This window comes from Bombina bombina, chromosome 8, assembly GCF_027579735.1.
Source record: "Bombina bombina isolate aBomBom1 chromosome 8, aBomBom1.pri, whole genome shotgun sequence".
Lineage (NCBI taxonomy): Eukaryota > Metazoa > Chordata > Amphibia > Anura > Bombinatoridae > Bombina > Bombina bombina.
Window position 1 is genome coordinate 36719656 of NC_069506.1, and position 72089 is coordinate 36791744.

At 38.2% G+C, this 72089-nt stretch overlaps 3 protein-coding genes across 3 annotated transcripts; 2 read left to right on the forward strand and 1 right to left on the reverse strand.

The window, feature by feature from the left end:
- Positions 1–16093: 16093 nt before the first annotated feature.
- UBXN10 (UBX domain protein 10) lies at positions 16094–18169 on the forward strand. Its single transcript, XM_053689851.1, has 2 exons — positions 16094–16165; positions 17120–18169. The coding sequence occupies exon 2, from the start codon at positions 17135–17137 to the stop codon at positions 17873–17875; it is 741 nt and encodes a 246-aa protein (XP_053545826.1). The 5' UTR covers positions 16094–16165; positions 17120–17134; the 3' UTR covers positions 17876–18169.
- Positions 18170–29305: 11136 nt separating this feature from the next.
- LOC128638379 (ATP-dependent RNA helicase DDX19A) lies at positions 29306–53869 on the reverse strand. Its single transcript, XM_053690309.1, has 12 exons — positions 53740–53869; positions 50003–50111; positions 49764–49841; positions 44932–45067; positions 41617–41709; positions 41190–41292; positions 40991–41105; positions 39334–39511; positions 38501–38738; positions 36783–36945; positions 29669–29860; positions 29306–29553 (listed from the first exon to the last, which is right to left on the reverse strand). Exons 1-12 carry the CDS (start codon positions 53794–53796, stop codon positions 29492–29494), a joined length of 1524 nt encoding a protein of 507 aa, XP_053546284.1. The 5' UTR covers positions 53797–53869; the 3' UTR covers positions 29306–29491.
- Positions 53870–64335: 10466 nt separating this feature from the next.
- LOC128638789 (uncharacterized) lies at positions 64336–71341 on the forward strand. The gene is made up of 2 exons (XM_053690924.1): positions 64336–64431; positions 70817–71341. The coding sequence occupies exons 1-2, from the start codon at positions 64336–64338 to the stop codon at positions 71339–71341; spliced, it is 621 nt and encodes a 206-aa protein (XP_053546899.1).
- The last annotated feature ends 748 nt before the right edge of the window (positions 71342–72089 follow it).

Below are 72089 nucleotides of genomic sequence, written 5' to 3' on the forward strand. Positions count from 1 at the left end.
AAGCATCGTTGGGACCTCTCAACTCTGCTTTTTAACCCTAATGCACAATTCGTAATCTAGCCGATTGTATCTAGCTTAGGGTTTATTTTTATTTTACAGGCAAGTTTGTATTCATTTTAACTAGGTAGAATAGTTACTAAATAGTTATTAACTATTTAATAACTACCTAGCTAAAATAAATACAAATTTACCTGTAAAATAAAACCTAACCTATGTTACAATAACACCTAACACTACACTACAATTAAATCAATTCCCTACATTAAATACAATTAAATAAATTAAATTAAATTAGCTAAATAACAAAAAAACCCCACTAAATTACAGAAAATAAAAAACTAATTACAGATCTTTAAACTGATTACACCTAATCTAAGAGCCCTATCAAAATAAAAAAGCCCACCCAAAATAAAATAAAAAACCCTAGCCTAAACTAAACTAAACTACCAATAGCCCTTAAAAGGGCATTTTGTGGGGCATTGCCCCAAAGAAATCAGCTCTTTTACCTGTAAAAAAAATACAAACAACCCCCCAACAGTAAAACCCACCACCCACACAACCAACCCCACAAATAAAACCCTAACTAAAAAAAACCTAAGCTCCCCATTGCCCTGAAAAGGGCATTTGGATGGGAATTGCCCTTAAAAGGGCATTTAGCTCTATTGCTGCCCAAAGCCCTAACCTAAAAAATAAACCCACCTAATACACCCTTAAAACATCCTAACACTAACCCCCGAAGATTCACTTACCGGGAGAAGTCTTCATCCAAGCGGCAAGAGGTCCTCAACAAAGCCAGCAGAAGTGGTCCTCCAGGCGGGCAGAAGTGGTCCTCCAGATGGGCAGAAGTCTTCATCCAGACGGCATCTTCTATCTTCATCCTTCCGACGCGGAGCGGGTCCATCTTCAAGACATCCGGCGCGGAGCATCCTCTTCAAACAACGGCTTCTTCGGAATGAATATCTCTTTAAGTGACGTCATCCAAGATGGCGTTCCTTAGATTCCGATTGGCTGATAGAATTCTATCAGCCAATCGGAATTAAGGTAGAAAAAATCCTATTGGCTAATGCAATCAGCCAATAGGATTGAGCTGGCATTCTATTGGCTGTTCCAATCAGCCAATAGAATGCGAGCTCAATCCTATTGGCTTATTGGATCAGCCAATAGGATTGAAGTTCAATCCTATTGGCTGATTGCATCAGCCAATAGGATTTTTTCTACCTTAATTCCGATTGGCTGATAGAATTCTATCAGTCAATCGGAATCTAAGGGACACCATCTTGGAAAGTGCGCAAAAGAGAGGGGGAAGGTGCGCAAAAGAGAGGGGGGAGAGTGTGCAAAAGAGAAGGGGGAGAGTGTGTAAAAGAGAGGGGGGAGAGTGCGCAAAAGAGAGAGGGGAGAGTGCGCAAAAGAGAGGGGGGAGAGAGCGCAAAAGAGAGGGGGGAGAGAACGCAAAAGAGGGGGGGAGAGAGTGCAAAAGAGAGGGGGGGAGAGAGACAGCAAAAGAGAGGGGGGGAGAGAGACAGCAAAAGAGAGGGGGGAGAGAGACAGCAAAAGAGAGGGGGAGAGAGACAGCAAAATAGAGGGTGGAGAGAGACAGCAAAAGAGAGGGGGGGAGAGAGACAGCAAAAGAGAAGAGGGAGAGAGACAGCAAAAGAGAGGGGGGAAAGAGACAGCAAAAGAGAGGGGGAGAGAGACAGCAAAAGAGGGGGGAGAGAGCACAAAAGAGAGGGGGAAAAGAGCGCAAAAGAGAGGGGGAGAGTGCACAAAAGAGAGGGGGAGAGAGCGCAAAAGAGAGGGGGAAAAGAGGGCAAAAGAGAGGGGGAGAGTGCGCAAAAGAGAGGGGGGAGAGTGCGCAAAAGAGGGGGGGGAGAGTGCGCAAAAGAGGAGGGGGAGAGTGCGCAAAAGAGAGGGGGGAGAGTGCGCAAAAGAGAGGGGGAGAGAGCGTAAAAGAGAGGGGGGAGAGAGCGCAAAAGAGAGGGGGTAGAGAGCTCAAAAGTGAGGGAGGAGAGAGCGCAAAAGAGAGGGGGGAGAGAGCACAAAAGAGGGGGAGAGAGCACAAAAGAGAGGGGGAGAGAGAGCAAAAGAGAGGGAGAGAGACAGCAAAAGAGAAGAGAGAGAGCAAACGAGAGGAGAGAGCAAACGAGAGGGGGGAAGAGAGAGAGCAAAAGAGAGGGAGAGAGACAGCAAAAGAGGGGGAAAGAGAGAGAGCAAAAGAGGGGGAGAGAGAGCAAAAGAGGGGGAGAGAGAGCAAAAGAGAGAGGGGAGATAGAGAGCAAAAGAGAGGGGGGGAGAGAGAGCAAAAGAGAGGGGGGAGAGAGAGAGCAAAAGAGAGGGTGGAGAGAGAGAGCAAAAGAGAGGGTGGAGAGAGAGAGCAAAAGAGAGGGTGGAGAGAGAGAGCAAAAGAGAGGGTGGAGAGAGAGAGCAAAAGAGAGGGGGGAGAGAGAGAGCAAAAGAGAGGGGGAGAGAGAGAGAGTAAAAGAGAGGGGAGAGAGAGAGCAAAAGAGAGGGGAGAAAGAGAGAGCAAAAGAGAGGGGGGATAGAGAGAGAGCAAGGGGTGGGACCGCTGTACTGCAAAAAATGACCTGTGTACACGGGCTTTAGGACTAGTTAGTTATATTGTAGCTAGCTTAGGGTTTATTTTATAGGTAAGTATTTAGTTTTAAATAGGAATAATTTAGTTAATGATAGTAATTTTATTTAGATTTATTTAAATTATATTTAAGTTAAAGGGTGCTAGGGTTAGACTTAGGTTTAAAGGGTTAATAAATTTAGAATAGTGGCGGCGACTGGGACGGCAGATTAGGGGTTAATAAATGTAGGTAGGTGGCGGCGATGTTGGGGCAGCAGATTAGGGGTTAATAAATATAATGTAGGTTGCGGCGATGTCCGGAGCGGAAGATTAGGGGTTAATAAGTATAATGTAGGTGGTGGTGATGTTAGTGGCAGGAAATTAGGGGTTAATAATATTTAACTAGTGTTTGCGAGGCAGGAGTGCGGCGGTTTAGGGGTTAATATGTTTATTCTAGTGGCGGCGATGTCCAGAGTGGCAGATTAGGGGTTAAAAATTTTATTATAGTGTTTGCGATGCGGGAGGGCCTCGGTTTAGGGGTTAATAGGTAGTTTATGGGTGTTAGTGTACTTTTTAGCACTTTATTTATGAGTTTTATGCTACAGCGTTGTAGTGTAAAACTCATAACTACTGACTTTAAAATGCGTTACGAATCTTTTCGGTAGAGGCTGTACCGCTCACTTTTTGGCCTCCCAGGACAAACTCATAATACCGGCGCTATGGAAGTCCCATAGAAAAAAGGGTTTGCGAACTTTACATAAGTCGGTTTGCGGTAAGGCCAAACAAGTGTGCGGTACACCTATACCTGCAAGACTCATAATACCAGCGGGCGTAAAAAAGCAGCGTTAGGACCTGTTAACGCTGCTTTTTTACCTTAACGCACAACTCGTAATCTAGCCGTATGTATTCAAAAAAATATTAAGTATTGTATTATTTCATCAAATGTGCAAACTGCATGAGCTTTATGGACACTAGTTCACCAAATTCTGTATGTATGTATGTATGTATGTATATATATATATATATATATATATATATATATATATATATATATATATATATATATATATATATACATATATACTGTATATCTTTTTTATTATTATTATTCTGCAGTTCTTATGTACAGTGCAGGAGACTCAGATGCCCTAATACACAAACAAACATATACATATGACCAAAAAAAGACCCCATGTCTGATTTCCACTGTTACAGGAATCTATCCAAGCCCATGCCTCAGGACAGATCTTTTAACAATGTGGGACAGATTTCCTGGATAATTATACCATGGAAAAGGAAGCCAAAATTGAAATTGTCCCAGATTAATCGGTATACTCAGCAGGCTGGCCACCACAAAGTCAATTACATTTATTTATATCTCATGGTGGGAAAGGCTTCAAGTTTACAGTCCTTGTCAGTTGATCGATTCTTGCGTCAGCTAATAGGTAAAGAAGCTTTACTTTTGTTCTTGGCCAATCCTTTTTTGTGTGGTTGGCTTGTGGCAGTTGCACTAGCTACTACTTTAACTTTATTTATGTTTTTTACATCTTTATAAAATAACATAATAATGATAATAAATAATCAAATACATAATAATAATAATAATAAAAATAAAGTTTTCAACACAAAGATTAGCCCATGGCTAGTTTGTAGATGTATTTTTTTTTAATTATATTAGTTGTTTAAGCATTGAAGAAATATGTTTAGTTCCACCATGTTGTAACCAATCACTGCAGGTATCTGTACTAGACCACTAACTGTAACCAATCACTGCAGGTATCTGTACTAGAACACTAACTGTAACCAATCACTGCAGGTATCTGTACTAGACCACTAACTGTAACCAATCACTGCAGGTATCTGTACTAGAACACTAACTGTAACCAATCACTGCAGGTATCTGTACTAGACCACTAAATGTAACCAATGACTGCAGGTATCGGTAGTAGACCACTTACTGCACCCAATCACTGCAGGTATCTGTACTAGACCACTTACTGAACCAAATCATCGCAGGTATCTGTACTAGACCACTTACTGCACCCAATCACTGCAGGTATCTGTAATAGAACACTAACTGTAACCAATCATTGCAAGTATGTGTAATAGACCACTAACTGTAACCAATCACTGGAGGTATCTGTACTAGACCACTAACTGTAACCAATTACTGCAGATATCGGTACTAAACCACTTACTGCACACAATCAGTGCTGGTATCCATACTAGACCACTAACCATAACCAATCACTGCAGGTATCTGTACTAAACCACTAAATATAACCAATCACTGCAGGTATCTGTACTAGACCACTTACTGCACATAATTACTGCAGGTATCTATTCTAGACCACTTACAGCACCCATTTTTATTCAGAAGTATATCTTACATTCTAGAGAGTTGTTTTTTTCAGAAGTATATCTTACAATCTAAAGAGTTGGTATTTCATTTTTTCAGAAGTATATCTTACATTCTAAAGAGTTGGTATTTTTTTCAGAAGTTTATCTTACATTCTAAAGAATTGGTATTTTTTTTCAGAAGTATATCTTACATTCTAGAGAGATGGTATTTTTTTTCAGAACTTTATCTTACATTCTAAAGAGTTGGTATTTAATTTTTTTCAGAAGTTTATATTACATTCTAAAGAGTAGGTATTTTCTTTTTTCAGAAGTATTTCTTATATTCTAATTAATTGGTATTTTATTTTTTTCAGAAGTATATCTTACATTTTAAAGAGTTGTTTATTCAGAAGTATATCTTACATTGTAAAGAGTTGTTTTTTCAGAAGTATTTTTTACATTCTAAAGAGTTGTTTTTTTCAGAAGTATATCTTATATTCTAAAGAGTTGTTTTTTCACACGTATATCTTACATTCTAACTTTTAGGTATTTCATTTTTTTCAGAAGTATATCTTACATTCTAAAGAGTTGTTTTTTTCAGAAGTATATTTTACATTCTAAAGAGTTGTTTTTTTCAGAAGTATATTTTACATTCTAAAGAGTTGTTTTCTTTCATGTAATTGGCAAGAGTCCATGAGCTAGTGACATATGGGATATACAATCCTACCAGGAGGGGCAAAGTTTCCCAAACCTCAAAATGCCTATAAATACACCCCTCACCACACCCACAATTCAGTTTTACAAACTTTGCCTCCTATGGAGGTGGTGAAGTAAGTTTGTTCTAAGAGATTCGAGTCTCTCAGGTTGGGGAGCTGTTTGGGGATCTCTGACAGCACAAGGGGTTTGGAAATCTCAAGAGGCGAGATTACCAATAAATATTTTAGAACTCTGTGCAATTCTCAGAGCTCTTCAGTTTTAACCTCTGTTAAAGAGAGAACCGTTCATTTGTTTTCAGACAGATAATATCACAACAGTGGCATATGTCAATCATCAGGGTGGGACTCACAGTCCCCAAGCTATGAAAGAAGTATCTCAAATACTTGTTTGGGCGGAATCCAGCTCCTGTCTAATCTCTGCGGTGCATATCCCAGGTGTAGACAATTGGGAAGCCGCCAGACTTTACATCCAGGGGAGTGGTCTCTCCATCCAGATGTGTTTTCTCAGATTGTTCAGATGTGGGGTCTTCCAGAGATAGATCTCATGGCCTCTCATCTAAACAAGAAACTTCCCAGATACCTGTCCAGGTCCAGGGATGTTCAGGCGGAAGCAGTGGATGCGCTGACACTTCCTTGGTTTTATCATCCTGCTTACATCTTCCCGCCTCTAGTTCTCCTTCCAAGAGTGATTTCCAAAATCATCATGGAACAATCATTTGTGTTGCTGGTGGCGCCAACATGGCCACACAGGTTTTGGTATGCGGATCTGGTTCGGATGTCCAGTTGCCCGCCTTGGCCACTTCCGTTACGGCCAGACCTACTATCTCAAGGTCCGTTTTTCCATCAGGATCTCAAATCATTAAATTTGAAGGTATGGAAATTGAACGCTTAGTTCTAAGTCATAGAGGTTTCTCTGACTCAGTGATTAATACTATGTTACAAGCTCGTAAATCTGTCTCTAGAAAGATTTATTATAGAGTTTGGAAGACTTACATTTCATGGTGTTCTTCTCATAAATTTTCTTGGCATTCTTTTAGAATTCCTAGAATTTTACAGTTTCTTCAGGATGGTTTGGATAAGGGTTTGTCTGCAAGTTCATTGAAAGGACAAATCTCCACTCTTTCTGTTTTATTTCACAGAAAGATTGCTATACTTCCTGATATACACTGTTTTGTACAGGCTTTAGTTCGTATTAAGCCTGTCATTAAATCAATTTCTTTCTTGGAGTCTTAATTTGGTTCTGAAGGCTTTACAGGCTCCTCCATTTGAGCCTATGCATTCTTTGGGCATTAAACTACTTTCTTGGAAAGTGCTGTTCCTTTTGGCCACCTCTTCTGCTAGAAGAGTTTCTGAGCTATCTGCTCTTTCTTTTGAATCTCCTTTTCTGATTTTTCTTCAGGATAAGGCGGTTTTGCGGACTTCATTTGAGTTTTTACCTAAGGTTGTGAATTCTAACAACATTAGTAGAGAAATTGTTGTCCCTTCCTTGTGTCCTAATCCTAAGAATCCTTTGGAAAGATCCTTACATTCTTTGAATGTGGTGAGAGCTTTGAAATATTATGTTGAAGCTACTAAAGATTTCAGGAAGACTTCTAGTCTATTTGTTATATTTTCTGGTCCTAGGAAAGGTCAGAAGGCCTCTGTTAATTCCTTGGCCTCTTGGTTAAAGCTTTTGATTCATCAAGCTTATTTGGAGTCGGGTCAAGCCCCGCCTCAGAGAATTACAGCTCATTTTACTAGATCAGTCTCCACTTCGTGGGCTTTTAAGAATGAAGCTTCAGTTGATCAAATTTGCAAAGCAGCAACTTGGTCCTCTTTGCATACATTTACTAAATTCTACCGTTTTGATGTATTTGCTTCTTCGGAAGCAGTTTTTGGTAGAAAAGTTCTTCAGGCAGCTGTTTCAGTTTGATTCTTCTGCTTTTGATTTAAGTTTTTTTCTTTCAAATGAAAATAAACTTTATTTTTTTGGGTTGTGGACTAATTTTTTCAGTGGTATATGGCTGTTTTTATTTTATTCCCTCCCTCTCTAGTGACTCTTGAGTGGAGATCCACATCTTGGGTATTGATATCCCATATGTCACTAGCTCATGTACTCTTGCCAAGTACATGAAAGAAAACATAATTTATGTAAGAACTTACCTGATAAATTCATTTCTTTCATACTGGCAAGAGTCCATGATGCCCACCCTTTTTATGGTGGTTGATTTTTTGTATAAAGCACAATTATTTCCAAATTTCCTTTGTTGATGCTTTCTACTCCTTTCTTTATCACCCCACTGCTTGGCTATTCGTTAAACTGAATTGTGGGTGTGGTGAGGGGTGTATTTATAGGCATTTTGAGGTTTGGGAAACTTTGCCCCTCCTGGTAGGATTGTATATCCCATATGTCACTAGCTCATGGACTCTTGCCAATATGAAAGAAATGAATTTATCAGGTAAGTTCTTACATAAATTATGTTTTTTTCAGAAATGTATCTTACATTCTAAAGAGTTGTTTTTTCAGAAGTATATCTTACATTCTAACTAGTTGGTATTTATTTTTTTCAGAAGTATATTTTACATTCTAAAGAATTGTTTTTTTCAGAAGTATATCTTACATTCTAAAGAGTTTGTTCAGAAGTATATTTTACATTCTAAAGAGTTGTTTGTTCAGAAGTATATTTTACATTCTAAAGAGTTTGTTCAGAAGTATATTTTACATTCTAAAGAGTTTGTTCAGAAGTATATTTTACATTCTAAAGAGTTTGTTCAGAAGTATATCTTACATTCTAAAGAGTTGTTTTTTCAGAAGTATATCTTACATTCTAAAGAGTTGTTTGTTCAGAAGTATATTACATTCTAAAGAGTTTGTTCAGAAGTATATTTTATATTCTAAAGAGTTTGTTCAGAAGTATATCTTACATTCTAAAGAGTTGTTTTTTCAGAAGTATATCTTACATTCTAAAGAGTTGTTTTTTCAGAAGTATATCTTACATTCTAAAGAGTTGTTTTTTTTCAGAAGTATATCTTACATTCTAAAGAATTGTTTTTTCAGAAGTATATTTTACATTCTAAAGAGTAGTTTTTTTCAGAAGTATATCTTACATTCTAAAGAGTTGTTTTTTTCAGAAGTATATCTTACATTATAAAGAGTTGTTTTTTCAGAAGTATATCTTACATTATAAAGAAGTTTTTTTTTAAGAAGTATATCTTACATTATAAAGAGTTGTTTTTTCAGAAATATATCTTACATTCTAACTAGTAGGTATTTCGTTTTTTCAGAAGTATATATTACATTCTAAAGAGTTGTTATTTCATTTCTTCAGAAGTATATCTTACATTCTAAAGAGTTGGTATTTAGTTTTTTCAGAAGTATATCTTACATTCTAAAGAGTTGGTATTTCATTTTTTCAGAAGTATATCTTACATTCTAACTAGTAGGTATTTCGTTTTTTCAGAAGTATACCTTACATGCTAAAGAGTTGGTATTTCGTTTTTTCAGAAGTATACCTTACATTCTAAAGAGTTGGTATTTCATTTTTTCAGAAGTATATCTTACATTCTAAAGAGTTGGTATTTCGTTTTTTCAGAAGTATATCTTACATTCTAAAGAGTTGGTATTTAGTTTTTCAGAAGTATATCTTACATTCTAAAGAGTTGGTATTTAGTTTTTTCAGAAGTATATATTACATTCTAAAGAGTAGTTTTTTCAGAAGTATATCTTACATTCTAAAGAGTTGTTTTTTCAGAAGTATATTTTACATTCTAAAGAGTAGTTTTTTTCAGAAGTATATCTTATATTATAAAGAGTTGTTTTTTCAGAAGTATATCTTACATTATAAAGAGTTGTTTTTTCAGAAGTATATCTTACATTATAAAGAATTTTTTTAAGAAGTATATCTTACATTATAAAGAGTTATTTTTTTCAGAAGTATATCTTACATTCTAACTAGTAGGTATTTCATTTTTTCAGAAGTGTACCTTACATTCTAAAGAGTTTGTATTTAATTTTTTTCAGAAGTATATCTTACATTCTATAGAGTTGTTTTTTTCAGAAGTATATCTTACATTCTAACTAGTAGGTATTTTTTTTCAGAAGTATTCCTTATATTCTAAAGAGTTGGTATTTCATTTTTTTTCACAAGTATATCTTACATTCTAAAGAGTTGGTATTTAGTTTTTTTCAGAAGTATATCTTACATTCTAACTAGTAGGTATTTTGTTTTTTCAGAAGTATACCTTACATGCTAAAGAGTTGGTATTTATTTTTCTCAGAAGTATACCTTACATGCTAAAGAGTTGGTATTTAGTTTTTTCAGAAGTATATCTTACATTCTAAAGAGTTGGTATTTAGTTTTTTCAGACGTATATCTTACATTCTAAAGAGTTGGTATTTCAGTTTTTCAGAAGTATATCTTACATTCTAAAGAGCTGGTATTTCAGTTTTTCAGAAGTATAGCTTACATTCTAAAGAGTTGGTATTTAATTTTTTCAGAAGTATACCTTACATTCTAAAGAGTTGGTATTTATTTTTTTCAGAACTTTATCTTACAGTCTAGAGAGTTGCTATTTCGTTTTTTCCCCCCAGAAGTATATATTACATTCTAAAGAGTTGGACTAACATTGGTTTCTATCCTTCAAAATCAATTGCCACAAAATGTTTTTACTGGTGAAAATTGTCAACAGGATTTTTTTCTAATATATTTATTTTACTTTATTTTATTTTTTATCTTTCATATATTTATTGCTACGTACAAATTGGCATTCCTGAAAAAAAAAAAGTGATATTTATGGGACACGGAAGGATGAAGAGATTTTTCTTAATCAACAAGATATTTTAGATCAGCATTTCAAACCTTCTTTTGAAATACTTATGACTTATCCTTACACTGAGAAACATAGGCAAAAACAAAACTTCCGGAGGAAGCAAAAAGTATATTTTTAGCTTAACTAAATTCCACCTTCTTGGTACCATTTCATGGGCTAAATTCTTGTCGATGTCAGTACTGTTTATACTTAAAAAAAGTATTTAAATCAACACAAGATCTGTGTACTATACCATCTAGTTTATTAAAATACTATTTTTTTTGCCCCCTTTTTTGTAATGTTGTATGTTAGTTGTAAAGGATGACTTAAACTGACTTGCATGAAGAATTTTATCCAGATTAGCTATTTTAACTGACATTTCGGTGACAGTATGTGTATAGTCGAACAACTGTGAATAAACCAAAAAGTTTGCATTGTATTAAGGTAGTATTTACAAGCACTTTTACTGAGATTGCACAACAATCTGACTACTTATGTGCAGATACCGGTTGTGTCATACTATAAGCATACACTACTGTGTGTTTTAACATTTACAATATAGAGTCCATTCATGTGACTAAATCATGCAACTAAAAGGTGATGTTGGGTAAGAGTTAGGTGGGGTCTATGTAAATATATTTAGTTCTCTTGGAAATTCTGCAAAAATAAGCATTTACAGTAATTTTGCCTAATCAGCCCAAGTGAAAAAAAAAAAATCAGTGTGGTCCCATTTGAAAAGCGTGGGTGTCCTCAAAGTCCAAAAATGTATTTATAACAACATAAGATCTGGGTACCATACAGTACTATTATAAAAATATTTATTTTGCCCCTTTCTTGTAATGTTGTATGTTAGTTGTAAAGGATGACTTTTAGACTGACTTGCATAAAGAATTTTATCCAGATTAGCTATTTAAGATGACATTTCGGTGACAGAATGTGTATAGTCGAACCACTGTGAATAAACAGTAAAGTTCGCATTGTATTACGGTAGTATTTACAAGCACTTTTATTGATATTGCATATTCCGCTTGTGTGACACTATAAGTATACTCTACTGTGTGTCTTAACATTTACAACATAGAGTCTACTCGTGTGACTCAATCATGCAACTGACAGGTGAGGTTGAGTAAGAGTTAGGTGGAGTCAATGTAAATATATTTAGGTTTTTTTGTGGAATTTCTGCAAAAATAAGCATTTACAGCAATTTTGTTAAATCAGTCTTACAAGTAAAAAAACCAGTGTGGTCCCATTTAAAAAGAGTGGTGCCCTCTAACTCTAATTTATAACATTTTATGTGTAACGTTTGTTTCAACCACAAGTTCATATTGTTTGTCTCTGTGTGCTTAAAGTGATTGTAAAATTGCCCATTACGGAAATAAATGTAAAATGTTATTATAAGTTTCACTGATAAGCTCTTATTTTCAATGCATAAAAGTAAAGTTATTCATTAATCCTACAATCTTTTATTTTTGTACTTCCATCTGCCCTTCGCTGTGCTACTTTTTTCCTTTTCCTTACTTTTTCATGCGGCAGCCAATCATATTGTGTGCCGTACGGCTCTTCAAGAAAAGCTTGTTGCAGAGCTGCTTATGTCATGTAGTGCTCTCACTAGTGTAGGATATGTGCGTATTATTTTTCAACAAGGGATACTAAGAGAAAGAAGCACATTTGAAAATAGAAGTGAATTTAAAAGTGTCTTAAAATGACCTGCTCTATCTGAATCATGCAAGTTTAATGTTGACTTTCCTATCCCTTTAATCATGAAACTTTAATTTTGTCTTTTATGTCCCCCTTTAAAATAATTTCTCTTTTTCCCATTGGCAAATGTATTTCCCTTTTATCAAGTGATTGCACTCCTGTTCTCTGTGGAAATTGCCCTTCGGCAAGGTACAATCGTACAGCTGTATTGTGGTATGGTGCATGATTCCTTATGTGGTTCCTGCCTGTGGATGTTTAGCATTCAAGATCCCTCTAGCAACAGTTATGTTCACTTCCATGGAGGCACCATTATTAATAAGGAATGAGTCTTAAGCACTGCTTGCTGTGTCAAGAATCATGGAAAGAAAGAAACAGCTTCTAGTATCTTCTATCCTATGTTAGTAGATGATGTATTAGTTCAGAACTCCCAACAGTTCTGAACTCAACCATGCAGGACTGTCACTGGTCATGAGGTCTGTCTAGTTTCTCGACCACAGAATCTCTGACCAATTAGTATGCACTGAGACCATTACTAGCCATGTGCCCCATCTTTGTACAATGGCACCTCTACTAGCCATGTGCCAAACCCTTTTATATATATATATATATATATATATATATATATATATATATATATATATATATATATATATATATATATATATATACAGTCATGGCCAAAAATATTGGCACCTCTGCATTTCAGATAATACACAACTTTGCCCAGAAAATTGTTGCAATTACAAATGTTAAGGCATTCTCATGTTTATTTCTTTTGTTTTAATTGGTATGACATAAAAAAGTGGAGACAAAAAAGCCAAATCTGACAAATTCCACGAAAAACTCCAAAAATTGACTAGACAAAATTATTGGCACCCTCAATTTAATATTTGGTAGCACACCCTTGGAAAAAAATAACTGAAATCAATCACTTTCTGTAACCATCAATGAGTTTCTTACACCTCTCTACTGCAATTTTGTACCACTCTTCTTTCGCCAACTGCTCCAGGTCTCTCAGATTGGAAGGGTTTCTTTTCCCAACTGCTGTTTTGAGATCTCTCCACAGGTGCTCTATGGGATTGAGATCCGGACTCATTGCTGGCCAGTTCAGTACTCTCCAGCGCTTTGTCTTAAACCATTTCTGGGTGCTTTTTGACATGTGCTTTGGGTCATTGTCTGGCTGTAAGACCCATGACCTCTGAGGGAGACCCAACTTTCTGACACTAGGCCCTACATTGCACCACAGAATTATTTGGTAGTCTTCAGATTGCATAATGCCATGCACACAGTCAAGACATCCAGTGCCTGAAGCAGCAAAGCAACTCCAAAACATCAGTGAATCTCCATCATGTTTGACTGTATGGACTGTATTATTGTCTTTAAAAGCCTCATTTCTTTTTCTGAAAACAGTAGAATGATGGGCTTTACAAAAAAGCTGTAATTTTGTTTTGTCTGTCCACAGCACATTCTCCCAAAAGGGTTTTGGCAAACTCCAATCTGGCTTTTTTATGTTTCTGTGTCAGCAGTGGGGTCCTCCTGTGTCTCCTACCATAGCGTCCCTTTTCATTCAGATGGTGACATAAAGTGTGAGCTGACACATTTGTACCCTGTGCCTGAAGGTCAGCTTCAATTTGTCTGGAAGTTGATCAAGGTTCTTTATCCACCATTTGTACAATCGTTTGTTGCAATCTTTTATCAATATTTCTCTTTTGTCCACATCCAGGGAAATTAGCTACAGTGCCATGGGCTGTAAACTTCTTGGCAATGTTGCGCACAGTGGACTCAGGAACATTAAGATCTCTGGAGATGGACTTGTAACCTTGAGATTGTCCATGCTTTTCCACAATTTTTGTTCTCAAACCCTCAGACAATTCTTTGCTGCTCTTTCTCTTCTCCATGCTAAGGGTGACACACAGAGACACACAACAGAAAGGTTGAGTCAATTTGTCACCATTTTAACTGGCTGCCGGTGTGATTTCTATATTGTCAGCACCTGCTAATTGATACAGGTGAGTTTAATTACAAATTACAGAGCATCACAAACTTGGAATGCAATTATTTCTTACAATTTTGAGAAGGTGCCAATAATTTTGTCCAGTCCATTTTTGGTGTTTTGCGTGGAATGAGTCAGATTTGGCTTTTTTTATCCACTTTTTTGTGTCATACCAATACAAACAAGACAAAAACATGAGAATGCCTAAACATTTGTAATTACAACAATTTTCTGCACAAAGTGGTGCATTATCTGACAGAAATGCAGGGGTGCCAATATTTTTGGTCATGACTGTATATATATATATATATATATATGTGTGTGTGTATACATGTGTATTAATGTGTTTTATAAGTGTATATATGTTGGGAAAATGGCCCTAATAGACTTGATCGGTGCAGGGTTGCCACAAACCTTTAATTTGTAAAAAGCACAATAAAGCAAAGAGCAATAAAACGAGATGTACGCCTGTAATGTATATATATCTATATAATATGTATGTATCTATTTTATATATATATATATATATATATATATATAAAAAAAGAAGAGAACAGCACAATACTGGAGGAGTGCACGTAAGACCTGAGGACACTGCCAGGTCCCCCAACAGTCAAAGTATATCAATAATGGTCTCCAGCACTCAAAGGGTCAATTCAGGCAATTTATTCACATAAACAAGCAACGTTTCGGGGTCACAGCCCCTTATTGATGCTTAACCATGAATAGGGGGCTGCGACCCCTAAACGTTGTTTGTTTATGTGAATAAATTGCCTGAATTGACCCTTTGAGTGCTGGAGACCATTATTGATATACTTTGTATGTATGTATGTATGTATATATATATATATATATCTCTCTATATATATATATATATATATATATATATATATATATATATATATAGAGAGAGAGAGAGAGAGATACTGAATCTATCTATCCATCCATCTATTTATCTATCTAATATATCCTATCTATCGATTCTATCTTATCTGTTTTCTGTCTATTTATTTTTTCATTCAGTGCGCTCCATTGATGACTATTGCAAGAAGTTAAGGCGGTTGCGGCATTTTAAGTCCAGCGGTTAGCATGCGTCTGATTTTGGTCTCACATAAAAAAACTACTTTTGGGATAGCGCGCCTGAAAAGTTTACTTTTAGCGCTATAAGTGCTCCACTTGTAATGTTGCCCATTGTTGGATTTTGTATTTTATTTCCAAATGTTTATGCATTTGAGTGAGTATAAAAATTAATCAAAAAGAACATAAATCCGTTAAAGGGTTATGAACATGAAAATAATACTGTATTAATGACTACAATAATAGCTGTACATGCTTAAAACATAACAATAGTGTTCACTGTTCATACAGATACACATAATTCAATTTCATTTTCCTTCATGGAGTATTGCAGCAAATCAAATAGTTCTTTGTTGAATTAATTTAATAAATCCATGTGTCTGTCGGCCTATCTATTTATCTGATTCGTCTGTCTGTTATTCTATCTATCATATCTATAGTTTATCTATTCATCTATCTAGCTATCATATCTATCTATTTATTTATTCTATCATCTATCATCATCTATCATCTATCTATCTATCTATCTATCTATCTATCTATCTATCTATCTATCTATCTATCTATTAATCTATCTATCTATCTATCATCTATCTATCATCTATCTATCTATCTATCTATCTATCTATCTATCTATCTATCATCTATCTATCTATCATCTATCTATCTATCTATCTATCTATCTATCTATCTATCTATCTATCTATCTATCTATCTATCTATCTATCTAATCTAATCTATCTGTCTATCGAGTGTGGGATTAAATGTAATTAATTTCCTTACACACTTCCGTGTTATAACCCCATGTGGCCAGTAGGGGGACGTCACTAGGAATCCTGACCCCAGCGTCTAGTTGTCAGGGAGTGCTCAGCGTGCTGACGTATTACGTTGTGTCGTAAAAGCCGGTTGCTATGGAGATGTTCGGTTGTTTACTGGGCAGAGTATCGAAATCAGATGGCGGCGGTTGGATTATTTCTGGGCAAGGTAATGAGCAATGATCAGTGTAACAGGGGACGGGGAAAAATGCACCGGGGCCTATGGAGGAATAGGCAAGGTACCCAGGGTATAGAAAGCCAGGGGCGCGGGCACACGATACAAATACAAAACAGTAACCGAGAGAGACGGAAGCCAGAGAGATGGCACAAGGGACAGGAAAACTTGCACTGACAACCAAGGTGGTGGAGGGCACCAAGGAGAGGACATGAGCTGTAGAGACTATTTAAGACTTGAGGACTTGCAGGCAGCAGGCTTAAAATGAATAAGGAACAGGTACTAAAAACTTTTGAGGGGACAGAAGGGCAGGAAGCACAAGACACCAAAAGCATTAAACTGGAGGTTCTAGGGAGAAGGGAAGGCCAAAGAGAAGAAGGGTTGTGTGGCACAGTGATGAGGGCAAGTTTGTACTGGGTGTTAGAGAGTGGCTTTCTGTCTATTTATTTTTTCATTCAGTGACTATTGCAAGAAGTTAAGGCGGTTGCGGCATTTCATGCAAACAACTTACTTTTGGGATAGTGCGCCTGAAAAGTTTACTTTCTGCGCTATAAGTGCTTCACTTGTAATATTGCCCATTGTTGGCTTTTGTATTTTATTTCCAAACGTTTATGCATGTGAGTGAGTATAAAAAAGAATCAACAAGAACATAAATCCATTAAAGGGTTATGCACATGAAAATAATACTGTATTAATGACTACAATGACACTAAAAGCCACAGAGCTACTAGGGAGGAGTGAAGGCCAAAGAAGAAGGTTTTGGTAGATGTATGTGGCATAGTGATGAGGGCAAGTTTGTACTGGGTGTTAGAGAGTGGTGGAAGTTGACAGCCACAGCATCATTGAGTGTAGGAGATTAGGAGTAAATATAACAAAAGGTAATAGAGGAAAGATAATTGGGTCCAGATAGAAGAAATATGTGTGCTAAATGTTATTTGCTACTTTCAGATGCTCTGATGGAACATGGCCTCTATGTCATCTGGCCTAAGAGTACAAGAACATTCTCTGCACAAGATGCATGTTACAAGACCCAAATCTGCCAAAGGTCGCACCCGCACCAACCCACAAGTGTTTTCACATACTCTAGAGGCCTATTCATGCCAAACTTCAACACCTCCTCCACAGATCTCTGTTAGACGAAGCTCTGTGGGTCCACGGCTTGGGCAGGAAGAAATTCCAGAGCTCCTCATCCCTGAGGTCCTTCCCCGAACAAGGCCCTCTTCATCAAGTCTGAACCGCTACAAAGTACTCCCTTCAATAGGAGTGTCAGGGTCTGTGGACTGGACAGGGGCAGAGGAGTTGGTTCGGCAGACTAGCTCTTTAAATCTAGGGACTGAGCATCACTTAGGTCAAGCACAGAGAAACAAAGTGGGAGAGATATCACAGAGCCACATGCCTGGAATGAGACTTGAGGACTCCCAGGTCCATATAAACCTCAAGGAGCCCTCTGAATATGAACCTCGGTTGCTTCTAGCCATAAGAGCCTTTTCTGGACAGAGGTTTGAGCGGTATTTCCGCCCATCAGACACCCTGCATACTGTCCTGGCTGCAGCAGAAGAGAAGACCGGATTATCCTGTAATAACTGTAGTGTGGAGTCCATGGAGGTGCCCAGAAGAAGCTTCCCAGAACTTGGCTGGACCTTGCAGGAATGTAGAATTCCCAACAAGTCTGTGCTGTGCATCCACCAAGTGGAACAAGACTGAAGCACAGGTGAGGGAAAGCAATCTTTGCTCCAGAAGCTGAATGCAGGGTTCAGACCTTGCCGTAATGGATACCCAGAGCACAAACTCTTCACAAAGGAGGGTTTGATATTTGTAAAGCATCAACACTATTGTGAATGTCAGAACTCTGTCTTATACTTATGAGACAGCTCTGTTCCTTTTTAACCATCTCTTGAGTTATGATCATTTTTATGAAGAGGCCTGGGAAAAAAATCTCTATCCTCCCTTGTTATCTTGTAGATAGTTGTAGTGTAACGGATGAGAACTATTAGAAATCTTTAAATTAATATTACTTTGGCTTTATACAACTATTTAAAACTAACAGCAAGACCTCTCCCTAAAGCAACTGACTCATTATTAGTTTTCTTACCAAGCAAATTAGTAGAATGTTCCTTTTAGTGATTAACATAAAAAAACTCTTCTGTCTCCAAAGGTGATAATTACTGCAACCAAATATTTTGTGCATCCAATTTATTTAAAGTATTAACAGACAGCCATGCTCTTTTAACATTGGGGGACTTCCAGAACTCCATGTGTCTGACACTATTATTAATTGGCATTTTATAGATAGAATATTGTAATAGCTTGTGCATATTACTTAACCTGACAGATACCAACATATTTTGCTACAAAGGAAATAAAAGAAAAGTAATTGCACTTTGAGTCTTTATGTACATGAAGGTATTTACATTGTCAAAATACCAGTATGGCATTATAAGGGCCAACCTAATGGAGCAGAGATTGTTCTGAACATCAAAGTTTACAGGGGACAAATGCAGCCAAAACTTAGTATATTGCAACTGCTTCCCAGGGAAAATGAATAGGAGATCCATCAGTAATTGAACTCTGAATAATAGTATTCAAATTGCAGGAGTGTTTAAAGTTCACTCTTAAAGCATTCAGTATGGATAATTGCTGTACTTTATACCGGTATTGTTCCTGTCCGCAAGTATATTACCACTAATCTTACAATAAAGCACCTAAGGAAAACACACCTTTGTTTTATTTCAGAGACATTAAAGGGACAGTATAGTCAAAATGAAACTTTCATGATACAGCTAGAGAATGCCATTCATTTTCAAATTTATTTCCATAAGCAGTGTTTTTATTTGCATACTTTTTGAGGTACCTGCGCCTACTTAGCATGCGGAAATGTTCACACTATATACATATATGCAGTTACGAATGGCTGATAGAGGTCACATGATACAAGCAACACGGAAAATAGAAGTTTGAAATTTGTCAGAAAAAAAATCTACTACATTTTTGAAATTCTCCCGTATTTGATGGTCCTTAACCCCTTAACGACCGAGGACGTGCAGGGTACGTCCTCAAAAAAAAGGCAGATAACGCCTGAGAACGTACCCTGCACGTCCTCGGTGTGGAAAGCAGCTGGAAGCGATCCCGCTTGCTTCCAGCTGCTTTCCGGTTATTGCAGTGATGCCTCGATATGGAGGCATCCTGCAATAACCTTTTTAAGCCATCCGGTGCAGAGAGAGCCACTCTGTGGCCCTCTCTGCACCGGAGATCGGTGGCTCACTGCGTTGGTGGGTGGGAGCCGGACCGGGAGGCGGGCATCGATGGCCCTGCTGATGTGGAGGGGGGGCGGGATCGTGGGCGGGGATGGCCGGGGGCGCGCACGGACGCGCGCGTGTGCACAGGGAGGGAGCGGGTGGGAACCGCTACGCTACAGAAAATCAAATAATAAAAAATGTTAACAAATGTTAAAAATGGCTAAAAAGTTAAAAAAAAAAAATGATCAGCAAGGTGGTGGGGGTTTGTCTGTGTGGGGGGGGGGGGGGGAAGCTACACTACAGAAAAAAAACAACCAAACAAAAAAAAAGCACTTTTTTTTTTGCAAACTGGGTACTGGCAGACAGCTGCCAGTACCCAAGATGGCCCCCAATGAGGCAGAGGGAAGGGTTAGAGAGCGGTTTTGGGGGGGATCCTACACAGTAGCATATGTAAATATGCTAAAAATGTTTTTTATTTTTTTAAAAAAACCCTTTTATTTTAGTACTGGCAGACTTTGGGAGGGATCAGGGGGTGGGATGTGTCAGGTGGGAGGCTGATCTCTACACTAAAGCTAAAATTAACCCTGCAAGCTCCCTACAAACTCTCTAATTAACCCCTTCACTACTAGCCATAATACACGTGTGAGGCGCAGCAGGATTTAGCGGCCTTCTAATTACCAGAAAGCAACGCCAAAGTCATATATGTCTGCTATTTCTGAACAAAGGGGATCCCAGAGAAGCATTTACAACCATTTGTGCCATAATTGCACAAGCTGTTTGTAAATTATTTCAGTGAGAAACCTAAAATTGTGAAAAATTTAACTTTTTTTTTAAATTTGATCGCATTTGGCGGTGAAATGGTGGCATGAAATATACCAAAATGTGCCTAGATCAATACTTGGGGTTGTCTACTACACTACACTAAAGCTAAAATTAACCCTACAAGCTCCCTAAAAGCTCCATAATTAACCCCTTAACTGCTGGGCATAATACACTTGTGGTGCGCAGTGGCATTTAGCGGCCTTCTAATTACCAAAAAGCAACGCCAAAGCCATATATGTCTGCTATTTCTGAACAAAGGGGATCCCAGAGAAGAATTTACAACCATTTATGCCATAATTGCACAAGTTGTTTGTAAATAATTTCAGTGAGAAACCGAAAGTTTGTGAAAAAATTTGTGAAAAAGTGAATGATTTTTTGTATTTGATCGCATTTGGCGGTGAAATGGTGGTATGAAATATACCAAAATTGGCCTAGATCAATACTTTGGGATGTCTACTAAAAAAAAAATATATACATGTCAAGGGATATTCAGGGATTCCTGAAAGATATCAGTGTTCTAATATAACTAGCGCTAATTTTGGAAAAAGGTGGTTTGGAAATAGCAAAGTGCTACTTGTATTTATGGCCCTATAACTTGCAAAAAAACAAAGAACATGTAAACATTTGGTATTTCTAAACTCAGGACAAAATTTAGAAACTATTTTGCATGGGTGTTTTTTGGTGGTTGTAGATATGTAACAGATTTTGGGGGTCAAAGTTAGAAAAAGTGTGTTTTTTTCCATTTTTCCTCATATTTTATAATTTTTTTTATAGTAAATTATAAGATATGATGAAAATAATGGTATCTTTAGAAAGTCCATTTAGTGGCGAGAAAAACAGTATATAATATGTGTGGGTACAGTAAATGAGTAAGAGGAAAATTACAGCTAAACACAAACACCGCAAAAATGTAAAAATAGCCTTGGTCCCAAACGGACAGAAAATGGAAAAGTGCTGTGGTCATTAAGGGGTTAAAGGGACACTGAACCCAAATTTTTTCTTTTGCGATTCAGATAGAGCATGACATTTTAAGCAACTTTCTAATTTACTCCTATTATCAATTTTTCTTAATTCTCTTAATATCTTTATTTGAAATGCAAGTTTAGATGCCGGACCATTTTTGGTGAACAACCTGGGTTGTTCTTGCTGAGTGGTGGATAAATTCATCCACCAATAAAAAAGTGCTATCCAGAGTTCTGAACAAAAAATAAGCTTAGATGTCTTTTTTCAAATAAAGATAGCAAGAGAACGAAGAAAAATTGATAATAGGAGTCAATTAGAAAGTTGCATGCTCTATCTGAATCACAAATGAAATTTTTTTGGGATCAATGTCCCTTTAATAAGCTAAAATAACCATATGCAGTAAAGTCAGGGGCAGCAATATTTTAATGCACCTTAATATTGTCTGATATTTACTTGTTTCCAGACTTATTATATATAATTATATTATTTAAGCAAGGGGTGCTACGTATAACTCAGCCCTTCTTGTTTTTATGAAAATGTAAGCTTAGTACAATGTGACTGATCTGAAGAAATGTGCAGATAATACATAACAGTAGAGTTATTTTTTTTTGTAAAAGCTCTACGATGTGTGTTTATTTATATATTGAGGACTGAGGAGATATGACCTTTGATTTCGTTTTTTGTGCGATTGCTGCAGCTTATTTGCTTGCCTGCCACACCCTCTCAGCAGTTCTGGACAGAGTTCTGTAAAATAGTTTTCCCCTTAATGTTTTTTCGATCACTTCTTATACCTATGGCAGAGTATAAAATGTAAAGGAAATTGCTCATTAAGGTTTATATTAATATGTGAAATAGCATTAGTTGCTCTTTAAAACTACAAACCATTTCAGTAGGTGTTCTCTAAAATGCTTTTGATTTGGAAACTGTAATTTGTGCTAACAAAATGATATCTTTTGCAGTCTAGTGATTAATTACTGATAAATGCCAGGCCAGGCATGGTAATTCACATTGACAGAATGCTATCCTACACCCTTGTCCCTAAATTCTCCCCAGACAGCTGATCAGAGCCCAGTTTAATTTTGCTGCGATTGCGAGTCTCCCACTTCTACATTTAAAGGGACACTGAAAACAATTTTTTTCTATCGTGATTCAAATAGAGCATGCAATTTTAAGCAACTTTCTAATTTACTCCTATTATCAAATTCTTTTCATTCTCTTGATATCTTTATTTGAAATGCAAGAATGTAAGTTTAGATGCCGGCCCATTTTTGGTGAACAGTGTTGTTCTTGCTGATTAGTGGGTAAATTCCCCAACCAATAAACAAGTGCTTTCCATGGTAACGAACCAAAAAATAGCTTAAATGCCCTTTTCAAATAAAGAAAGCAAGAGAACGAAGAAAAATTGATAATAGGCATAAATTAGAAAGCTGTTTAAAATTGCATGCTCTATCTGAATCACAAAAGAAAAAAATTGGGTTCAGTGCCCCTTTAACTAAGCCGTGTATGGGGAACTATAAGTCCCAGCATGCGTGGACTTATGTTGTTCACTATACAGGTGCCCAGAATTATATACGAGATACTGTGTAGCACTACAGGGTGAAAAGAACATTTCAAAAGCAATTAAGTTCTGCATTGCAAAAAAAAAGCATAACACTACTGCTATATTCACTTCATAAATAAATCATTCATTTTGTATGCCTCTTGTAGTGCAGGGCTTAATTACCAATATATACTCTTTCTATATAAACATTTATTGGAGCTCTTAATTTCTAATATGTACTGTGCACATAAAACACATTTATTGTATAGTCAGACCTTTTTAAATGCAGCTCTTAAAGGGACACTGTACCCAAAAATTTTATTTCGTGATTCAGATTGAGCATGAAATTTTAAGCAAATTTCGAATTTACTCGTATTATCAAATTTTCTTCATTCTCTTGGTATCTTTATTTGAAATGCAAGAATGTAAGTTTAGATGCCGGCCCATTTTTGGTGAACAACCTGGGTTGTCCTTGCTGATTGGTGGATAAATTCATCGACCAATAAAAAAGTGCTGTCCAGAGTACTGAAACCAAAAAAAGCTTAGATGCTTCTTTTTTAAATAATGATAGCAAGAGAACGAAGAAAAATTGATAATAGGAGTAAATTAGAAAGTTGCTTAAATTTGCATGCTCTTTCTGAATTACAAAAGAAAAAATTTGGGTTCAGTGTCCCTTTAATATAAAACATGCAAGTGCTGCATTGCAAAAGGTCTGCATATACATACGTTTCATATATGCACAACATAACTGCAGTGAAGCACTGCACTATCAAAGTATATGCAATGTTTTATCTACGCATAGTATATATCAGCAATTAATCTTCATTTGCGCTGACACCAAGCATACCTTAAAGGGACACTGAACCCAATTTTTTTCTTTCATGATTCTGATAGAGCATGCAATTTTAAGCAACTTTCTAATTTACTCCTATTATAAAATTTTCTTCATTCTCTTGGTATCTTCATTTGAAAAGCAAGAATGTAAGTTTAGATGCCGGCCCATTTTTGGTGAACAACCTGGGTTGTTCTTGCTGATTGGCGGATAAATTCACCCACCAATCAACCAGTGCTGTCCAGGGTCTGAACCAAAAAAGCTTAGATGCCTTCCTTTTCAAATAAAGATAGCAAGAGAACAAAGTAAAATTGATAAGAGGAGTAAATTAGAATGTTGCTTAAAATTGCATGCTCTATCTGAATAACGAAATAATAAAATAAATTGGGTTCAGTGTCCCTTTAAGGACCATTTTTTTTCTGCACCCTACCAATCCTCAAGCTGCAGACACACTAAAACCGCTTCTGACCTACCTTTAAAAAAATAGATTAATAAAAAAATAAAATCCACTTTCAGTGTCACAGCTCCAGCATCAATAACAGCTAAACCACTGAATCAAACTAATGAATCCGTCATGAAGAGTGGGACCGGAAAGTTAAGCAATAATCGTGATAGGTCCTGCACTAAGAATAACTCATTATCTGGTATTAAAATACGTGAATCGTAAAACAGGTTAACCAGAGAATCTTTTCACAGTTGGCATTTTGTTTAGTGCACCATTACTTTTTATAGACAGCGCAGGGAGCACTAATTAGCGCTCCTATTACAAGTAGTGAGTTAGGTGTAACTGCTTTTGGAGACCTGAAGTAAACCATTAATGCTTGGTAATTTGAATAACAAAACAGGATTTATATTAACCTCTTCATGCTGTGGGGGGGGGGGGGGGAAGTGCTTAGATCGGAACACATTTCCGATGCAAACACTTGCTGATAAATCGAAAATACACAATTGTAGATGCAATCACCCAATTTCAATGCCTGGATGGACTTCTGGGGGACTGCCTACGCTGCTAGTCACGCCCCCAGTCTGATTTCTCCATTAAAAGTACTATATATATATATATATATATATATTGTAGGACGTTCCATGCCACCCTAACAGCATTAAATCCCAGGGCTATTTGGACAGCATGGGACGCCCTAATGCTAAGCTCTGCTAACACCACCCCTTTGTGTTGAACCCTCAAGAAATCAACTGTTACAGCAAATAAATTGCAAGTGTCCAACATATTCTGTAAGTAAATGCAACCCGTCTGAAGATTCAATAAATACAAAAAAAATGTTCATCTCTCCATTCTTCTGCTGCCTGCAAACAAATAAATATTTGTATATATAGATTTAATGTTGATTCTCTGTTATATCCAAGTTTCCTGTACAGTTTTCTATTCTCATAGAAACACAAAGACTGTTCATGTAAAAAGTTTGTAAATCGTAGAAACAGCCTTATTTGTTGCAGTATTTGCCTATGGGTGCTTTGCACAACCTTACAGAATAAATGATAATTCTCTTAGATATCAGTCTAAGATAATGCAACCAAAAACAGCTATATGAGAGTCAGTTACATGCAGACTACGATGTACATTAAAGGGACAGTACACAAATTGTTTTTCCATAAATGTATTTTAAATGACTTGTTATACCAACTGCAGAGTATAAAATATTTGAGAAATTGCATTTTCGGGTTTATTTGTGTATCTGAAGTAGCTGGTTTTGTGCTTTGAAACCACAGCCTATTACAATGGGTTGAGCTTCAGGTAATATCAGATCTCATTATGTTATCACTTTTATGTACACAGACTTGCTTCCTTATCTTATATTTGTCTGGAACACCAAAGCTCCATACATAGAGAGAACAATGGAAAAGTATCATTGTATTACTTAACTATCCTGCATCCCACTGAGGGTGTAATCTCTTCTGCTGGCTGTGTTTACTTAGGCTTGTCAATAGCGTATACGCCAGTATCAAAACTTTCAGTAGAGGTTGGGAAACCACAAGCTAAATCAGCTATTTCAGATGCTGAAATATGAGTAAAGGAGCTACTTGCAACCAATTTAATACACTCTAGCAGGTAAAAAGGATCATTGGGAATAATTTAAAGGGGAGAAAGTTTTTGGGTGAACTGTCCCTTTAACTACAAATAATAGATCAGTATAGGAACTACAAAGAAAAAGGTTTACACCTCCTGTAGTCTTGTACATAAGGAGCTAATGGGAACAGCAGCTTTCAGCTGAAAGGTGCTTTTAGGTTTTGCTCGTGCTGAGAAGTGGCTTAATTTAAAGGGATAGTAAAGTAAAAATTAAACTTTCATAATTCATACTTTCCAGTTTACTTTTATCAAATTTGTTTTGTTCTTCTTTGTTGAAAGCTAAACCTAGGTAGGCTCATATGCCAATTTCTAAGCCCTTGAAGGCCGCCTCTTATCTCAGTGCATTTTGAGTTTTTCCAGACAGCGTTAGTTTGTGTGTGCCATATAGATAACATTGTGCTCACTTTCATGGAGTTATTTATGAGTCAGCACTGATTAGCTAAAATGTAAGTCTGTCAAAAGAACCAAAGGCGAGTGTGCAGAGGCTTAGATACAAAGTAATCCCAGAGGTAAAAAGTATATTAACCCTTTAATGACCAGCGACCTGTGTCACTGGTCTTTCGATGGGGATTGCTATTTTCACAGCGCAATCTCGTCTCCAGTGGCGAGATGTCGCTATTCTAGGATGATTGCCGCCGAAAGGGAGGTCATAATAGAGTGATCCTACTGCTCACAGCATAGCCCGTGCTGCTATGACCTCAAAAACCCTTAACGACCAACAGCTTTAAGGGGTTAATATACCCATGTTGGTTATGCAAAACTGGGGAATGCGGAATAAAGGGATTATCTTTCTAAAAAATTCTGGGAGTAGACTGTCCCTTTAATCTTTGAGCTAATAAATATATATCTGTAATGACAGTGCTATAGTTTCTATTTGAATTCCAGTATAACTACCCCCTGCTTCCATACTCAAAAGGGATGTTAATCAGTTGGTTTCATTGTTGTATATAAAAAAAAAAAAATAGATTATACCTTAGATTATTTTTTTTACACTATATTTGAGCAGTGTCTTTTTTACTTCCTGTCACGGACCTACAAGAAGGAGACGGCCTTTGCAGGAAGGTTTATCTTAGCTTGATGTTAAAACTTCTAGGCCAGTGAATAGACAAGATGTCCAGAACCGAGTGTAAAAACTAGGTTTTCAAAGTTCTCCATTTCTATCACACAGGGGGCAGGGCTACAGCCAGAGTCCTAAATTCACAAGAAATTAAAATAAAATCCACATACAACACACCTGTTCCTTTTTTGTGTTTACTTTGATTTAACAGGTTTTTGCAAAAAGGAGCACTGTTAATATCCAGTGATGGTAAACTTTACAGATTTTACAATCGGGTCCGGATTCTAAGCAATATTTTAGATGGACTTTAAATTGATCATAACACTTTTTTTCAGCCCCAGCAAAAGAGCACTATAAAAAATAAATAAATCCGAATGTTTCCTTCTTTCATGATTCAAATAGAGCTTCCAATTTAAAACATTCCAATTTACTTCCATCAAATTTGCTTCATTCTACTAGTGTCCTTGGCTGAAGAAGCAGAAACACTACTGGGAGCCAGGTGAATATCCTATACAACAAGAGGCATATAGGTCTAGCCACATAGTACTACTATTGCTGTTTCTGAGCCTACTTGGTATGCTTTTCAACAAACAAGAGAACAGAGCAAATCAGATAAATTTTTAAAAAAAAATAATGAAATTTACTTCTGTTAATGGCATGCTCTCTCCAAATCATGAAAAAAAAAACCCAAATGTGTTTCATGTCTCTTTAAGTAAATATGCCCCCAGAAAATCTGGGCCTTAAGTCCCATCTCTTTACATTATTTTCCTGTCTAGTGGACCCCCCATAGAACAGCTGGGTGTGCAAGATAAGACAATGCAGTAGCACTTAGTCTGAACTTTAAATTAGATTTTTTTTCGGAAAATTTTAAGTTGTCTTTTTCCACTCCCCCTGTACCATGTGACAGCAATCAGCCAATCACAAATGCATACACACTTATTCTTGCACATGCTCAGTAGGAGCTGGTGACTCAAAAAGTTTAAATATAAAAAGACTGCACATTTTGTTAATGAAGTAAATTAGAAAGTTATTTAAAAATTGCATGCTCTATCTGAATAATGAAAGTTTAATTTTGATTGAGGGTCCCTTTAAAAAAAAAAAACCCACATTTTAAAATGTTTTATCTTTAACGATGCCAGTTGAGTGAGGGTTCTTTTGTGGAGAACCTAAAAACCAAATTTTTATTAAATCAAAAATTTGGTCTTACAAGGCAAATAACAAAAAAAAAATATATATATATGCATACATACACACACAATAAGTTTCCATTTATGTAGGGGCACTTAACCACAGGCTTCTTGTGATATATAGAATATATACATGATAGGAAGCAAAACAGTGTTATAGGATACAGACATTTAGCATGCAAAATGTTGAATCTGTTTTTTTCTTCCTATTCCAATGCAATAAAAATTTATTCTATATTTAATGGTGCAACATACTATATTAACTCTTGTGATGTATGTTAAGTGTGCAGCGGTCACTGAGTGCACATCCATATTTATAAAATCCCACGTGTGATGGACAGTCAAAGTGAGTCGATTGTGAAGGCTTCATGTTTCTAATTATAGTTTAATAATTTAAGCAAACGAGACCAATAGCAGTTACATTAAATTCTTTATTGAAACTTAAGCAAATAAGAAAAAGCACAAGCGTAGCAGGAATCCATCCCTCCTTCACAGTAGAGGACATCCGTCCTGTTTGTATCTGTACTTTTGTTAAATTTTTCTACACTAATTAAAATCACCCAAAGTTTCCTAAAATTTTTAGGTACGCCATAATTTAATGCTCTTATTTTTTACTTGGTAAAAGGAGCTATGCTTCAGGACAGAAGCAGAATATTTAAACCTAAATGTAAAAAATAAAATAAAAAATATATATATTATTGCAAGAGATTTTCAATTTATGTATGAACTGCAGATAGAATATCAAAATGTAGGGCAGCAATCTTTAATCAGGTTTCTCACCCGTAAGATCAAGACAAATGGAGAGATGGATTACTGACACCTGCAACAAATCTCTTGCTTGCAATAATAAAATCCATTGTATGTACCTCCTTAAAAAACACAGCAGCAGTTTAGTGTTTAGAGGCGGCACAATCTAGTGAGGCAGTAAAAGTCCTTAATGAAATCACCTCATGACAATAATAATTATACTTAGTATATTTATAGATCTAGGAGGATTTAGGCTTTGAAAAGACTGCAAAAAAAAAAAAAAGCCCACAAGCATTCTGCCAAAACTTAGTTAGATTAAAAGACTTGGTGCACAATATAAAAATTTGGTCACAATAAGTCTGTTAGGTCTATCAATAACAAGTTTGTATAGTGGCAGAACTGACTCACCACTTGGGGACAAAAAAAAGGGGGTGGTAACGACACTAGAACGCTGTATTTTTTTACATTAGTGTCACTGCTGTAGAAATTTGTATAAAAATCTATATAAGCCATGTGAGGAATGGCTTTGGTGGCACGGTAATATTTTCTAGCCATTTAAGAGAAACAAAAAAACCATGCTGCAGGATATTTTTAAGTGTTGTCAACCCACTTTGCAGAAAAAGGGTTAACGTTTCACCTTCAAAAGAGACTTCACAAGGTAAAGTTTAAATTTAAAAAGACTTCTCTTATTAAGGCTAGGCTAAAAAACAAAAACCCAAGAATATCATACAGACTCCTCCATTGGGAGCTCACGCAAAAGTATGGAGGTGAGCTACGTTCTCGTGGTTGCTCAGTTGCAAAACACCACTTCTAAGGAGATCTTGGTGCAGAAGAAGGGCTAATTGGTAATTCAGTTTGCAATTTTCTCAATTTCATCCATGTCATGTGTGTCCAACTTCTCTATTTTTTTATCTGTGGGGGAAAACAAATAAAATTCAGCACAAGCTGCTCAGACAGGCGTTATGCCACACACACTTGTACATTTAGTAAGCAGAAACAGATAAGAAAAAAAAAAAAAAAGTCATACTAAAGTGCTGCTGGATCCTGGTCAGAATATTCATGCTGTGTTTGCTGTCCACCATATTGATTGCCAGGCCTCTCTTGCCAAAACGTCCTGTGCGGCCAATACGATGCAAATAAGTCTCATTATCTGGGCTACCATCTTTGTCCACTGGAAGGTCAAAGTTTATAACGACAGATACTTGTTCTACATCAATACCTGTAGTATGGGGGAAGACAGACAATTTATTGCAATGCAGATTTTTTTTTTTTTAAATAAAAAAACCCAATACCATAGGCTTAGATAAGTGGAGCACAAAAACGCAAAAACATAATTTATGTAAGAACTTACCTGATAAATTCATTTCTTTCATATTAACAAGAGTCCATGAGCTAGTGACGTATGGGATATACATTCCTACCAGGAGGGGCAAAGTTTCCCAAACCTTAAAATGCCTATAAATACACCCCTCACCACACCCACAAATCAGTTTAACGAATAGCCAAGAAGTGGGGTGATAAGAAAAAAAGTGCGAAGCATATAAAATAAGGAATTGGAATAATTGTGCTTTATACAAAAAAATCATAACCACCACAAAAAAGGGTGGGCCTCATGGACTCTTGTTAATATGAAAGAAATGAATTTATCAGGTAAGTTCTTACATAAATTATGTTTTCTTTCATGTAATTAACAAGAGTCCATGAGCTAGTGACGTATGGGATAATGACTACCCAAGATGTGGATCTTTCCACACAAGAGTCACTAGAGAGGGAGGGATAAAATAAAGACAGCCAATTCCTGCTGAAAATAATCCACACCCAAAATAAAGTTTAACAAAAAACATAAGCAGAAGATTCAAACTGAAACCGCTGCCTGAAGAACTTTTCTACCAAAAACTGCTTCAGAAGAAGAAAATACATCAAAATGGTAGAATTTAGTAAAAGTATGCAAAGAGGACCAAGTTGCTGCTTTGCAGATCTGGTCAACCGAAGCTTCATTCCTAAACGCCCAGGAAGTAGATACTGACCTAGTAGAATGAGCTGTAATTCTCTGAGGCGGAATTTTACCCGACTCAACATAGGCAAGATGAATTAAAGATTTCAACCAAGATGCCAAAGAAATGGCAGAAGCTTTCTGGCCTTTCCTAGAACCGGAAAAGATAACAAATAGACTAGAAGTCTTACGGAAAGATTTCGTAGCTTCAACATAATATTTCAAAGCTCTAACAACATCCAAAGAATGCAACGATTTCTCCTTAGAATTCTTAGGATTAGGACATAATGAAGGAACCACAATTTCTCTACTAATGTTGTTGGAATTCACAACTTTAGGTAAAAATTCAAAAGAAGTTCGCAACACCGCCTTATCCTGATGAAAAATCAGAAAAGGAGACTCACAAGAAAGAGCAGATAATTCAGAAACTCTTCTAGCAGAAGAGATGGCCAAAAGGAACAAAACTTTCCAAGAAAGTAATTTAATGACCAATGAATGCATAGGTTCAAACGGAGGAGCTTGAAGAGCTCCCAGAACCAAATTCAAACTCCAAGGAGGAGAAATTGACTTAATGACAGGTTTTATACGAACCAAAGCTTGTACAAAACAATGAATATCAGGAAGAATAGCAATCTTTCTGTGAAAAAGAACAGAAAGAGCGGAGATTTGTCCTTTCAAAGAACTTGCGGACAAACCCTTATCTAAACCATCCTGAAGAAACTGTAAAATTCTCGGTATTCTAAAAGAATGCCAAGAAAAATGATGAGAAAGACACCAAGAAATATAAGTCTTCCAGACTCTATAATATATCTCTCGAGATACAGATTTACGAGCCTGTAACATAGTATTAATCACGGAGTCAGAGAAACCTCTTTGACCAAGAATCAAGCGTTCAATCTCCATACCTTTAAATTTAAGGATTTCAGATCCGGATGGAAAAAAGGACCTTGTGACAGAAGGTCTGGTCTTAACGGAAGAGTCCATGGTTGGCAAGATGCCATCCGGACAAGATCCGCATACCAAAACCTGTGAGGCCATGCCGGAGCTATTAGCAGAACAAACGAGCATTCCCTCAGAATCTTGGAGATTACTCTTGGAAGAAGAACTAGAGGCGGAAAGATATAGGCAGGATGATACTTCCAAGGAAGTGATAATGCATCCACTGCCTCCGCCTGAGGATCCCGGGATCTGGACAGATACCTGGGAAGTTTCTTGTTTAGATGAGAGGCCATCAGATCTATCTCTGGGAGCCCCCACATTTGAACAATCTGAAGAAATACCTCTGGGTGAAGAGACCATTCGCCCGGATGCAACGTTTGGCGACTGAGATAATCCGCTTCCCAATTGTCTACACCTGGGATATGAACCGCAGAGATTAGACAGGAGCTGGATTCCGCCCAAACCAAAATTCAAGATACTTCTTTCATAGCCAGAGGACTGTGAGTCCCTCCTTGATGATTGATGTATGCCACAGTTGTGACATTGTCTGTCTGAAAACAAATGAACGATTCTCTCTTCAGAAGAGGCCAAAACTGAAGAGCTCTGAAAACTGCACGGAGTTCCAAGATATTGATCGGTAATCTCACCTCCTGAGATTCCCTAACTCCTTGTGCCGTCAGAGATCCCCACACAGCTCCCCAACCTGTGAGACTTGCATCTGTTGAAATTACAGTCCAGGTCGGAAGAACAAAAGAAGCCCCCTGAATTAAACGAAGGTGATCTGTCCACCACGTTAGAGAGTGTCGAACAATCGGTTTTAAAGATATTAATTGATATATCTTCGTGTAATCCCTGCACCATTGGTTCAGCATACAGAGCTGAAGAGGTCGCATGTGAAAACGAGCAAAGGGGATCGCGTCCGATGCAGCAGTCATAAGACCTAGAATTTCCATGCATAAGGCTACCGAAGGGAATGATTGAGACTGAAGGTTTCGACAAGCTGTAATCAATTTTAGACGTCTCTTGTCTGTTAAAGACCGAGTCATGGACACTGAATCTATCTGGAAACCCAAAAAGGTTACCCTTGTTTGAGGAATCAAAGAACTTTTTGGTAAATTGATCCTCCAACCATGATCTTGAAGAAACAACACAAGTCGATTCGTATGAGACTCTGCTAAATGTAAAGACTGAGCAAGTACCAAGATATCGTCCAAATAAGGAAATACCACAATACCCTGTTCTCTGATTACAGACAGAAGGGCACCGAGAATCTTTGTGAAAATTCTTGGAGCTGTAGCAAGGCCAAACGGTAGAGCCACAAATTGGTAATGCTTGTCTAGAAAAGAGAATCTCAGGAACTGATAATGATCTGGATGAATCGGAATATGCAGATATGCATCCTGTAAATCTATTGTGGACATATAATTCCCTTGCTGAACAAAAGGCAATATAGTCCTTACAGTTACCATCTTGAACGTTGGTATCCTTACATAACGATTCAATAATTTTAGATCCAGAACTGGTCTGAAGGAATTCTCCTTCTTTGGTACAATGAAGAGATTTGAATAAAACCCCATCCCCTGTTCCGGAACTGGAACTGGTATAATTACTCCAGCCAACTCTAGATCTGAAACACAATTCAGAAATGCTTGAGCTTTCACTGGATTTACTGGGACACGGGAAAGAAAAAATCTCTTTGCAGGAGGTCTCATCTTGAAACCAATTCTGTACCCTTCTGAAACAATGTTCTGAATCCAAAGATTGTGAACAGAATTGATCCAAATTTCTTTGAAAAAACGTAACCTGCCCCCTACCAGCTGAACTGGAATGAGGGCCGTACCTTCATGTGAACTTAGAAGCAGGTTTCGCCTTTCTAGCAGGCTTGGATTTATTCCAGACTGGAGATGGTTTCCAAACTGAAACTGCTCCTGAGGACGAAGGATCAGGCTTTTGTTCTTTGTTGAAACGAAAGGAACGAAAACGATTGTTAGCCCTGTTTTTACCTTTAGACTTTTTATCCTGTGGTAAAAAAGTTCCTTTCCCACCAGTAACAGTTGAAATAATAGAATCCAACTGAGAACCAAATAATTTGTTTCCCTGGAAAGAAATGGAAAGTAGAGTTGATTTAGAAGCCATATCAGCATTCCAGGTCTTAAGCCATAAAGCTCTTCTGGCTAAGATAGCCAGAGACATAAACCTAACATCAACTCTAATAATATCAAAAATGGCATCACAGATGAAATTATTAGCATGCTGGAGAAGAATAATAATATCATGAGAATCACGATTTGTTACTTGTTGCGCTAGAGTTTCCAACCAAAAAGTTGAAGCTGCAGCAACATCAGCCAATGATATAGCAGGTCTAAGAAGATTACCTGAACATAGATAAGCTTTTCTTAGAAAAGATTCAATTTTTCTATCTAAAGGATCCTTAAACGAGGTACCATCTGACGTAGGAATGGTAGTACGTTTAGCAAGGGTAGAAATAGCCCCATCAACTTTAGGGATTTTGTCCCAAAATTCTAACCTGTCAGGCGGAACAGGATATAATTGCTTAAAACGTTTAGAAGGAGTAAATGAATTACCCAATTTATCCCATTCCTTGGAAATTACTGCAGAAATAGCATTAGGAACAGGAAAGACTTCTGGAATAACCGCAGGAGCTTTAAAAACCTTATCCAAACGTATAGAATTAGTATCAAGAGGACTAGAATCCTCTATTTCCAAAGCAATTAGTACTTCTTTAAGTAAAGAGCGAATAAATTCCATCTTAAATAAATATGAAGATTTATCAGCATCAATCTCTGAGATAGAATCCTCTGAACCAGAAGAGTCCAAAGAATCAGAATGATGGTGTTCATTTAAAAATTCATCTGTAGAGAGAGAAGATTTAAAAGACTTTTTACGTTTACTAGAAGGAGAAATAACAGACAAAGCCTTCTTTATGGATTCAGAAACAAAATCTCTTATGTTATCAGGAACATTCTGCACCTTAGATGTTGAGGGAACTGCAACAGGCAATGGTACATCACTAAAGGAAATATTATCTGCTTTAACAAGTTTGTCATGACAATTATTACAAACAACAGCTGGAGGAATAGCTACCAAAAGTTTACAGCAGATACACTTAGCTTTGGTAGATCCAGCAGGCAGTGGTTTTCCTGTAGTATCTTCTGGCTCAGATGCAACGTGAGACATCTTGCAATATGTAAGAGAAAAAACAACATATAAAGCAAAATAGATCAAATTCCTTATAAGACAGTTTCAGGAATGGGAAAAAAGCCAAACATCAAGCTTCTAGCAACCAGAAGCAAATGAAAAATGAGACTGAAATAATGTGGAGACAAAAGCGACGCCCATATTTTTTAGCGCCAAATAAGACGCCCACATTATTTGGCGCCTAAATGCTTTTGGCGCCAAAAATGACGCCACATCCGGAACGCCGACATTTTTGGCGCAAAATAACGTCAAAAAATGACGCAACTTCCGGCGACACGTATGACGCCGGAAACGGAAAAGAATTTTTTGCGCCAAAAAAGTCCGCGCTAGAATGACGCAATAAAATGAAGCATTTTCAGCCCCCGCGAGCCTAACAGCCCACAGGGAAAAAAGTCAAATTTTTGAGGTAAGAAAAATATGATAAATTCAATGCATAATCCCAAATATGAAACTGACTGTCTGGAAATAAGGAAAGTTGAACATTCTGAGTCAAGGCAAATAAATGTTTGAATACATATATTTAGAACTTTATAAATAAAGTGCCCAACCATAGCTTAGAGTGTCACAGAAAATAAGACTTACTTACCCCAGGACACTCATCTACATGTTTGTAGAAAGCCAAACCAGTACTGAAACGAGAATCAGTAGAGGAAATGGTAAATATAAGAGTATATCGTCGATCTGAAAAGGGAGGTAAGAGATGAATCTCTACGACCGATAACAGAGAACCTATGAAATAGACCCCGTAGAAGGAGATCACTGCATTCAATAGGCAATACTCTCCTCACATCCCTCTGACATTCACTGCACGCTGAGAGGAAAACCGGGCTCCAACTTGCTGCGGAGCGCATATCAACGTAGAATCTAGCACAAACTTACTTCACCACCTCCCTTGGAGGCAAAGTTTGTAAAACTGATTTGTGGGTGTGGTGAGGGGTGTATTTATAGGCATTTTAAGGTTTGGGAAACTTTGCCCCTCCTGGTAGGAATGTATATCCCATACGTTACTAGCTCATGGACTCTTGTTAATTACATGAAAGAAAGGTATTTTGTGCCAATACCGTTTGCATTTTTTGCACTCATGTTAAGATAGGAGGACACAGAGTGGAAGTATTTTATGTGCTATGCTATTTATGTTAGAGTGCTGAATTTCCCCTAGAATAGATTTTGAACACCACAAATCTTGAAGGGACACTTAACACAAATTTTTTCTTTCTTGATTCAGATAGAGCATCTCATTTTAAGCAACTTTCTAATTTACTCCTATTAATGTTTGTTCGTTCTCTTGCCATCTTTATATGAAAAAGGCATCTAAGCTTTTTTCTTGGGACAGAACTCTGGATAGTTTTTGATTGGTGGATGAATGTATCCACCAATCAGCAAGGACAACCTTGGTTGTTCACCAAAAATGGGCTGGCATCTAAACTTACATTCTTGCATTTCAAATAAAGATACCAAGAGAATAAAGAACATTTAATAATAGGAGTACATTAGAAAGTTGCTTAAAATTGCATGCTCTATCTGAATCACGAAATAATTTTTTTTTGGGTTCAGTGTCCCTTTAATCATTGGTTAAGTATTTCCAATAGCACACAATAGTGCACTACCTCCCTTTTTTAAATTGCCATCAAAATATAGGGCATGCATCAAATACATTAAACCGCTCCCCCCCTCAAACATTTTAATCAATATAGTGGTGCGTGCATGGCACAAACTAAATGTGCCCACATTATCTATTGCACTTGCCTGTAAATCTTGGCCATAATGTACTGACAACTGGATAATACATTTATACTTTTTAGTGTTCTCCACATGGTACACGGAGGTGAAAATGGCACAAAGTAAAATTACATTAAGAATATAGTTTAAGGAAACTAGCATATGCTCGGTTATAAAAGCTTTCCACAACTCCTAGTACATGCAGGCAAGCTGTGTGCACGCACACCTCAGATTTGCATGCAAGCCACAAGTAAAAAGAAATAAAGTTTACCTCTGGCGCACACGTTAGTCGTTACCAGCACCTTCTCTTTTGCCTCTCTAAAGCGGTCAATCACAGCTGCTCTCTGTTCAACCATCATCTCTCCACTTAGGAGAGCAACTTGGTGTCCTTCTTTTGACAGTTCACCTGCTAGCCAAGATGCAGTTTTACGAGTCTTAAAAAAATAGAATAAAATTTGTCCTACAACGGATCCAAAATTTCAGAAAGTTAAAAGATAAAAACAAAAGTCTAGAAAGAGTTTAATAGTTGGCAGGTTGAGCTTAAAATTGGCAGTTTTACAGAAAAAAAAAATTCTGGAATTTAAGGGATAGTCTACTTAAAATTAAACTTTCATGATTCAGATAACGCATGCAATTTTAAGCAACTTTCTAATATACTCATTATCAATGTTTCTTCCTTCTCTTGGCCCATTTTTAGTTCAGAACCTGGGTTGCACTTGCTTATTGGAGGCTAAATGTGTGCCACCAATCAGCAAGCTCTAGCCAGGGTGCTAAATTAAAAAAAAAAAAAAAAAGTCCGCTCCTTACATTCCTGCTACTTTTTAAAATAAAGATACAAGAGAACAAAAATGAAAATGGATAAATAGGAGTAAAATTAGAAAGTTGCATGCTCTGAATCGTGAAATAAAAAATAAATAAATAATTTGGGTATACTATCCCTTTACGGCAGCTTCCATCACCTGCTCTTAAAGGGACACTGTACCCAAATTTTCTCTTTTGTAATTCAGAAAGAGCATGCAATTTTAAGCAACTAATTTACTCCTATTATCAATTTTTCTTCATTCACTTGCTATCATTATTTGAAAAGGGCATCTAAGCTTTTGATAATAGGAGTAAATTAGAAAGTTGCTTAAAATTTCATGCTCAATCTGAATCACGAAAGAAAATTTTTGGGTACAGTGTCCCTTTAAGCAAAATCAACATAATGGCTGAGAGCTTGGCATACTAGAAGCAACATGTAAAAAACACAACACCTGCACACAAACCAATTAATTTTGTCCGGTATGTTATGCGTATTTAAAACTAAACAAACCTAGAATTATGTTCTAAAAAGCGATACACAACGGAATTTTATATGGTTAAATATAAATTAAAACAAACATGGCCTGATACACTAAAGGGCAAGACGGCAAATTCATTGCAGAAAAGCCTTCAATAGCCAACACTACATAACATACATGGTTGACCACCAAGGATAATGCACTAGTCTATTGTATTGTTTGCATTAAAGGAATATTCTAGACAAAATTAAACTCATGGTTCAGATAGAAAGATGCTTAAAATTGCCTGCGCTAATTTAATCCTATCATTTTTTTAAGTTCTCTTATCTTTATTTGAAAAAGCAAGAATGTAAGCATAGGGGACAGCTCATTTTTAGTTCAGCACCTGGGTAGCGCTTTCTGATTGCTGTCTAAATCTTGCCACCTATCAGCAAGCGCTACCCATATGCTGAACCAAAAATTGTCCGGCTCCTAAACTTACATTAAAATAAAAAAAAATACAAAAAACGAAATAAGAAAAATAGTAAATTAGAAATTTGCCTGCTCTATCTGAATCATGAGTTTAATTTTGGACTAGACTATCCCTTTAAGCCCTATCCTTTGACAATAGTTATCCAAAAACTGATGCTGCAAGATCAACTGCCAACTATACACACGAACAGCAATCTAGACATTCATTGCCTCTCCATATAGCAGCTCAGCCACTTACATGGCAGAAGATCATGGCTTGTGCAATGGTTATAGCACCATAAATATTGCAGAGAGCTTCAAACTTTTCTTCCCGGTTGTTACAAAGCACATAGTACTGTTTAATTGTGTCAAGGGTCTCCTCTTCCCGTTTTAGTTTGATGATGTTGGGCTCTGGCACAACTTTCTGAGCAAATTTCCATACTGAATCCTCAAACGTGGCAGAGAACAGAAGCATCTGACAGTCACGTGGCAACATCCTGTAATCATTAGGAACTATTTAACTTGACGTACATCAGCAGCATTTACATTGTAAGCTCTGGTTGGGAGAAGGGCCCTTAGGTCTATGTGCAAGTAATGGTTTTATATGATATTTATTTTAACACACTATGTCCCCTTATTTAGCTCTGCAGAAAAGTGTTTTGAATAGTGTGGAATTTTAAACTTAATAGCCGTGCATGCCACCCGACATCCTAGAACGGCTATTGGTTTAGGAGGAGAAAACACTTTATTTTTAGTGATGGTAAATCTTAGCATTTAAATGCTCAGCTTTACAATCACTTTAATCACAATTCCACATAATCTTTACAAGCCAGTAAAAAAAATTTTTCTCTACAATAAATTTTTTAAATGTATTCCAAATAATAGTGGGAACAAGCTTAACCCTGCAAACAAAATTGCAGTATAAAATTACAGTAAGAAGTACACACTGGCTTCTGAAAATGAAGTATATTGTGTGGAGAGTAGCCTATGAAAAAGGGAGTTGCAGCAACCATGGCTGATGTGTTTATGCAGGACAACATTACGTTCTTGCAATTACAAGGTGTTATGCCCTTTTAAATCATCATGCCTCACCTCTGAATCCTGATGCTCTGATCTTGATGTCCCTGAGTTGCAATCATTACATCCGCTTCATCAAGAACAAAGACCTTCATTTTCTTGGGATCAATAAATCTTAGTTTTGTGCACCAGTCCAGGACAGTGCCTGGTGTACCAATGACAATCTGCTCAGAAATCTTATGCCCACGTTCAACTGGAGACCAAATATAACAAGGAGATTTAAGAACCGACACTTACGCAGCCAATCCCAACATAAAATATATAAAACTAGAAGCAAACTATGTTGGGGCAAATTGACAAAATAAAACCAATTGTTTCAAGTTAGCACTGCAGATGTAAAACAGGAGCACAGGGTACCACTCATACTAGAGAAATAAACATATGTTGCCTGCACATTAGCTGAAAATACCTATATACACTATATTCAAACATTAGAAAAATGTCTGGCCAAATTACCACTATGCTTAATTCCTTTTTATTTCACAAAAGCAGTTTTTGGCTATACTTACCATTCACACAAACGGAGAAATACAAAGTTATGACGTCTAATAGCCTATATTTACTACCCAAGCACACTGCATTTTATGTGAACCATGGAGTGAAAAAAAAAAAAAAAATCCCATTAAGGGCATGCAAAGTAATTTTTAAAAACAGATTTCACGTACAATACATTGAATCTCTGGGGGTTATCTTAATTCGAAGTTAGGTGTGAAAAAGTCAGCTGTTGATGTGAAATAAATTAACGAAATGAAGGCGACTTAAAAAAGGGACAGTCTAGTAAAAAAATTAAAGGGATACTAAATCCAATTGTTTTTCTTTCATGATTCAGATAGAGCATGCAATTTTAAAAATTTAAGCAAGTTTCTAATTTACTCATTCATTATTTTTTTTAAAAGCAGGAGTGTAAAGCTTAGAAACCAGTCCATTTTAGGTTCAGCAACCGGGATAGCGCTTGCTTATTGGTGGCTACATTTAGCCAACCAATAAGTGTAACCCAGGTTCTGAACTAAAAATGGGCTGGTTCCTGAGCTTTACATTCCTGCTTTTTAAATAAAGATAGGTAAAGAACAAAGAAAAATTGATAATAGGAGTAAATTAGAAAGTTGCATGCTCTATCTGAATTATTAAAGAAAAAAAAAAGAAAAAGAAAAAAAACCCCACACATTTGGGTTTAGTATCCCTTCAAACTTTCGCGATTCAGATTACCAAGAGGCTTGTATGCCAATTTCTAAGCCCTTGAAGGCTGCCTCTTATCTCAGTTCGTTTTGACAGTTCAGCTAGACAGTGCTAGTTAATGTGCCATAGATAACATACTCACTGCCGTGGAGTTACTTATGAGTCAGCACTGATTGGCTAAAATGCAAGTGTCAAAAGCACTGAAGGGGGCAGTCTGCAGAGTCTTAGATACAAAGTAATCACAGAGGTAAAAGTGTATTAATATAACTTATGCAAAACTGGGGAATGGGTAATAAAAGGGGTTATCTATCATTTTAAACAACAATTCTGGAGTAGACTGTCCCTTTAAACTCATTCGGTAATCGATTGTGGGTATAGCTACAAGCCACAACTGCAAAAACTTAGAATTAGTCATGCTCCTATTAAAAAACACAACAAACAAACACTTAATACCAACAATAATCATTCTAAATTCATAACAGGAGAAAGATCTTACATTTGTTTCCCCGTACTGCATACGCCAGATTGATGTCAGGATGGTACTTCCCCATTTGCTCGATTACCTTCCCAGTTTGTAAGGCCAACTCATAGGTAGGGGAAAGGCACAAGCACTGTGGGGGAGAAAAATAAATATTGTTTAAAAATAAAATAAAAAAATCTAATGCTATACAAAGTAAAGGATTATTTGTCTTCACCTGTGGGTATTTGTTTGCAGGATCTACACGACTGAGCATTGCAAGAACAAAGGCAGCCGTTTTACCTGTCCCAGACTGGGACTGTGCAATGAGATTCTGAGGCCTTAAAAAAAAAAAAAAGTTTTAGTTTGGCAAAAATATAACAAGAAATAGACATCTGTGACGGTTGCTAAGCAACATATACGCAGGTTCACATAAAAGTCGACCTGTCTCTGGCAGTGCTCAGCATGTTAGGTTACCAACCTGCACAAAGAAGCTAATGTATGAAGCACTGCTGACAAATTGCCTTAGTAAATGACAGATCTACACAAGTCCCCCACTGTAGGGCTCCCTTAGTAACAGCTGTAATCTAATTTCCCCTCAATCGGTGACAATTCATGCATAGAATTAGAACTTTAATCCCACATGCAGAGTGATTAATACGTACGGCTCAGCAAGCATCATGGGAAGAGCATTCTCTTGGATTTTAGATGGACGATTAAATCCCATAGCATAGACTCCTTGTAGAAGCTCCTTTTTCCTAGAAATACAGGAAAATGTCAGCGGTTGCATAGAGAATACAAACAATTGTGTAGAGATCAGCAAGTGCTTGGAATATAGAAGAAAGTCACTCTCCTACAAAACTGAAAGGATCAATATGGTTTCATCTAAGATGCAACTTCAGGAGGGTATTATGGTATTAGTTTACTGAGAAAGATTTCAGTTTAAAGGGAGAGTCAAGACCAAAAAACCCCCCACAAACCTCTCATGATTCAAATAGGGCATGTCATTTTAAAGAACTTTTCAATTTACATTTATCACCAATTTTGCTTTGTTCTCTTGGTATTCTTAGTTGAAAGCTAACCTAGGAGGTTCATATGCTATTTTTTTTAGACATTGAAGGCTGCCTCTAAGATGAAAGCATTGACAGTTTTTCACCACTAGAGGGCATTAGTTCATGTGTTTCACATAGATAACATTGAGCTCACGCACGTTAACTTACTGAGGAGTGAGCACTGATTGGCTAAAATGCAAGTCTGTCAAAGTTACTGAAATAAGGGGCAGTCTACAGAGGCTTAGATACAAGGTAAAAAGTATATTATAACTGTTTGTTATGCAAAACTGGAATGGGTAATAAAAGGGATTATCTATCTTTAAACAAAAATTCTGGTATTGACTGTCCCTTTAACAACTTTTTCACATCATATTTGCAAAGCCATGAACTCCCTCTCCACTAACAGAAATTTCCTTATCAGCAAGAGGTACACAACGGATACAGCTATATTAGCTTCAATTTAAAGGGACATTCTGGTCAAGATTTAAATGCACATAGATCACTGGTTTTCAAACCTGCCCTCAGGCCTCCCCAACAGGCCACATTTTGATTATATCTGAACTAGAGCACAGGAGAAAGTCAGCTGATTAACATGGTTATTTTTTACCTGCTCTCATACAAGGTAACCTAGAAAACCTGGTCTGTTGGGGAGGCCCGAGGAGAGGTTTGAAAACCAGTGACAGATGAATTACATCTTTGAACAGAAACATTTGCATATACATGGAGCGGCAAAAATGCTTATAGTAAAATTTATCACGGTTTTAGTGTTGGTATTTCGCTCTACACCCGCATGCTTGGAAACATGGCAGCCTCCACACACGTGTTGCTGTGGAGGCTGCCATGTTATTTATACATATATAATATGATTTTTCGTGTGCTCTAGAGAATGTAGCCCATTTCTTTTCACTTCATATGTAGCGTATGAAGTGAAAAGAAATGGGCTACATTATCTAGAGCTCACAAAAAATCATATATATGACGTTCAAGCATTGTGTAATTATGTGTATTTCCTTTTTATTTTATGTGTATTTCACGATCGGGCGGGTTAGAGATGCGTGGGAGAGGTTCTGGGAATTGCCGATTTTGATCCCAGCCCAGAGCCAGAATGATTTCCCCAGTCTCTCTTCGCAAACATCGCAACTCTGACCCACCTCTATTCAGTGCAGGATAAGCTACAGGGGCTGAGCTGAGAGCAGCTGAATGGAGGTGGGTCAGAGTTCCGTTGTTTGCGAAGAGACTGGGGAACTCATTCTCGGCAGGCACTGGCAGCCCAGCAACAATACAAGGGAGCTTAGTAAAAACGTTCGCATGCGCAGTCCATTATTGTGCAGCAGATCCCTTTGCGCATGCAAACGTTTTTTCGAAGCTCCCTTGCTTGTGACGTCACCTAGCGCCACGTCATCGCTGGGAGTGAAGCGCTTCCACTAGCTCCTGAGCGCTGCCCGAACGCGGCCTAAATGTGCACATTTTTTTATATCTAAACTTTTTGAGTCACCAGCTCCTACTGAGCATGTGCAAGAATAAGTGTGTATGCATTTGTGATTGGCTGATGGCTGTCACATGGTACTGTATGCATTTGTGATTGGCTGATGGCTGTCACATGGTATAGGGGGAGTGGAAAAAGACAACTTAAAATTGTCAGAAAAAAAAAAAAAAAATCTACTACTCATTTGAAGTTCAGACTAAGTGCTATTGCATTGTCTTGTTATCTTGCAATTGTTGATTATGCAAATCTACTGTGTTGACTGGTCCTTTAAATGTTAGCTGCAAGACTGCAGAAAAATATATTTACAGTGTTTAATGTCCCTTCAATTATAATATACATATCCTGCAAACTTGTAAGAGAGCTCATACTATATGTTGTATTGTTTAAAAAGATAATTACTTTATTACCCATTCCCCAATTGTGCATAACCAACACATAATATATCACACATGAACTAGCACTGTCTGGCTGTGAAAAGCTTAGAGGCGGCCTAGAAACAGGCAGAGTTAGAGTTTAAAAAGGGTTATAGGAGTCTATTAAAGGGACACTGAACCCAAATTTTTTCTTCCATGATTCAGATAGAGCATGCAATTTTAACCAAATTTCTAATTTACTCATTATCAATTTTTTCTCTCTTACCATCTTTATTTTCAAAGCAGGAATGTAAATCTTAGCAGCCAGCCAATTTTAGGTTTAGCACCATGGATAGTGCTTGCTTATTGGAGGCTTACATTTACCCACCAATAAGCAAGCATAACCCAGGTTCTGCCAGCTCCTATGCATCACATTCCTGCTTTTTAAATAAAAAGAAAAAAAGAAAAATTTGGGTTTAGTGTTCCTTTAATATAAGAGTTGGTTGCTCTAAGCTGGGGGAATGGGCAGAAAAGGCATTAGCTATTAAACAATTACAATTTTGGAGTTGAGTGTCATACACATATAAAGAAGTGGACCACAAACAGATTTAGTATATATTCTGCATAGTTATAACAAAAATCTTGATCTCTATGCAAGATAAGGTTTTATCTTCTTTGCTATACATGTCTAATGAAAACGCCCAAGTGCTAGTGCGATTTCCTGTAATCATAACATCAGCAATCTCAAATGTTAAATGTTTCCCAATAAACTCTTCCGCAGAAGAGACTTCAGCTCCGTGGATGCAGTTGCCGTGGAGACAGACAGGGGGATTTTTTCCAGAAATGTAATTAGGTCTTGGCATTCAGAGCAGGGGGTGATGTGCAGTTAGGAAAGGGTTACATTAAGCAGCTTGACAGACAGCATTCCTGCCCTTAGGCGGTAAGAAGCAACGGACTGCAGAGATTGTAGAAGTTAAGTGGATTTGGAGAGAACAGCAAGTATTTTTTTTCACCTAGGCTTGCAGCATGGCTATAAACCCAATAGCTGCAGAACCAACCATATCAATAGAACAAAGAATTACGTCTTACAATCTCAGCTCCTCAAAAGATTTCACAGAATACAGAGGGGAGTTTGGATCGCGTTGAAGCACTTCAACTTGATTGGTGGTGTTAACCAAGTTATTTCGAATAAGCTTGTTAAGTAGAGACTGCGCAGCTTTGTCCTCTGTGGAGAGAGCAATACAAAGTTAAATGATCAGACATGTAAAACCAAAAAAAAAAAAACCCACACACCACACGACAAATCATTTAATCTACAAAAGATTAACAAAACACCCTCCCACCAAAAGAAGGATTGACCAATGCCAAACACTCTTTGCCTGGCTCCTAAAGCAGGGGGTTAACAAATCTGTTGAATATTTAGGAGCCAGACAGTGATATTTGTATTTAAATATATGAATAACCCAAAAAGTTAGTAGCCAGGAGGTAAAATTGTAGGAGAAAGTAGCTCCCGGGTTTGTCAAGCCCTGTCCTAAAGTTTAAATTGCAATAAAAAAAAAAACACAAAAAAAACACAAAGCATGAATGAAACCCAAATTGTTTTCTTACATGGTTCGGATACAAGCATGCGATTTTAAAACAACTTTCTTATTTACATCTATTTGCTTTGTTCTCTTGTACTGCAAGGCTCTGTCCTCGGCCCCCTTCTCTTCTCAATCTATACGTCATCACTAGGTTCCCTTATTAAGTCCCACGGTTTCCAATATCATTTGTATGCCGATGACACCCAAATCTACTTCTCTGCACCAGAACTATCTCCTTCCTTGCTAACCCGTATCACTAACTGTCTTTCTCACATCTCTTCCTGGATGTCCTCTCACTACCTCAAGCTAAATCTCTCCAAAACTGAACTCCTCATTTCCCCCCCCTTCTTCCAAAATCTCCACCCCCAATATCTCTATAACTGTCGACAACTCCATCATTACCCCTACCCCGCATGCCCGATGTCTCGGGGTCACATTTGACTCAGATCTTTCCTTCACTCCTCACATTCAGTCCTTGGCTACAGCCTGCCGCTTCCACCTTAAAAACATCTCTAAAATTAGACACTTCCTTACACAAGACACAACTAAGATTTTAATCCACTCTCTCATTCTTTCCCGCCTTGATTACTGCAACTTTGTCCTCTCTGGTCGCCCCACCTGCCGCCTAGCTCCTTTAAAATCCATAATGAATGCCTCTGCCAGACTCATCTTCCTTACACGTCGCTCTTCATCTGCTGCGCCTCTCTGCCATTCCCTTCACTGGCTTCCTCTTGCCTACAAAGCCCTCAACTGCACTGCTCCCCCCTACATCTCAGACCTTGTCTCCAGATACTCTCCCTCCCGTCCCCTTCGCTCTGCTCATGACCTCCTCCTCTCTTGTTACCTCATCACACTCCTGTTTACAGGACTTCTCCAGACTGGCTCCCATCTTGTGGAACTCTCTGCCTCGCTCCACAAGACTCTCTTCTAGTTTTAAAAGCTTCAAGTGCTCCTTAAAGACTCTACTGTTCAGGAACGCATACAACCTACGCTAACCTTTCTTTATACCAGTTCCTCTCCTCCACTGCAATCCCCTGAACCCCCTTAGCATGTAAGCCTAAGAGTCCAGCTGTTTGTAGATCACCTTCTTAAGAGCTGACTACAACAGTGCAACTCTTGGCAGGGCCCTCTACCCTATAATTGTTTTGTTGTACTCCCCCTTTGTTTATAGCGCTGCGGAATCTGTTGGCGTTCTACAAATAACCGATAATAATATCCCTTTTTGAAAAGCATATCTAGGTACGCCTAGGCACAGCACTACTGGGAGCCAACTGCTGATTGGTGGCACTGACTACATATTAATGCCTCACCATTGTTTTACCATATGTGTTCAGCTAACTTCCTGTAGTGCATAGCTGCTCCTTCCAAAGGATACCAAGATAATGGCGCAAAATGAAAGGGTGTTTAAAAAAAAAAAAAGTTTTATTTTAAATCACAAAATAAATGTTCCTTTTAAATCAAGGGATTGGTTGCACTTACATTGCCTGCCTACTCCAATGTCTACTTAACCTGCTTTAAAAGATTTTATTTGTACCAAATTTCTTCTGTGTTTAGTTGTTTCATATACAGGATTTAAGTCTAATGCCTACGTAAATCTAAAATGTCACTCACCTGCCATCAGGACAATTATTGGCGGTTGTTTCTAGATGAACACTACCCATTTAATTTCTACTTACTGCTAATGTGCACAGCAATAGTTCAGCATAGTATCCACTTGCTAATGTGATTAACTACTAGTTCACGTGATTTTATAACTAGAAGAGTTTTAGGAGATTGTCAGGGCAAAAATCACACAGGCTGTAGTGTTCTAAAACAAGACCAAAAGTCATCAGGGAGTGGGAGGTGATCTCTACTCTGCATCAAAAATTAACTCTATGTTGGCGCTTAATAAAGTATAAAAATAATAAATAACTCTACAAGCCAATTGATTAACCCCATTAAATGCCAGCAATTTTGAACAAAGGGGATCCCAAGAGAAGCTTTTATCTTATGACTGCAGTAGTTGTGTGTAAATATTTTTTTCTGTTAGGTGATAGCAGAAATTATAAAGATTCTCCGGTACTTTGGATAAGTTTTTCTCTGAAATTCCTGGTAGCAAAGGGGTTAAACATTCTCAAGTAGACTGTCCCTTTAAATGTGTTTTTTGCAAACAATAGTACAATAATAAAATTCTGTGTGTGTTTAAACCCTACAAAAGGGGTTAAAAGGCTAGTCTTAAAAAAAAAAAAACTTTCCAATTTACTTCTATCATCAAAATTGCTTTGTTCTCATGGTATTCTTTGAGAAAAGATAAACCTAAATAGGCTCATAATTTCTAAGCCCTTGAAGGCCGCCTCTTATCTCAGTGCAATTTGACAGTTTCACAGCTAGAAAGCGCTAGTTCATGTGTGCGCTGTATAGAAACCATTGTGCTCACTCCCTGGAGTTATTTATGAGTCGCACCGATTGGCTAAAAAGTCTGCCCCCCAAAAAATAAAAGGGGGCAGTCTGCAGAGATAGACAGTAATCAGAGGTAAAATGTGTATTAATATAACTGCTGGTTATGCAAAACTGGAACAGAAAATAAAAGATCTTTTTAAAAAAATAAATATGGAGTAGACTGTTCCTTTAAAATAAAAATACGTGCATTACTGCTCTGGAACTAAGATCCAACAACATAGAGTTCCCAGTTTCTTTATTTCTTAGATCAATCAATAAAATCAGTAACAAAGATCAGATGATGATCTGATCTTGGTTACTGTTTTTATTGATTGATCTAAGAAATAAAGAACACTTCTTGGTTTTACACACATGGACTCGGTGTGTGTTACTTCATACTTCTGAGTGCTGGTAACTCTACGTCGTTGGATCGATTACACTTGGAAGGCATGGGTGAGGCTCCCCTACCTGTTACCTTCAGCACCGGACTAAGTGTGACTGTTTCAAGTTCCCGGAGGAACTCCTTGATGATTGCAGGACCGGGCAGCGGAAGTGACGTATATAGCGCAACGTGAAGCACGTCAGAAGACACACAGAAGCGAGAGGAGGATTCCCGGAGTGCTTACTACTTTTCACTAATAAGATTCGTTTAAATACGAAGAGCTGGCTGAACACAAGTGAGCTATTGACAAGAGGATTGTGTAGAAACCAATCAGCAGCTAGCTCCCAGTAGTGTATTGCTGCTCAGGTACTTACCTAGATATGCTTTTCAAAGTATACCAATGGAACATAGTATATTTGATAACGGAAGTAAATGTAAAAGTTTATTGCATGCTCACTCTGAGCAGGGGAGTTAAATTCTGACTCACATGTCCCTTTAAAGGGACAGTCTACCATAGAATTGTTATTGTTTTAAAAGATAGATAATGCCTTTATTACCCATTCCCCAGTTTTGCACAACCAACACAGTTATATTAATATACTTTTTACCTCTGTGATTACCTTGTATCTAGGAACCTTCTTCCAGCCCCCTGATCACATGACTGTGACTGTTTATTATCTATTGTCTTAAATGTAGCATTGTTTTGTGCTAAATCTTAAATAACCCCCTGTGCCTGAACAGTGTTATCTATATGGCCCACGTGTACTTTGTCTCTGTGTTGAAAAGAGATTTTAAAAAGCATGTGATAAGAGGCAGCCCTCAAAGGCTTAAAAATTAGCATATGAGCCTACCTTTTTTTAGTTTAAACTAAGAATAACAAGAGAAAAAAGCAAATTTGATGATAAAAGTAAAATGGGAAAGTTGATTAAAATGAAAAAAAAAATTTAGAGTTTAATTTATACTAGACTGTCCCTTTAACACCTTACTTGCCTTGGAGGGCTGCAAATGGCATAGCATTTGTGGGTTTATAAGAAATTAAAAATGTCTCCGTGCGTAGTTTGGGTGTATTAAAGAGCATTAAGACCCCACTTGCCCTTATGTAAAAAAAAGCGTACCCTGTAAAATGATGCATATAAAATAATTTTTATATAAAAACTTTATTGAACAAGAAAAGCATTATGACAATACATACAAGCTTAGTCACATTTTAACATAAGATTCAATTAGCTGTGCTGCACAGACTATAAAGCCATACATTTTAAGATTTAAAGCCCATTTGTTTCCAACGTCATTTGTAAGATTGTTATGTATATATACACAATATATGAATGAAGCAAATTGGAAAGTTGTTTAAGATTGCATGCTCTTTCTGAATATATATATATATATATATATATATATATATATATATATATATATATATATATATATATATATATATATATATATAGTTGGGTTTCATGTCCCTTTAAGTAGCAAAGTTTGAATAATGTTTGTGCAACTTCTCTAACCATCTGTAAATGTACAGGAGTGCTTACCCTTATCATCCTCTTCTGTCTTTTCTTCCCCATTCTCTGTCTTTTCTGCACCGTTGCCATTATCAGGAGTCTCTGTACCTAAAGGAATTAGTAAGGTTTTATTATATCGGCTGGAATGGAGTAAGCCAATCAGATTAGAACTAAACCTATGTAAGCGTGGGGAGAGCAAGCGACGTATGAGTGGCCGCTACACATCTGGTTATTCTGACATTAACACAGCGGCCAGGGAAGAGACTCACCATTGCTCTCTGGCTTGGGTGCGTCAGGATTGGGTGCTTCAGGCTTGGGCGCTTCAGGCTTGGGCGCTGGTGCTTCAGGCTTGTCATCTTTCAGCTGTAACTTGTTAAGCTTTAACCCAAAAATGAACATTAACGTCTTGTTAAGAAAGAATAGTCTCAGTTCATTATGCAAAAAAATAATTTTTATAAGATTTTCCACTAATACTAACTACATTACTTTGTTCTTCTAGTATTCCTTGCTGAAAAGCAAGGGGCTAGCTGCAGATATGTGCTTAGTCATTGGTTTTACCCAGTGTGTTCAGCTAGCTTCCTGTAGTGCAGTGATGGCAAACCATGGCACTCCAGATGTTTCAGAACTACATTTCCCATTATGCTCGATTGGACTTGAGTGCCTAAGCATCATGGGAAAAGCATCTGGAGGGGTGCTACGGTTCACCATCACTGCTGTAGTGCATTGCTGCCAAGAGAATTGCTTAGTTAAGCAGGGCTTGATACTAAATGTAGCTATACCAAATATTAAAGTGATGGTAAACTTTGTGGATTTTTTTTTTTTTTTTTTTAAATCTATGGGTTTTTATATCCTTTAAACCTATTTTAATGAGTAAAACTCCGATAGGATGAGGGGAAAAAACAAAGTCACAACTGCAGGCTCATTGTTTGGTTGATCATCTCTTGTATAATAAAAACATTTTAAAGAAGAAACACAAGGATATACAGTGGTCGAAGCATCAAAAGACTATGAACCGGATGAGAGGATCCTGCTTGGAGAAAAATTAAAGTGCAGACTTCACAGGGACTGAACGAAAAAAAAAAAAAAAAGGAAGAACCTGAAGTCCCAAAGAGACGCCTCCCGTCTGGCTCACCAGATGTGTTAAGCTAGGTCCCATTAGTGCAATGTTGCACCTTCACCAAAAGAATAAAGCAAATTTGATAACAGCACATTGGAAAGTTGTTAAAATTGTGTGCTCTCTCTTAACCAAAAAATAATAATAATAAAAAAAAAAAATATATAGTGATGACTTACTGGAAGCATTTTTGCTTATAGAAGTATATTGTAAAATATGCTTCCATTTTGATTTTTTTTTGTCCCTTTAATTGCAAACAAGAAATGTGAGAGGGCCCCCTCACCCACAGTTGTATGTCAAATTATTATAAGTAATGGTTTCAGCCTGGGCAAGATTATTCTTTGTTTCTTCACTATGCTGTACCTGGGAACTACATGTCCCAGCATTCAGCAGCCTGAGGACCACTGTATGCATCCACAGAGAAGTATGTAAAGGTGTTACATGATGTCTCTCCTCTGCCTTGACCTGTTTTAACTTCTCCCTGTTTGGGGATGCTGTTCTATCCTCAGCTCTCCAACTCTTATCCTTGCATGGCTACCTCAGTCTCTATTTAAAGATAGATGTGTTAGTGCTTATCAGTGTGCAGCTCCTCCATATTGAGCATAAGAATGGGGAGATCCAGACACACGTTGCAGCAGGAGCTCAAGCAAAAGATCAATTGAGGAAAGAGGCTAATGTATAAAATTAGGAGGAAGGTCGCCTGAGCTGTGTGTGACTGTATATAGTGGCAGAGTGCTGGATAATAAGGGCACTGGCTGTGTGGTTGTCTACCAAGACTGGAACGAAAGATAGGTGTGTGTTTTCAATGTGCGCAGGTGACATTTGTGATGTTACAGGGTGGGTGTGTACAAAATGAGCAGATACTAGATTACATATGACTATGTAAAATCTTAAAGGAACAGTACAGTTAAAAGTATTAATGTTTCAGATAGAGCATACATACAATGTGTGTAGCCAACAATAAGGCATTTAGAAAAACCACAATTCCACAGACTGGATCACAGTATCCACTACTCAAAAGGCCTACTCTTATGTATATATAAAACTTGGGGAACACTATAAACTATCAGTACAGATAACTACTTTTTCCCCCCATATCTCTATGGGTATTTTATATGGACTGAACACGGCACTTGGACATTTTTTTCATATATGCATCCCTCCTGACTCTTGTTTAAGATTTTTTTTTTAGAATTTTACCACTTGGTCCCTTATTTTGTTTTACGCTTATTACATAAATGTTTTATAACGTTATATAATATCCGGATTTGAAATATTGTTTTTATTTTCTTAGAATTATTCTAAATAAACCTAATTTTTGTATTTATTATATATCTGTTTCTTATTGGATTTGCCACTCTTGGTTATTATATAGTGCAATATTCTAGTGTATTCATCTTTACACGCATATTTAAACTATTATAAACCTAGATATCAGGTCCTATTTTCCATATATCCTAGTACATTACCTAATTGCTATTTTTTTTGCGCTGCACCTCTTCCATGTACTTTGTTTTTGTATTAACCTTTAGGGAGATTAAGTTTTTTTTTTTTGAGTTGTAGCCTTATTAGGGATATAGTGTGACTATAATTTCCCCCCCAGTAGTACACTGCTGCTCCTGAGCATACTTTAGGTATGCCTTTTAATACAAGATACCAAAAGATTAGATAATTTAAGGAAAATTAAAAATCCCATGCTATCTAAATCATGGGGAAAAAAATAAATGATTGTGTCTTTTTAAAAAGTACACTGATATTTTGAATGTGTCCACATACAATTCTGGCTACTAACTTTTCAGACTGGCTTCTAGGTTTCCCATATTTTTTATCAATCCCGGTTTCAACATAATCTCACTCTTTTTTGTTTTATTAGATGATAACCTCAGATGCCATTACTTATATGGTGGATTATCTATACAAGCACAATTGGAGGTGCAGAAAGGGGGCTATGGGAAAAGGGAGTGGTCCATGGATGCTAGAATGTTTTCACCAGTGCCACGTAAAAAAAATAAGCACAGAGAAGAGGCCAAACAAGGTTTAAAGGGACATTATACATTTGTTCTTTGCATAAATGTTTTGTAGATGATCCATTTATATAGCCCATACAGTTTAAAAAAAAAAAAAAAAAAAAAAGTATAGTTTTGCTTATTTTTAAATAACATTGCTCTGATTTTCAGACTCCTAACCAAGCCCAAAAGCTTTATTTGAATACCGTCAGCTACCTTCTCCAGCTTGCTCCTGTTTGTGTAAAGGGTCTTTTCATATGCAAAAGGGGGGGGGGTCTTATTTCCCACTTGCAGTGGGCTTTCCAGCTACGTTTTCAACAGACCTTCTAAGCAAGTTTTTAAATAGTTTTATACTGGATTTTTATGTCAGTATCTGTGCAGCTTATTCTTTATAGTGGTGTCTATTACATGCAGTTATATGAAAATTAGTGTATACTGTCCCTTTAAACACTAAGAAAAGTGTAAGACTCATGACAGTGTGGGTTGGTGTCCCCATGGGGAGAATAAAAAAAAAAAAAAAAGTTTAGAAGAGGCCAGAAAAGGTAAAAGGAGCTGAGGGAGAAATGTTCTAGTTGCTTTCCCTTATAAAGAGGCCATTGATTGCAGTATAGTGAGGGTGGGAGCCAATAAGAGTCATGGGCTACCTAAAGTAACGAGAAGGGTGACATAAATAGAATTCTGAGGGAAGAGGGTGGAACACTGAATAACGGTAACTACAGTGCGACTGAGAACCGCTAGAGAAAACTAAAGTTGGGGCAGAGAAAACGAATAAGATGTAAGAATGATGGGGGTCTCTGGGAGACAAGAGAACAGGCGCAGTGGGTATTTAAAGCCTCCTTGCCCTTTCCCCCCAAACCCCATTCCTGACACAACACCTCCCGCTTACCGTCTCAGCTGCAGCCTCCTGCTCATCCACCGCTAGGGCCCAAGAATCAGTAGCCATCGTGCTGCAGTCTCACCACCGGAAGCCGCTCAGTACCAGCCAGAGACCCGCTTCCGTCTCTAGCACGTCCAATCAGCACAGAGAGAGGTAGAATAAGGAAGTGGGACGCCTGGTGCCCTTTAATAAGCGATCCGGTGGCATCGGCTTTACAGCTTCAGTTCCGGTTGTTCGAGTTCCTTCAATGGTTACTATTGTAAAGCCTCCCCTCCTCAGCCCAGATACGCTGCTGACATGAATGGCTGCAATAGTCTGAGCTGTATAACCCTTGCCCAACGTTGTGACTTATTTGGAGCCTATTCTCCATGTTACAGCATTGATAAGCACCCTTAGATGGATCTATAGGAATCTAAGGGAGGTCAAAGTAAAATGATAAACATCTTCCAGAGCTTTAAAGGGACACAAACACTTTGAGATGGTAATATAAAATGATACATTGTATATATAAAAAATACTTCCATTATTTATTTTGTCCCCTTTTCCTGTAATTTCATTCTCAAATTGTGAGATTTTTCAGTTCCTGTTAGAAGTGGAAGTGCAGAACATGGTTATATCCTATCCACACAACCATTGGCTGCACACTCTAGTGACCTTTTTATAACTGTCCCTAATTGGCCACAGCAGAGGAGGTAACCTAAGTCACAACATGGCAACTCCCTTTGTTTTATAGACACTAACACTTTACACTTATTTTGTCAATGAATATTTAAACAGCCAATGGAACTTTAAAAAAACATCTACTTGTTATTCTCAGACTAATCTTTTCTTTGAATGCATCATTCTATCTAGCATTTATTAAGTGTTTAATGTCCCTTTAAGTAATACCAAGTATCTCCTCCAGATCACACTTTGGTTCTGAAAATTGTTACTATAAATTGAAAAATGAAATTGTTCAACTCTCACTATGGGCTAGATTTATCAAAGTGCAAATGCCCCTATCGGTTGTAGAGTCACTCGACCTTCCTAAACATTCGCTGCCACCTAAAATGTGGCAGATTAAAATAATCTAAAGGGAAAGTCTAGTTAAAATTAAACTTTCATGATTTAGATAGCTTATGCAATTTTAAACAACTTTCCAAATTACTTTTATAATCAAATTTGCATTGTTCTCTTGGTATTCTTGACAACTAAACCCAGGTAGGCTCATATGCTCTTATATAAGTACCTGGGCATCTCAGGGCATTTGGACAGTTTTTCACAGCTATGCAGTGCTAGTTCATGAGTGCCATATAGATATCCTTGTGCTCACTTCCATTGAGTTATTTATGAGTGAGCACTGATTGGCAAACATGCAAATCTGTCAAAAGTACTAAGATAGGAGGACAGTCTGGAGAGGCTTAAATACAAGGTAATCACAGAGGTAAAACGTATATTAATATAGCATTGTTGGTTATGCCAAACTGGGGAATGGGTAATAAAGGGATTATCTATCTTTTAAAACAATACAAATTCTGGAGTAGACTGTCCCTTTAATCTGATTCTGATGTCATGGAAATAGCTCTACTGTGTTTGAGAATATTTTAGAGTAAGAGCAACCAATCTTTTTTTAAATCTTCCTGTTGCAGTTATTTATCGTCCCCTGGCCCAGCATCACAATTTCTGAACCACTTTGAAGCCTGACTTCCACATTTTCTCTCTTGTAATGTCCCTTCTCTCATTTTAGGGGACTTCAACATACCCCTTGATAATCCTAACATGCCTGCTGCCTCTAAACTTCTATCCCTTGCCACCTCTTTAGGCCTGTCCCACTACCCACCCCTTCTGTTATCAAACCTCTATGCTACTTCTCTCCTGTAACAGAGGAAGAAGTCTCTGTACTCCTATCCTTGGCTTGTCTCATAACCTGCCCACTTGACCCTATTCCTTCACAACTTCTTCCCTCTCTCTGCTTCACTAACCCCTATCCTATCATCTCTTTAACCAATTTCTCACCGCTGGCACAGATACATTCAAGCATGCATCAATTATACCAATCCTAAAAAAGTCCTTGATTGACCCCTCAACGCCTTCTAACTATCGACCGGTCTCCTTCCCTTTGCTTCAAAATTATTGGAACGACTGGTCTATGATCGGCTAATTCAATTTCTCACAACTAACTCCTAACTTGGAAGGCTAGATGTGGTTAAAGAGATAACCACCAAGAAAGGGTACACTTATAGCACTCAAGAGCAAATTACAAGTAATTGTATTTGTGAATTTCAATGTGGTACAGAATTGAAAGAGACAGCATTAGTCTCCAAATAAACTAAAACTAAACTAAATTAAAACTTAACATTTATTAATTTCACAGTGCTAAAAATTTGCGGATAACCCTTTGACAAAGCCGTGTTAGACGGCGAAACATGTTAGGGAGTTAGGGAAATGGTGAGGAGTCATTGCGAGCTCCTGTATTTTAGAAGCTAACTTTGAATGGTGCTTATATGTTAATCAGCCATTATACTTAGGCTATGTATTGATATTATATTCTACTTGTATTTATACGCTAACAAGGGTGTCTCTTGGGATCAGAGGCTGGCTCTGGATACGATATTAATAGGCTACCTTCTGTTTCCTAATACCGGTCAGAAACGCAATTGCTCTAACGGTTATTTTAAAAATACAAACACTAGGAAAGCGCTGAATTTTGCTAATACAAGTACCGGGAAATACCCGCTTGCCAAAGCCAGCAACTGATCAAATCTATGCCTTCACAGTATTATTAGCTATCGACCAAGCAATATCTTTCGATAACTCATAGGAAAGAGATATATATATAGTAAATGTCAAGCACACGGTGTTGATAGTAGACAATTATTTAATCCTAGCCACCAAATACTGTGATAAATGTTAAACATCACAAGAGTATAACTATGAGAAGGGAAACCGTTATTTTTCCTATTTTATGCTAATAAGGCACACAACTAAAATTGGATTGGTGCAGACAGCTCAAACCTGAATGTTGAATAATTTAGAATATATGTCAAAATAAACTGACAACTGATATGCTCAAACTTGAAAAGTGGTTTGTTGAAACACCCAAACACTTACTTGTCACAACTGACTTCACTATTTAATCAATAACAAGCACAAAGCAATCACATCACAGAGTGCATTTATTCTCTTAACAGTTTATTCTTAAAAAATCAGCCATACAGCTTAAAAATGGCAACGTTTGCAACTGTTTGCGAATAAAAACCTAATAGTTTAACTTTAATTGGTGACATATGAATTAAGCCCTAATATCTATTCAAAATCTGGCTTACTTAAAGCAAAATCACAAGTCTGCACTGCCAATAAATAAGCTATAATTTCCAGTACAACTAACGTTTACACAAACACAGTTGAAATAGTTACAATGCAATAAACAATCACAACAGGTATCATTATATTAACTGAATTTGGATATCTATAGTTATAACCAATGAGTTGTGTTACACAATGGAACCCCTAGCTATATAAGTGTATCTGGCAGTTAAATTATACAACTGAATTCCCAGTCATATACAAATATACTTTTAATTCATTGTGATTTAACCATATTATGGTAACAAAAGTGGTGTAATCTAATAGAGGTATCGTACCATTATCACAAAAGTGGTGAAATCCAATAGAGGACCAAAGTAAATGATATTATGATATACCTCAATACAATGTACACTACCACAGTGGGTACAGAGTAGACTGATATTGAGATTCACAAAATACGTGTTTGCCTTGATTATTCTGAATTAACTCACAATCTCAATACACTGTTATATACTGTACTTATAACTGAGTATCTATTGTTACAATCCCAATGTAACACTAATGTTACTACACTTCAGGCTTCAGTTATTAAACCTGTTAAAACGTTAAAGTTGGGGGTATATTATATCCTTACTATACTACTTGTGTATCATCTAAACCTAGAGCATATACAATCCCTTGATAATTATATCTATACTCATAGACCTCTAAGGAGGAACATACTCTCCAGTGACCCTTGTAACGGTCTTACTAGCCTAAATACATTATCTTGTTTTATTACAATCATAGCACCAACCTGGTTAGTGTTTTTAATTTTTCTTGTTTTCCGCAAATTTTTAGCACTGTGAAATTAATAAATGTTAAGTTTTAATTTAGTTTAGTTTTAGTATAATTGGAGACTAATGCTGTCTCTTTCAATTCTGTACCACATTGAAATTCACAAATACTATTACTTGTAATTTGCTCTTGAGTGCTATAAGTGTACCCTTTCTTGGTGGTTATCTCTTTAACCACATCTAGCCTTCTAAGTTTGTATTAAGTACACAGCACCACAGACTCTTTTACTACTAAATATTGATCTGGAATACACTCCAGAGTCCATTGTATTAAGAGATCTAGAGCATTTTTATCTCAATCCATACAAGTAGTGCCATTGGTTTTCCTCTTTTAACTCCTAACTTGATCCACTACAATCTGGTTTCTGCCCTAAACACTCAACAGAAACTGCTCTTACTAAAGTAACAAATTACCTATTATCAGCTAAAGCAAAAAGCCACTGCTCCTTACTAATTCTTCACCCATCCGCTGCTTTTGACACAGTCGACCATCCTCTCCTAAAAATACTACATTCATTTGTCATTTGAGACACAGACCTCTCCTAGTTTGCCTCATATCTCTTAAACCGCTCTTTTTCAGTTTCCTTTAACAACATATCTTGCGATCCTATGCCTCTCCCAGTTGGAGTACCGCAAGGCTCTGTCTTGGGCCCCTTGCTTTTCTCTCTCTATACATCCTCCCTTGGAAAACTTATAGCCTCCTTTGGATTCCAGTACCACCTATATGCTGATGATACCCAAATCTATTTCCTCTCCTGATATCTCTCACTCTTTACTCAACCAGATTTCCAACTGTCTCTCTGCAATTTACTCTTGGATGTCTTCACACTACATGCAACTCAATCTGTTCAAAACTGAGCTGCTTCTTATTCCCCCCTCTTTGAGACATCCAACACCTGACATTTCTCTGACGGTTGGAGACTCTATTCTCAACACCTCACCCCAGGTCCGCTCTCTTGGGGTCACACTAGACTCAGAGTTCACATTCAACCCACATATACAAACGCTTACCAAATCCTGCCGTTCACACCTGTGCAACATTTCCAGAATTCGTCCCTTCCTTACTCAAAAAACTACAAAAATACTTATTCATTCTCTCATTTTGTCACGCATTGATTATTGCAATCTACACCTAAATGGCCTTCCAAAACACAGCCTCTCCTCTCTCCAATCTATTATGAATGCTTCTGCTAGACTCATCCACCTAAGTCGCCAATCTACATCAGCTGCTCCGCTCTACCAGTCTCTACACTGGCTCCCCATACACTCCAGAATACAATTTAAAGTATTAACCCTAACTTACAAAGCACTAAACAGTCTAACTCCCAACTATATTTCCTCTCTCATCGTGAAATACTCCCCATCCCGTCCTCTTCGATCAACCTCTGCCCTACGTCTCTCCACTCCTGTTATCTCTATGTCCCACTTCCACCTCCAAGACTTCACACGTGCTGCTCCTGTTCTCTGGAACTCTCTACCCCGCTCCATAAGACTGTCTCCAACCTTATATAGCTTCAGACGCTCCTTGAAAACCCACCTATTCAGAGAGGCTTACCATCTCTCCTCCATCCCTCATCCGAACCAAACTAATACATGAACGGCCCTCTTCCTCCTGTACTAGATTTGTTTAGTTTTATGTTTATTATTTTATCAAAAATCTTTGTCATTGTATACCTCTATCATTGTACCCAGCGCTACGGAATTTGGCGGGCGCTATACAAATAAATGATAATAATAATAATAAATCAAGGGCCAGTCATTTATGAGGGGATTGGACGAGAGACATATTACATTATGCTTATACTTATGCTAAAGATAATGCCTCAAAATAAAATTAGGTTTTTAGTTACAAATTGTATAGAAAATGATTTACTAATAATAAATTTATCTGTATAAAATAATCAAAGTTTACAAGATTTGGTTCAAATACAAATACCTAATGAGAAGAGCAGAATTACTATACTAATCTGGCAGCAAATTAGTTATGTCTTTTTTTCTGCTCAGTGGTGCTGAAGGGTACACAAAAACCTTGAACAGTCATATGTGCCCTCATACCACAGTTTTGTGCTACCCTTGGTTAAAGGGATGGGGAATTCTAAAGTATACTGTAGCTACATAGTCACAGATTACTTTTTCAGGTCACTTTGTAACAAAAAGTGTGTTGAAAAAAAGGTGGCTTTAGCCTTTTTTTCCCAAATGAAAATCTGCAATACATTGTAAGATAAAGTACTCTAGTCCCAGATCCAGTGGGATTGTTTCGGGCAGTAGGTTTGGCCTATTTCTGATCTGCAGCTTCTCAGTTTCCTGATAAAGGACTGCTGCAGCTCCTCACATTGCCTGCCCACACGTACCCATAACCTTCTTAGACATGCCTGACAACGCCCATGTTTCACATCCGGGTTCCTCCCTCTCACCATGGCTCTGCCCACAAGTTTCCTAAGTGCTTCCTTCCAGAAAGCCTTTAATACAATTTGGGAGGTATGGCATGCCTAGTTGGAAGTTAAAGAACCCAGACATAGAGTATAACTCACCTGAGCTCTCATCACTAACAGTATGCAGAATTGGATATAGCTCACAATTCAGGTGCCAGAAGGATCAAGGTTCAGATTAGGAACAGAAAAACAGATGTCTTGGGGTCACACTTGACTCAGATCTTTCTTTCACTCCTCACATTCAGTCCTTGGCTAAAGCCTGCTGCTTCCACCTTAAAAACATTGCTAACAGACATTTGCTTACACAAGACACAACAAAGATTTTAATCCACTCTCACATCCTTTCCCGCCTCGACTACTGCAACTCTATCCTCTCGGGTCTCCCTAGCTGCCGCCTAGCTCCTTTACAATCCATAGTGAATGCATCTGCCAGGCTCATCTTCCTTGCACGCCGCTCTTCATCTGCCGCACCTCTCTGCCAATTCCTTCACTGGCTTCCTCTTGCCTCCAGGATTAACCACAAAATTCTCACTCTGACACACAAAGCCCTCAATTGCATTGCTCCCCCCTACATCTCAGACCTTGTCTCCAGATACTTTCCCTCCCGTCCCCTTCGCTCCGCTCATGATCTCCTACTCTTCTCCTCTCTTGTTACCTCCTCACATTCCGTCTACAAGATTTCTCAATGAACCACTCCCTTCTTTCCCAGTCTGGCTAGCCGGGTATGTTGGCGCACCAGAGACCGGGGTACGCAGGGAGCAAACAGAATCTATAAGGCCCATTACAATGATGGGTGCTCTCCGGGAGACTGTGCGATTGGTCTTGATCAGCTGAGGCGATCCGGGTTCCCCTGCTATGTTGAGTGGGGTCAGGGAAAGCTGAGGTATGCATCGTTGTAGCTCAGATATCTTTAGAACTGGTTCCTCTACCCTTTCCACATTGTCTGGGAGTGCAGGGAGTGTCTGTATGGGATACTGTTCTCGGCATGGGTCCTCCGGGGCGGGTATAGAGGGTTGGAAGGTGCTCATTAGCGGACTCCTCACTAGTGTCAAAGGAAGGCACAGCAAAGGATGTGGACAACGCGGGTCTCCATGGATCTAGTCTGCCGACAGCAAGCTGCGAGGGCCTCCACAGCATCGCAAATTTCCTGCAGGTATTCCCCTTGTTAAGCACACTCCCCGACAGAGCGATCTGAACTGTCTCAGCCTTGCACTGGGTGGTAACACTACTCTCCGCTGCAGCCTTGCTCCCAAAATCTCGTACGTTAGCATTGTTAGTATCGGGTGAGACAGTTTCCTCTTGACCGAGTGCTTTAACTAGTACATGGGGGCCACGTAGGGAAAGGCAACTTGCAAAACTCTGTGCTATTAAGAGTCTCAGACTAGCGTAATGTTCATTTAGTAGCTCAGAAATAGTTTCTTCATGTCCTTGTAAATAGGTATCCATCTCCAACAGTGTGTGTAGTCAAATAGGACTACTCGTAACCCAGATGTCTGGGGGGGGAATGTGCAGCAGCTTAAAACCTTGCGGCCTGTCAGATAGGGTCGCTTGGCTTGGCTGAACAGCAAAGGCTAAGGATACAATCCGGAAAGTCTCATTCATACTCCACAGAGGTCTTTTAGAGATATAACTACTAAAGTATCACAAGTATCCTTTAGGAACCTAAAAAAGCAGCATTAGAACATTTTAATGCACTATTGGTTGCAAAGTTTAACCCACACAGAAGAGTTAAGCACACAGTTAAAGTGACATACAGTACTGTGCACAAGTTTAGGCAGGTATGAAAAAATGCTGTAAAGTAAAAATACTTTAAAAAATATTATATTGTTTGATAATAGTTTATTTTTTTTATCAATTAACAAAATGCAAAATGAGTGAACAGAAGAAAAATCTAAATCAAACCAATTTCTAGGTACACTTGAGCAAAGTCAGGCATATAGTCAGATGCATGATTAAACAACAGGTGCTAATGATAATCAATTCAATATGTAGGTTGAAACAGAAACAGCTGTGTAGGAGAAATAAAACTGGATGAGGAACAGCCAAACTCTGGTAACAAGGTGAGGTTGCTGAAGACAGTTTAATGTAAAAACTCATACACCATGGCAAAACTGAGCACAGCAACAAGACACAAGGTAGTTATACTGCATCAGCAAGGTCTCTCCCAGGCAGATATTTCAAGGCAAACATTGGTAACCAGACACGTTGTTCAAGCTCTTCTGAAGAAGCACAAAAAAATGGGCAATGTTGAGGGCCGTAGACACAGTTGCTGGCCAATAAAACTTAGTGCAGCAGATGAAAGACAAATTCCTTTTGCAATCATAAAATGTCCAGCAGTGCCATAATTTCTAAATTGGCAGAAACCAGTGGAACCCTGGCACACCCATCTACTTTCCAGAGAGGTCTGGTCAGATTTATTCTCCATGGAAGACTTGTGGCCAAAAAGCCATAACTCCAACATTGAAACAAGATCAAGCGACTCAACTATGAAAGAAAACAGAGGAACTGGCGTGCAGAAAATTTCAGCAGGTGTTATGGACAGATGAGTCAAAATTTTAAATATTTGGCTGTAGCAGAAGGCAGTTTGTTCACCAAAGGGCTGGAGAGTGGTACATTAATGAGTGTACGCAGGCCACAGTGAAGCATGGAAGAGGTTCCTTGCAAGTTTGGGGTTGCATTTCTGCCAATAGAGTTGAGGATTTTATCAGAATTAATGGTTTTTATCACCAGTTTACAAAGTTTGCCACCTCAGTGGAAACTAGTCCATAGTTAGCCCTAGTTTTGAATGAGATGGTAAATTGTGGAAACTGGTGATAACAACATTTATCTCTATTAAAGTCTATGGAGATTTTTATGTTACCACCAGTTTCTACACTTTACCACCTCAATGGAAACTAGGCCTTAGTCAGCTCAAGGGGAGCAATGTAATGATAACATCTAGTCAGCCAATGACAAGAGGCATACACACGTAACTACCAAACACCACATTGCTGCTCATGAGAAAAGCCTAGTTTCTATTGAGGCGGTAAAGTGTGAAAACTGGTGGTAACATAAAAGATCTCTATAGACTTTAAAGAGACATAAAACCCAATATTTTTCTTTCATGATTTAGAAAGAACTTGCAATTTAAAAAAAAATTCCAACTTCTCACCCATGTGCATTTCTTGTTCTTCAACAAAGGTTATCTGAATAATGAAGCAAATTAAATGATAGAAGTAAATTGGAATGCTATTTAAAATTGAATTCTCTATCTGAATCATGAAATACATTTTTGGGGTTTCATGTCCCTTTAATGGAGATAAATGTTTTTATAACCAATTTCCACAATTCACCTTCTCGATGGAAACTAGACCTAAATAGGTGATAGAATAGGTAATCAAAGTACATTAAAAAGTCTCTTAAAACTACATGCTCCCTTTTAGTCATGAATTATGAATTCTGACTTTCAAATACCATTACACTTTTAATTCCTGATGTTCATTTGAAACTATAAAGATAACATTTTACCCCCAGAACAGGGTCCATCTCAGGGGGGGTACAGGGTCCATGCAATAGGGGGTACATTAGGGATGGGTGAATGTGTTTATATTCAAATTCGAATGTTAGAACGAATGTTATTGTAGAAATTCGATTTACATAATCGAATGTTGATAAGAACGAATATTCTTAAAAATTCTATTATGGAATATTATTTGCAGTGTTTGAATGTCACATTGAAATTTGAATACTACATTTATAAAACACAGTTGTAGACTAGAAATACTATTTTGAATTTGAATGTTTTATTCAAACGAATATTTTCGAACGTTATTGAAAAATCCGAAAATGAAAATTTGAAAATAGAATGTTAGAATGTTATATAAATAATCAAAATTCGATTCGAACTAACACATTTATCAAAATTTGTTTTAAATTTTGAATTTTTAGAAACAATCGCTAATCCCTAAGGTACATGATAAAATTACTTGGTAAATGGTTATCCTGATTAGCAAAACCTCTGTGGAACTAATTAGGAATCAAGTCCAATAAAAATAATCTTGTTGATAATGATGTCTCATACCTCTAATAAGAAGTATCAGCGAAATGAATTTGCCTTGTGCTTTGGATACAGCCCTCGTTACAACCTAGAGAACACCAAGCAGAGGGTGAAAATGTTATGTATAATTAGAAAATAACGTTTTTAGTTATTGCTGCAGATATGGCTCCTGACTCCTGGGCTTTGTTGGGTTATGCACAAATATATCACTGCGCCCCTCTAATGAGCTGTATCTGCCAGTAGTCGTGGAAACCGTAACCAATTACAACTGATAGTTTGCTACAAGGCACTAAAAATGAAAAGACTTCATCATTTTCCTATAACTGCAAATTGAATGGATTCCAGAATGTACTTGGAATAAACAGATATCTCAGTTCCAAACCCATGGGCTGAGATAATCATGCACTGATATCAAAGGATAATGCATACATTAAAGGGACGGTAGACACCTTGGGATTTAAAAATAAATGAATGTATATGGGTAGTGAAACAACTTTGTAATATATTATCATTATTTATTTATACTCCTTTTCCTGTAATTTTGAGCAATTTCTAATTCTCAAAACTTGAAATACGGCCTGCTACATTGGGGCCTATCTATCAAGCTCCGAATGGAGCTTGATGTCCTGTGTTTCTGGCGAGCCTGCAGGCTCGCCAGAAACAGCAGTTATGAAGCAGCGGTCACCAGGCCCGGACTGGCCATAGGGCATACCGGGCATATGCCCGGTGGGCCGCCCTGAGTGCTGTGCCTGTGACTAGCTTCTGTCTTAAGAATGAAAAAACAGGAGAAGCGCTAATTAAAGCTAAAGGTGCTACAATAAAGTGAGATAAATGACTTGCTATGCAAACGAAATGAGATAAATGACTTGCTTTGCAAATATAATTTAATCAAATAATCATAGAGGTACAAATCCTGCAAAGATAAAGTGCATAAATGTAAAGATATTAAAAAATCGGACGTCTCCGATATATAAAAACACAAATAAAAACAAATGACTACTGTTGCCAATATAGACCTTGTCTCTGTACTATGTAGAGGAAGTCGACATTAATAACTAAAGTCCTCAGAAGAGATGAAAAAAGAGATCAAAGTTGGGTAAAAGTTAACCCGTTTTACCTTCAGGCGTACCGTCTGTGTATTTAGAATCACCTCCGTGAGGTGTATGTATATCCCGTGACGTCACTGATCGGGAGGCGTCGTCTCTGTAGGGAAATCCTATTGGTCAGGATAACTTGACAGATAAACTATAGCGGCCGCTATATTGTAGATGTTAAACCCTGCTCTTAGTGCAGGATCGCACGCAGGGTCATAGTATATCCAGATCTCTCTTATAGACCTTGTAGTATATGGACTTTGATGTGCAACTTGAAACCGGCTTGACTTAGGCGCGTGGCCCTTCACAATGCGGTCCTCGTGCTCTCCGTGGATAGCTGAAAATCTTGTCACTTCAACAGAGTATTAGAGTCCTTAGAGTCTACAATATAGCGGCCGCTATAGTTTATCTGTCAAGTTATCCTGACCAATAGGATTTCCCTACAGAGACGACGCCTCCCGATCAGTGACGTCACGGGATATACATACGCCTCACGGAGGTGATTCTAAATACACGGACGGTACGCCTGAAGGTAAAACGGGTTAACTTTTTACCCGGCTTTGATCTCTTTTTTCATCTCTTCTGAGGACTTTAGTTTTTAATGTCGACTTCCTCTACATAGTACAGAGACAAAGTCTATGTTGGCAACAGTAGTCATTTGTTTTTATTTGTGTTTTTATATATCGGAGACGTCCGATTTTTTAATATCTTTACATTTATGCACTTTATCTTTGCAGGATTTGTACCTCTATGATTATTTGATTAAATTATATTTGCAAAGCAAGTCATTTATCTCATTTCGTTTGCATAGCAAGTCATTTATCTCACTTTATTGTAGCACCTTTAGCTTTAATTAGCGCTTCTCCTGTTTTTTCATTCTTCTGCATATCTTTTTTCCCTAACTTGAGGGACTTTAGGGTTGGAGCAGCTTGGTGCCTCTTGCGCACACTTTAACACACCCACACACACCTAGCTTCTGTCTTAGTTTGTTTGCCCCAAAATTTTATTGTGACTCTGTGCGTGTGCGACATAATATACAGTGCGGCGTGCCAGTGCCGCAGCTGCTCACTGTCTGAGACTGACTCTGAGTACTGAGCTCAGCTCTCACACACAGACACGGCCGCACTAGTGTAATGTGGCCTGCCGCTGCTGGGGCCCAAATCTGACTGCGCTGCGGCCGCACGCAGGCTGACTACCGGTCTTTCTGTCTGAGGTCTGAGTCTGGCATTCCTCCTGATGTTCCTGGCTCCTGATGTTTATGGGGATAGGACCACCAGCATATGCCATAACTGTAGCCCTAGTAGAAAAGTCTGATAAGAAGCTGACATCGATCTCATGTATGTACTGTTACAGACTTTAATGTGCATCTCAACAACGACTTTATATTTTTGTCTATCATGGGTGATGGGTATCCATTATGATTTATGAGAGGAATTCTATGGGCAGTGTTGATTCATGGTAGAAGTAATCCTGTACTTGAGAGGTTGTACTTTATTTGGAGTGGACCGGTAGTTGGGAGCAGCACTGTATGCTATGACCTGGGTCATTATTTGTCTTAGGTGCTGTTATAATTATGGGGTAAGCTAGGGGTGGTGATTGTAAGGGATTTATATGCTGTGGCAGCCAGGTCACAATTAGTATTTTGTCATGGGGAGGTATGGGGTACAGGGAGTTAGAATAGATCAGTTAAATAAATGTGGTTACTATGGGATAAGAGGCTAAGGCAATTGGAGGATCAAGGGGTTAAAGGCAGGTGTAATAAGGGGAGGTTGTATTTTGATTTACTTAAGTGGTGTAGGGGTTAATTTCAGTTCATGGGCTCTGGTGTTTGGTTAATGTGTTAGTGCTATTTACTGCTATTATCAATTTTACTTTGTTCCTTTGGTATCCTTTTTTGAAAAGCAGGTAGGAAGGTGAAACAGGATAATTCTAATGATTTATTAATTAATTTATTTTTAAATCTATTCATGCACCATTTTGTAACTGTAACTGAAATTAATATAATTTTTATTACTATTTAAGTATCACTATAAATATAAATTTAAATATTTCCTTTCACAAGTATCTTCACAGAATGTAATCTATATGGCACACATGAACTAACACCCTCTAGCTGTGAAAAACTGTCAAATGCATTCAGATAAGAGGTGGCCTTCAAGTTCTTAGAAATTAGCATATGAGCCTATCCAGGTTTAATTTTCAACTAAGAATACTAAGAGAACAAAGCAAATTTGATGATAAATGTAAATTGTAAAATTACATGCCCTATCCGAATCATGAAAGTTTAATTTTTACTAGACTGTCCCTTTAAATAAGAAATGGTGAGCAGGGGGGTGGGGGGGAGTGGGCCTCTTTGCCCTAAAATGCCCGGGCCTCTTTTTGGTCCCAGTCCGGCCCTGGCGGTCACAAAGACCGCTGCTCCATAACCCTGTCTGCCTGCTCTGAGCAGGCGGACAGGAATCGCAACAATTCAACCCGATCGAGTACGATCGGGTTGATTGACACCCCCTGCTGGCGGCCCATTGGCTGTGAGTCAGCACGGGGCGGCGTTGCACCAGCAGCTCTTGTGAGCTGCTGGTGCAATGTTAAATGCGGAGAGCGTATTGCTCTCCGTATTCAGCGAGGTCTGGCAGACCTGATCCGCATTTTTGATCAGGTCCGCAAGACCTTTGATAAATAGGGGCCATTGGCTTTAACAGATGACACATGCAAAACAATGCATTTTATACTAACTTTGCAGAGATAAAACACACCGTAGGCTAGGATACTGACGCTGATTGACTCAGCAGCGCTAGTCGTGTGACTCAGCAGTACCTTTTAATATTTAAATACTAATTTGTAATATTACTGCTTGTGTGTCATAGTCATTTGTATTGTAACAATGGCCGTTACTTAATATTCACTCCTGACTGCTTTTCTTTTTTACAGCTTAAATGAGCTGACAATGCCCCCTGCGGCGTTAATATCAGATGAAAATGCAGTAAAACTAATAAAGTAGAATCTCCTGAGCGTATATTTCTTATCTGCTATTGAATAATCCCACATCACCTATCACCTCCATCAGCTTGACTCAACCTGTGATCATTCACCAATGTCACCAATTTCCTCCCATCTCATCAAACACATAATAACATGGTACAACAATATTGTAGTAAAGCAGTCTTCACATGTATATACTTTCTGCAGCTAGAGCTATTCAGTAGCAGAAACTCTTTAAACCTTAGATATATATTTTTATTTAAAAATTCAGTTAGGGCATGCAATTTTAAATCACTTTCTAATTCACTTCTGTTAGTTAGTCTGCTTCTTTCTCTTGGTATCCTTTGTTGAAAAACACACATAGGTAGGCTTAGGAGCAGCTATGCAGGACTGGGTGCTAGCTGCTGATTGGTTGTTGCACATATATGCCTCTTGTCATTGGCTCACCTGATATGTTCAGCTAGCTCCCAGTCATGCATTGCTGCTTCTTCTACAAAGGATACCAAGAAAATGAAACAACTTTGATAATATAACCAAATTGTAAAGCTGTTTAAAATGGTCTGCTATGTCTGAAAAAAATTATTATGCCATCTGTCCCAATATTCCTGTTACATTCTTGATATTTGGCTTATTTGTATAATTAGAAAATTCTGCCCTGAGATGTGGGCTTGGCATGGATGTCTGTGACTGTGGTAAACTGTTGTGAGGTATTTCTTAAGCTTCTCTAATACTTGTTTGTTTACACATTGTGTCCAGCACTACTAAGATTAGTAGAATAATTCAATATTTCATATTTTGTACATTTGGGTGTTTTGGGATAAAGAGCAATTCTGCTTTATTGTCCAGCTGCAAAGTGTCGCTTTAATTTCTTTCCCAATCTGAGTCACAGATAGAACCTTGACAGCTCTTGAAAAACGAACTTAAATATATAGAAATACAATTTTTTTTTCTAAGATCAAAGGGACATGATACCCAAATGTTGAAGCACATGAAAGTGATGCAGCATAGCTGTAATAAGCTGACTAGAAACTATCACCTGAGTATTTCTATGTAAAAAAGGACGGTATTTACCAAGTATTCACACCCCACTGTAAAGAGACTTTAAGCAGCCAGTCAGAATGCTTGTTCCAGGACTTGCAAGGGAGTGTGCATCTGGCATGTGCAGGCACAGTCATGTTATTTTCCTATTCAGTTTAAGTAAATTCTATGAAATCTCATGAGATCACAGCAAAGGCAAAGCACTGCTGATGCTTATTGGCTATTATTTTGTTTGTCTGTTTTTTTTTTCTTCCAATTTGCAGCTGGACAGTATCTGAAATATAACTGTTTACACAGCACTTACTCTGGTGAGTTGATTTAACATATGAGTATTATGTCCCTTTAAAGATTTCTACTATTCCTAATGGCAGATACAGCTAGGCTTGCCAGGTGGGTAATATTTTACTGGACAGTCCAATATTTCAGCAGGCTGTCCAGTAAAATCTATAAAAAAATACTAGACACTTAAAAGTCCCTTTATTGGAAGCTGAGTTTTAAAGGCCTCCTATGCTTTTAAACAATACATAGGGCGCAGAAAGAAGGGTAGTGCCTAAGTTAGACCTTGCAGGGGTCATTGTGTGACCTCATGTAACACCCTTGCTCAGTCACCTACTGGTCAGCCAGTATTTATTGGAGGATAGCTGGGAACCTTAAATACAGAAAACTTTAGAAAGGTAAATACAGAAACCTTTAGAAAGGTTATGAGTGTGACACACAAGTACACATATATTTATTCTTCTGTCTTCACTGTACAATGTGACTCTTGACATATTTCAGTATATTAATGTTTGAATAGAGAATGTATTGGTGTTCTTTAGCTTAAGGAATATGAATCCAAACTTCCAACTGTTCTGCCTTTTGTGAAATAGTCACAGTTTGGGAGCTCTTACCCCATCACTTTTGCACCTTCTAGGTTTTAAAAGTCCTGCTTTGCCAAGGACCACTCCCTGCTCCACCCTGCCCAGCTCCCAACCCAACCCTGCCCAGCTCTCCCAACCCAACTCTGCCCAGCTTCCAACCCAAACCTGGCCAGCTCCCCCAACCCAATTCTGCCTAGCTTCCAACCTAACCCTAACCAGCTCCCAACCCAACCCTGTCCAGTTCCCAACTCAAAGCTGCTTAGCTCCCAACTCAAGCCTGCCCAGCTCCCAACTCAAACCTGCCCAGCTCCTAACTTAAACCTGCCCAGCTCCCAACCCAACCCCAACCAGCTCCCAACCCAACCCTGCCCAGCTCCCAACCCAAACCTGCTCAGCTCCCCCAACCCAACCCTGCCCAGCTCCCAACCCAAACCTGCCCAGCTCCCCCCAACCCTGCCCAGCTCTCAACTCAAACCTACCCAGCTCCCAACCATGACTAGCTCCCCAGCTTAACTCTGCCCAGCTCCCAACCCAAACCTGCTTAGCTCCCAACTCAAGCCTGCCCAGCTCCCAACTCAAACCTGCCCAGCTCCCAACTCAAGCCTGCCCAGCTCCCAACTCAAACCTGCCCAGCTCCCAACTCAAGCCTGCCCAGCTCCCAACTCAAGCCTGCCCAGCTCCCAACTCAAACCTGCCCAGCTCCCAACTCAAACCTGCCCAGCTCCCAACTCAAGCCTGCCCAGCTCCCAACTCAAACCTGCCCAGCTCCCAACTCAAACCTGCCCAGCTCCTAACTCACACCTGCCCAGCTCCCAACCTAAAACTGCCCAGCTCCAAACTCAAACCTGCCCAGCTCCCAACCCAAACCTGCCCAGCGCCCCAAACACAACTCTGCCCAGCTCTCAACTCAAACCTACCCAGCTCCCAACCATGCCCAGCTTCCCAGCTTAACTCTGCCCAGCTCACAACCCAAACCTGCTTAGCTCTCCCAACCCTGCCCAGCTCCCACCCCAAACCTGCCCAGCTCCCCAAACCCAACTCTTTCTAGCTCTCAACTCAAACCTGCCCAGCTCCCAACCCAACCCTGCCCAGCTCCCCCAACCCAACTCTGCCCAGCTCCCAATCCAAACATGCCCAGCTCCCCCAACCCTGCTCAGCTCTCAACTCAAACCTGCCCAGCACCCCCAACCCAACTCTGCCCAGCTCCCCCAACCCAACTCTGCCCAGCTCCACCAACCCAACTTTGCCCAACTCCCCCAATCCAACTCTGCCCAGCTCCCAACCCAAACCTGCCCAGCCCTCAACCCAACTCTGCCCAGCTTCCTTAACCCAACTCTGTCCAGCTCCTCTAACCCAACTCTGCCCAGATCCCAACCCAAATTTGCCCAGCTCCCCCAACCCAACTCTGCCCAGCTCCTCAAAACCAACCCTGCCCAGCTCCTAACCCAAACCTGCCCAGCTCCTCAAACCCAACTCTGCCCAGCTCTTCAAACCTAAACCTGCCCAGCTCTCAACCCCACTCTGCCCAGCACCCAACCCAACCCTGCCCAGCTCCCAACCTAAACCTGCCCAGCTCCTCAAACCCAACTCTGCCCAGCTCCTCAAACCCAACTCTGCCCAACTCCTAACTAAAACCTGCCCAGCGCCTCAAACCCAACTCTACCCTGCTCCTCAAACCCAACTCCGCCCCGCTCCCAACCCAAACCTGCCCAGCACTCCCAACCCTACCCAACTCCCCCAACCCAACCCTGTCCAGGTCCCCTAACCAAACCCTGCCCAGCTCCCAACCCTGCCAA

Excerpts from the sequence above, each read along its gene's own strand:
- UBXN10 (XM_053689851.1), top strand. The coding sequence starts at position 17,135 with ATGGCCTCTATGTCATCTGGCCTAAGAGTACAAGAACATTCTCTGCAC.
- LOC128638379 (XM_053690309.1), bottom strand. The coding sequence starts at position 53,796 with ATGGCTACTGATTCTTGGGCCCTAGCGGTGGATGAGCAGGAGGCTGCA. Across the intron at positions 50,112-53,739 it reads AGGAGGCTGCAGCTGAGACG|CTTAACAAGTTACAGCTGAA; the intron begins GTAAGCGGGAGG and ends TTTGGGTTAAAG. Across the intron at positions 41,293-41,616 it reads CCCATGATGCTTGCTGAGCC|GCCTCAGAATCTCATTGCAC; the intron begins GTACGTATTAAT and ends TTTTTTTTTAAG.
- LOC128638789 (XM_053690924.1), top strand. The coding sequence starts at position 64,336 with ATGTCTCATACCTCTAATAAGAAGTATCAGCGAAATGAATTTGCCTTG. Across the intron at positions 64,432-70,816 it reads TAGAGAACACCAAGCAGAGG|CTCCCAACCCAAACCTGCTT; the intron begins GTGAAAATGTTA and ends AACTCTGCCCAG.